Source organism: Bubalus kerabau, chromosome 3 (assembly GCF_029407905.1).
Source record: "Bubalus kerabau isolate K-KA32 ecotype Philippines breed swamp buffalo chromosome 3, PCC_UOA_SB_1v2, whole genome shotgun sequence".
NCBI lineage: Eukaryota > Metazoa > Chordata > Mammalia > Artiodactyla > Bovidae > Bubalus > Bubalus kerabau.
The window spans coordinates 29,184,368-29,256,456 of NC_073626.1; the positions used below are offsets into that span (position 1 = coordinate 29,184,368).

Below are 72,089 nucleotides of genomic sequence, written 5' to 3' on the forward strand. Positions count from 1 at the left end.
TCAATTCTTTGGCGTTCAGCCTTCTTCACAGTCCAACTCTCACATCCATACATGACCACAGGAAAAACCATAGCCTTGACTAGATGGACCTTTGTTGGCAAAATAATGTCTCTGCTTTTGAATATGCTATCTAGGTTGGTCATAACTTTCCTTCCAAGGAGTAAGCGTCTTTTAATTTCATGGCTGCAGTCACCATCTGCAGTCATTTTGGAGCCCCCCAAAATGAAGTCTGACACTGTTTCCACTTTCCCATGAAGTGATGGGACCGGATGCCATGATCTTAGTTTTCTGAATGTTGAGCTTTAAGCCAACTTTTTCACTCTCCACTTTCACTTTCATCAAGAAGCTTTTGAGTTCCTCTTCACTTTCTGCCATAAGGGTGGTGTCATCTGCATATCTGACGTTATTGATATTTCTCCCGGCAATCTTGACTCCAGCTTGTGTTTCTTCCAGTCCAGTGTTTCTCAAGATGTACTCTGCATAGAAGTTAAATAAGCAGGGTGACAATATACAGCCTTGACGTACTCCTTTTCCTATTTGGAACAAGTCTGTTGTTCCATGTCCAGTTCTAACTGTTGCTTCCTGACCTGCATACAGATTTCCCAAGAGGCAGATCAGGTGGTCTGGTATTCCCATCTCTTTCAGAATTTCCCACAGTTTATTGTGATCCACACAGTCAAAGGCTTTGGCATAGTCAATAAAGCAGAAATAGATGTTTTTCTGGAACTCTCTTGCTTTTTCGATGATCCAGCGGATGTTGGCAATTTGATCTCTGGTTCCTCTGCCTTTTCTAAAACCAGAGTTCCAAAGAATAGCAAGAGGAGATAAGAAAGCCTTCCTCAGTGATCAATGCAAAGAAATAGAGGAAAACAACAGAATGGGAAAGACTAGAGGTCTCTTCAAGAAAATTATGCCTTCATATATCTTGGTTATTTTAAACTAATTCATTTTATTTGACAATAAAGAGATGGTCATTAAAAAATACTACAATCAGAGTAGTAATGGGAGTGTTTATAAAGGAAATTTAATAAAAGTAAGCTGTATTCAGCTTACAAGATGGCAGGAGGGTCAATATATGTCTTTGATTATGTAACCAAAGCCCAGGAATCTTGAAAACCATGTACTCAGCTTTGGAAAATTTCTTAGGCCTAATTCTACAATTTCTCTACTGTTAAGATATAGGAAGTAGATAATAAAAGGTGAAGGCCATGATTTTCTTTAAGATTTCTTTCTTGCTTGAAAGAACAAAGCGAAGAATGAATCATGTAGAGTTTTATGACAGGAGAAATTAGGAGGGGTCAACAGTAACAGATTGTTACATCACCATCTTAGGTGAGTATTTCATCTTATTGGTCTCTGCAGTGTTCACACAAAGTGAAAATAAGGTCTATCCCATTTTAGACAGGTGCTGTGATTCGTTTCTTGGATATCAGAGGTTTTTTTGTATTTAGATTATTGGGTGGCGCTGTGGGGGCAGCTGTGCTGGGCAATGTGCTTGGATCATAGACAACAGTAGAATGTGTGACAATATCAGGAGGGGAAGTTAGAAATGAAATGTTAAGAAACTATTCATTGACTATCATATCGCAGGTGCCAAAGGTACAAAGTCAATGCCAAAAGAATGTACAAATGAAAACTGTACCCAGGAGTATCATCCAAGGACAATGACTCTCATCTGAAGACCTAACCCTCTCTTTATCATGGTAAATGTTTCATAATCTTGACTATCCTTGAATGAAAATCATAGCTAATATAACTTAACTCTGCAAGTAACTGAAAAAAATCAATATAATGGTCTAATAGTAAAATCCAGGAAAATTATATAAAAATATTAATATATTTTTCCATATGTAAAGACTTAGGCTCAACTATGCTAGATGACATAGTTAGGTAGTCAGATGCCTGAGCTATGCATAGAATCTTGCATGCAGAAGCTATAAATGGAGACAGATACTGGTTCATTTATTGGTAATTGAAATATCAGAATAGTGATATAGCTTTTCAAAACACGGAGTAACTCTTTAAAAATTTCAAACAAAATAAAGCCTAATTTTCCAAGGATTTTCATTCTTGTAATTCTTAACATATTAAATTTCAGTACAATAAAGTTGCAAATATATTTTATTTTATATTTATATGTGAAATGGATACAGAGATTTATAAAATGATTTTTAGCCTAGTCCACTATTTGTGATTTGTAACCGATGTTGGACAAATTAGCACTGTGTGAACACATTTTACCTGTTTGCTAACTGCCAGTGACACCCCTTAATAAGGCAATGGCACCCCACTCCAGTACTCTTGCCTGGAAAATCCCACGGACAGAGGAACCTGGTGGGCTGCAGTCCATGGGGTCGCTAGGAGTAGGACATGACTGAGCGACTTCACTTTCACTTTTCACTTTCATGCATTGGAGAAGGAAATGGCAACCCACTCCAGTGTTCTTGCCTGGAGATTCCCAGGGATGGCGGAGCCTGGTGGACTGCCGTCTATGGGGTCCCACAGAGTCGGACACGACTGAAGCGACTTAGCAGCAGCAGCAGCAAACAATCCTACCTCTTTCCAAATCTATCAATGGGCAGCTGGTAATGTCACCTTTCATAATCAGTGTTCTAGATATTCATAGCTCCCCAAACTATAAATCATGATGAAGTGTGAAACTTTATATAACTGGATTATGCACAAGGCCAAATGGGAATTCAGAATAAGAATTTTGTTGCTTGGATAGTTTACAAATAATTCATATCCACATGATCTACCTCTAAAATAACTTCCATAAGAATATACATACTTGTTTCCCTTAAAGAAGTTTTTCCCCCCTCCTCCAAACTGACTCAAATGAGAAGTAAATAGTACTTAAAATTATTCTTGGCATTTTGATGAAAAATTTTATTTGAAATCTACAGGGTCTCTTTTCACATGTTTGAATATTTGGTGTGGAGCCTGTAGTGTGCTTGGATTCAAACATGCAACTCCGGGAATGACTTTTATTTTGGAGTTGGGCTGTGCCGCTGTTATTGCATGTGTGGTATGCCAGCCTGATCAATAGCCTGATGAGGCATGTGTGGCCTGCACTGCCCAGCCCTACCATTTTCAACCTAATTAGCAGCTGCTCAAAGATGGGAAACAGGTGCAGATCCAGGGCCAGACCAGGGAAGCCTGCCTGTAATTAACAAGGAAAAAAGGGTCAGATATTGGGAAGAATATCAAATCGGCCCACTGGGGTTAGCATGCTGGCCTCAAAGGCATAGTCACCTGAGATCTTAAGCATGCTAATGTAAATTATGCAAGCTTTCAAACAACGTGGCTGCATAATCAGTTGGCAGAGAGGAAAATGATTTTTTTTTTGCAATAGAGTAGGGAAAAAGGGCATCTATAAAACTTATTTTTTTCTCTCATCATGTTGGGAATATATAGAAGACATAGTGACATTTCCTGAGAGGCAATCATGCATCACCGAGAAGCTGTTAGGCAATTAGAGCTCTTCTGGAAGTAGGTGAAATATGGAGGAAAGTCTAATAATCAGGTTACTTGGAGAATGAAGTACTAAGATGTTTGAAAGCAGACTCGTGCACCTGTGGTTATGCATAATATTTTGACTTTGGTCACTGACAACTTTTGGAATTATTCCATAAAGTGAGTTTCATTTATGGTTGACAAGGATTTGCTAAGGGCCAGGCTAAGTTTGGAGAAGGTGAAAGATCAAATTTTTGAGGAAAAAAGCGAAGGACAAGACTGCAGACCAGATTTAGATTCTGGCTTTAGTAGTCAAGTTTTCAGAATATTACTCAGCCATAAAAAAGAATGACATTTTGCCATTTGCAACAACATGGGTGTTATGCTTAGTGAAATAAGTCAGACAGAGAAAGACAAATGCTATATGTGATCACTTAATTGTGGAATGTGAAAAATAAACAAGTGACTATAACAAAACAGAAACACTTCCAGATATAGAGGATAAACTACTGATTTCCATGGAAAGAGGGAAGTGGGAGGGCAAGACAGGAGTAGGCTATTAAGAGGTACAAGTTAATATGCATAAAATAAATAAGCTACAGGGCTATATTGTATAGCATAAGAAGATAGCCAACATTTTATAATAACTTTAAATGGAGTATAAAATATGAAAGTATTGACTCACTATATAGTATACCTGAAAGTAATACAATATTGTAAATTTACTATACTTCAAATAAGTAAACAAATAAAAAAGTCAAATTTTTAGTTCCAAGGCATTCATGCTATTCCAATTAAAGGAGTTTAAAATTCATGCTAGGTTTCAAGAAAGCTTTACACCCTGTTCTTCTTAGCATTTAGCATTTAGGCTTCCTTGTGGCTCAGTTGATAATCAGTCTGCAGTGCAGGAGACCCAGGTTTAATCCCTGGGTCAGGAAGATCCACTGAAGAAGGAAATGGCAACCCACTCCAGTATTCTTGCTTGGGGAAATCCCATGGACAGAAGAGCCTGGTGGGCTACAGGCCATGGGGTCACAAAGAGTCGGACACAACTTAGGAACTAAACCAGGATTCTGCCGGTAAACCTTCATCTACTTGGTGCTGGATATCCTGGGCTACAAGGGAGTTGTTTTTTTGTTTTTTTTTTTTGTCTTTTCTGGCCACTCTGTGCAGCATGTCAGATCTTAGTTCCCCAACAAGGGATCCAATCCATGCCACTGCAATGGAAGCTCAGGGTCATAACCACTGGACCGCCAGGGAAGTCCTCGAGTTTTTATTTCTGGTTAATAAAGAGACTGCCTGCAATGCAGGAGACACAGGAGATACAGGTTTTATCCCTGGGTTGGGAAGATCCCCTGGAGGAGGAAATGGCAACCCACTCCAATATTCTTGCCTGGACAATCACAAGGACAGAGGAGCCTGGTGGGCTACAGTCCAAAGGGTCTCAAGGAGTCCCAACTGAGCGACTAAGCATGGATACATGCAAAAACAACCTCTAAGCCTCAGATGCTTACAAGGATTTATTTCTCATTCACAGTACACATCTTGTAGATTGACTGTGACTTCATATTGACTTCACTAAAACCTTAAGTTGAAGGACAGTCTGTCTCTGGGACATTGCATGTCTTGTGACAAAGACAATCCAACATGGCAGAATTTTGGGAGGAAAAGTTGACCCCTTCCACCTATCTACCATTTGATGTTCCATGACACCAGTGAGGTGGATGTACAATCCTCTCTTGAAAAAGATGGTGATTAATACCAATAATAATAAATAAAAAATAATAACATTTTGTATAATAATAAAATCCACTACAGTGACTTGGGTTGAATCTATATACATTTTTAGAGAGCCGGTCCTTACTGTGGTGTGAATACAGGTACCAGATTGTCTAAAAGAGTATGGATGTTTTAAAATCAGGGAGAATAAAATCATATTAGCTGACTTATTTTTGTTTCTAATATGTACTATGTGCCAGGCACTTTATAATGTTATTTTTTTAATCTTTGTAGAAATCTTGAAGCATTGGTATTATCATCCCCATGTTATTGGCTCTGTGGCTCAGAACCTTTCAATGATATGCTTCAAAGTCTGCTCCGCTAACAAAGCTTTAGCAATGGGGTTCCAACCTGCTGTCATAGAGCACAGGCTCTTGAATGCACTACACTGCAACAGAAGATGTGGCAGGTCTAGTGGGTACATTATCCCATGTTCTTTCAACAGTCTGTTGTATCTGCCTCCATTCTGATTCTTAAGTGGCATGGAGGGTGATGGAATGATGCCCATGCTGCCTGAAGAGCGTTAGTCAGTTACTTTGGGCTCAGTGTTTGAGTATAGAGGACAGGACATACAATTTCTAGATTGATGTTAAGATAACTAAAGACTTTCTAGGGTCACTTTACTTCAATACCTTTATATTGGACTTCCTAAATATTGCCACTCGATTTTTTTTTGCACTGGATAATTCTTTGCTGTGTATATGTGTAGGGTGGCTGGTTTTAGGATGTTTACAAGCATCTCTGCCCTCTACTCATTAGATACTAGTAGCAACATTTCTCCTATTGTAAAAACAAAAAAATGTCTCCATACATTGCCAAATGTCCTCGGTATGTATGTATGTGTATGTGCATGCATGTTTGCTTGTACAAAACACCTGCAGTTAGATAAAATTGCTACAGAATTAAAAAATAATATTGCTACATATGTAAACTCTAGTTTAATAGTTTAATCCTCTTGTAATGTGTAATAATCCTTTCTTTAAACAACACTAATTGTTCACCTTTATATTCTGGAGCCATGAAATTAAGACTCTTGCTTCTTGGAAGAAAAGTCATGCCCAACCTAGACAACTTATTAAAAAGCAGAGACATTACTTTGCTAACAAAGATCTGTCTAGTCAAAGCTATGGTTTTTCCAGTAGTCATGTATGGATGTGAGAGTTGGACTATAAAGAAAGGTGAGCACCGAATAATTGATGCTTTTGAACTGTGGTGTTGGAGAAGATTCTTGAGAGTCCCTTGGACTGCGAGGAGATCCAACCAGTCCATCCTAAAGGAAATCAGTCCTGAATATTCATTGGAAGGACTGATGTTGAAGCTGAAACTCCAATACTTTGGCCACCTGATGTGAAGAACTGACTCATTGGAAAAGACCCTAATGCTGGGAAAGATTGAAGGCAGGAGGAGAGAGGGACAACAGAGGATGAGATGGTTGGATGGTATCACCTACTCAATGGACATGAATTTGAGTAAACTCTGGGAGTTGGTGATGGACAGAGAGGCCTGGCATGCTGCAGTCCATGGGGCTGCAGACTCAGACATGACTGAGCGACTGAACTGAACTGAACTGATTATATTCTGGGCACTTTGCTAGCTTGGATGAGGGGCGAATAGGATAAATATAAGAGCAGAAGAAACTTCACTAGATGATATGGTTTGCAATTCTGCATTCATAACAGAACTAAGAAAAATAGAAAGAAGTTAGAGTTGAGTTCTTCAGGTCGACATAAAAAGAAAGATTTTTTTAATATATCCAAATACAGCAAAGAATTTTGAGAAGGATTTGATATGGAAAAGAAAATAATGCAGTTAAACATCTATCCCCGCCTCTCTCCAGGATCAGCTCTGACCATCTTTATTTAAAGACATCTCAGAGCCCCAAATATCTTCAAATAAATGCAACTGTCTTATGGATTCCAGTACTGATGATACTAAATCTAGGAAGAAACTTAACTTCATTTCAATGATCTGCCAAGAAAGACGGCAAGGTAAGGTGAATCAGAAAGTCTCTTCCTACTCTTAGGAAGATAATGAAGAGGACAAAAAGGAAAGGAAGAAGAGCCAGGAATCATGCTGGAAGAAATGGAGGGACTTGGAGTCACAGACAGTATGATACAACAGGAAGATTAGCAAATTTGGACCAAGTTGATCTCAGGCAATTGTGTATCAGAGGTTACATCATCCCTAGAATGGCAGGAAGAATCAGTGCCTTCAACATGGGTTACTATAAGAATGAAATTATGTGCCATATTTTCTCTTAAGACACATTTTAACAGCTTTCAGTCAGCATTCACATTCAACATGCTTTTTATTAGTCTTCTTCCAATTCTGTCACCTATTACTAATGTGAGAGGCCTGAAGGAAACTAGATGTTCTGGCTCAAAAACTGCAGTTTACCCAAGTTTTACATTCCTATTTGAAGGTCAGGTCAGGAAACTTTGGAGTGGTTGAGGAGGGGATTAAATGAGTTCCTATAAGAGAGGCTTACATTGGCTAAAGGATAGAATGAATGACCAGGAGAGGAGAGATGTTTTGAATCCATCAATTGGCTGGGTTTAAACATATACGCAAAAGAAAAGCCAGTGTATGCAATTAGAGCCATTTAGCTTTAGAGGAAGAATATTAGATTCTTTATTGTGACCAAAACAGGAAGATGGGACAGATTTTTTTTTTTTTTTTGAGTGTTCCTTTGGTTCTGTTAATAGGCTCTGTATGGTCAATATTGGAACTTTAATTTTCACTGTACATCTTTTTCTTTTTGAATTCCATTGGAAATTTTATGTCTACTGACATCATAAGTGACTTGGTAGGACTTGGGGCTCTTAGTTTCTCATCATTTGTTTAATATACTAAATACATTTTAAACAGGAATGCTCTGAACCTTACTTATGGAATATTTAATGACATTACCTTACTTACGGAAATAGCTAAATGAATAATGATCCTACAGAACCTGAAATAAAGTCCCATATATGGTTTAGACAGTTCCAGTAAGTCAAATTTCTTGTCATGATGTTTATTTTTAAGTACAAGGCATTATTTTTAACTACAAGATATTCAAGTTGAGTGATAAAAAAATTAAACCATTTCATCTCTATGTAACAGATGAAAGAAATATCAAGTCTAGACAGTAGTGTTCTATTTAAGGTCAAATAGTATGTTAGTTTAAGCTGGGATCCTGTTTCTAGGAAATCATGAATTTCCCCAACTGCAACCACATTTTCAGCCTTATATCCAATGAATGCTAGGCTAAAATATGTCTATTTTAGGTTCTTGAGGTGCCCCACATCACAGTGGGTATTAGTAATACCAGGAGAAAATGACTATATCTCATAAATTACAAGTAAATAAAGTAGCATCATTAGATATTTCAGTGAAGTTCAACAGCTGCCCTCAATCCTTCTTTTAAAATGCAGAGACTCAAAATAGACAGGGAAAGATTTATAAAAATAGATTCGTCTGTCACTTGCAATTTTATATTTTTCAAGCAAGTCGTACTTCAATGAAAATTTACAGATAGATTGAGCATCTGGTCACAGGAAGATTGTCACGATTTCAGTGGTTTGGATTCAGACTACAAAGGATAATTGATAAAGTTAATCTTTTGTTTGAATAGCCTGAATGATTTTACCTCAGTCACCCTGATGACAGATGGTGAAGATAGTTATTATCAATTCATTTTTATGAGAGGAAGAAGCAAAACATTGAATCCCTCCTCATTGTTCAAGCCTTGCATCATTGTGGACTGAGGTTCAGCCTAGCTCTGAAAGCCTGGCTTTGTCGCTCACTGGCTTTGTGATCCTGGACACGTTGTTGAATATTTGGAGCTTCAGTTACTCAACTGTATTAGGACAGAGTTGGTTAGACCCTCCCTATTCCAAGTGTGGTCCATGGACCAGAAGCATTAGTATCACCTCGAAGTTTCTTAGAGCCTAAGAAGCCTCACCCCAGACCTACTGGAATTAGAAACTGCATTTGAAATACATTCCAGGTGATTCCTAAGAACATTGCAAAAGCTGTGGATCTAATGCTCTTAGGGCTTCCTTCCGGTTGAAACACACATCATTTTGAGCACATGGATGGTGATGACTGCCCAATAAGCCCTAACAGAGTACTTGACCTAGAATGCATTGTGGCATCCAAAAACAAATGACAAGAAATTTATTCTCACCCAACCAGACCTCAAAGGCGAATCATCTTGACTACCAGGACCTTGAAATCTCAGAACATTTCTAAGTCATGCCATGTTCCTCCAACGCAAGCATGAAAGCCCTGGATTCTCATATCCATTTCTTCCTTTTAAACAAAATTGATCTTATTTTGCATATAAAAAATGGTTGCTCCTAACCTCTGTCTGCATTTACAGATTCCAGGTGGTACAAACACCACACCGATCTGTCCTTTCCCTGAAGCTGCTGTCTTCCCCCAGCCTCGGCCACCCGCTCAAGCATCACATTACTGCCAGGCCATTGGCACCATCTGCTCATTAAGTGTCAGTTGATGGGGGGATAGGGGACACCTGCTGAGCGTGAAGTCAGCCCAAGACACGGAAGGAAATAAGCAAAGTGCTAACAAGACACAAAGTAAAAACAGACCTTGGGAATCCAGAGAGTTGAGTTTCAAAGGAAGGAGGTTTCGAGCCAAGCAGGTCGAGCTTCTGAGGCCCTGGGCAGCCTTTTAATTTCCTGCCCTTCTGCTGAGCGAGCACTGCACTGCGCAGGGAGAGATTCCTAAGGAAGTAAGGGTACAGACATTTTCTGCTGAACAGCTTCTTCCTGCAAAGCCAGTGGGACCTGGTGAGCCTGCTCTGAGTACTTGTTGCAGAGAAGATTGATAAATTTCTGAACAGGCACATGTATGCCCAGACTGGGAGCCGGGTCATGGCTCTAGTTCTAAAAAGCATCTATAGTCAACTGTTCATCATTCCCGAAAGCAGATTCTGACTGAAAGACCCAGTGTAACCCGCAGATGTATGGCCAGAGGACTACGCTCTGCAAGACCGGGCCTCAAGAAGCACACAAAGGGCCCCAGGTCAGAGTTAGGACATGTAATCCTAGGCATACTCCAAGGTCTCAACCATCGGTCTGTCCTCTTCCTAGTCCAGAGTCACTGAAAACCAACTGTCACACGTTTAGGCCATGGTTTCAGTTCTCAACAGAAACGTGTTCTATTTCACCTCAGTCGGCAATATGCAAGTTCACGAAAAGCATTGGCAGTGGTGGCCTCTGAACCTTAACAGAATCTCTTCAGAATTTTTCATGAACAGTTAATTAGAGCCTTTTGTACAGAAGGAGAGTGTAGTGATTAAAAGAATCGTCTCTGGGACAGAATCCTGACTTCATAACTTACTTGTGTGACTATGGGCAAATGAATGCTTTCTGCTTCAGTTTCCTTATCTATAAAATGAAATAATGATAATTAAGATCCCATTTGCCTTGGAGCAACTAAGCCCTCACACGGCAACTATTGAACTCCCTCACCTCAGCTACTCTGTGCACTGCAGTGAAGATCCCGAGTGCTGCAACTAAGACCCAGGGTAGCCAAATAAATAAGTATTCAAAAAAGACTACATGTACCATATACAAGAAGAGTCTGGTATACATTTAACCCTACACAAAGGTTTGGGATCACTCGAATCCCTGGTGGCTCAGAGGTTAAAGTGTCTGCCTGCAATGCGGGAGACTGGGGTTCAATCCCTGAGCTGGGAAGATCCCCTGGAGAAGGAAATGGCAACCCACTCCAGTATTCTTGCCTGGAGAATCCCATGGAGGGAAGAGCCTGGTAGGCTACAGTCCATGGGGTTGCAAAGAGTCAGACACGACTGAGCTACTTCCCACAAAGGTTTGCTATTATTATTGGAGAAGTAAGAGCATTTTGAAACTTGTTTTTTGTTTGTTTGTTTTTACCCACAGAATGCTATGCTATGCTAAGTCACTTCAGTCGTGTCCGACTCTGTGCGACCCCATAGATGGCAGCCCATCAGGCTCCCCCGTCCCTGGGATTCTCCAGGCAAGAACACTGGAGTGGGTTGCCATTTCCTTCTCCAATGCATGAAAGTGAAAAGTGAAACTGAAGTCGCTCAGTCGTGTCCAACTCTTCGCGACCCCATGGACTACAGCCTACCAGGCTCCTCCGTCCATGGGATTTTCCAGGCAAGAGTACTGGAGTGGGGTGCCATTGCCTTCTCCAGACCCACAGAATATAGAAGCTAATGAAAGAAACTGTTAAGATCAGCAATCTGCATGGATTCCAAGACCCAAGGAAAGCTGAGAAACCTCTTCCATCTTTCCACTTCCTGTCAGGTCTTCTTTCCCATTATCTTATTATTTGACTTCTAGCTTCTGTCAGAGAAAATTAGAAAAAAAAAAAAAAAAGAAATCTATCTAATGATTCTTTCCTATAGTGTCTTCCTTGTCAGCATCTGCTCCTTTGCCAGTAGATATTGATATATTGAAGATTCCCTCAAGCTTGTTCAAATAGGGAATTAACTTTAATTCTCGGGGATGAGAGGGGACTTAGTTGGAGCCAAACTGTCTTGCTGCCCTTAAAACTTAAGTCCAGACCCTCACAATGAGTTAAATCAAGAGACTCAAACTCAAGTGTCCACAGGGGCTGGATAGGTAACCTGAAGTTGTTAAAGGCTATCAGCCTCTCTTCTGTCCCCCATGTTAGATAAAGATGTGCCTACAGACATAAATGGGGGGTTTCCTGAGTGGCACAGTGATAAAGAATCCATCTACTGATGCAGGAGACACTGAAGGCGTGGGTTCGATCCCTGGGTGGGGAAGATCCCTGGAGGAGGGAATGGCAACCCACTCCAGTATTCTTGCCTGGAGAATCCCATGGACAGAGGAGCCTGGCGGGCTACAGTCCATGGGGTCACAAAAGAGTCAGCCACGACTGAGCAACTGAGCACACACACACTCACAGACATATATATGGCTCTGCCATTCTGTGCTAAGTCTCTCCAGTCAATTCTGCTTGATTTTCTAACATTTAAAGAAGCTCCCAACCTGGATTTTTCTTAAAGTGAAATCTCCAGATTTTAAAAATAATCAGCTGCAAATTTCATATGTCAAAGCACACAGGGGGGCAAACAAAACATGCTGACCAGCTGAATCTGGTTCATAGGCTTCAATTTGGCATTCAGTCACAAACATTTTGATCCCTCTCTAGGGACAGCTGGTAAGATATTCAGAACCCTGCCTGTGCATGGTGGAGGGCTAGGTGCTGCAGGGAGAAAGAAAAGCCTTTACATCTTGTTCAGGAGAGGTGAGTCTCAGGCAGGAGGACTTTTTCACTTGTTTCCTTTAAATTTTTACTTTTGGAATAACTCCAGATACACAGAAAAGTTGCAAAAGTAGTACAAAAATTTCTCACACATAAAACTCACCCAGATTCTCCAAATATGGTTAATATTTTACCATATTTGCTTTCTTATTCTCTTTCTGCTGTATGTATTCTCTTTCCTCTATGTATTGTGTACATGTGTCTGTTTTCTTCCTGGAACATTTGAAAGATGAAGAATTAGTGTCCCTTTATGTCTGAATAGGTTAGTTTATTTACCTAAAGCTAGAATAGTCTCTTACATTCCACAGTGTAATGGCCAAATCAAGAAATTAACATTAACACACTCTTATGACGTGATCTATAGTGTGTTTGCTAGTCGTTCTGTCATGTCAAACTCTTTGTGACCATGTGGTCTGTAGTCTGCCAGAGTTCCTCTGTCTATGGAATTCTCCAGGCAAGAATACTGGAGTGGGTAGCCATTCCCTTCTCCAGGGCATCTTCCTGACCCAGGGATTGAACCTGGGTCTCCTGCATTTCAGCAGATTCTTTTCTGTCTGAGGCACTGGGGAAGATGCATGAGGTGATCTGTAAAGGTTATTTAAATTTTGCACCTCGATTTTTTTTTTTTTTTTTAGCAAAAGTAAACACTTCAGGTCCAGAGTGTCAGGTGTTGCATTTAGCCTCCTGTTTTACTGAGAGTGGGATGAGGTGGGAGAATGGTTTCTCTTTGTCACAAGAAAAGACAGATTTCTTCTGTCTCTTCCAACGTTCATATTTTGGAAGAGAACAGAAAGTGAAAGTGTTAGTCAGTCAGCCATGCCTGACTCTGTGGCCCCATGGACTGCAGCCCACCAGGCTCCTCTATCCATGGAGGCAAAAATACTGGAGTGGGTTGCCATGCTTTTCTCCAGGGGATCTTCCCAACCCAGGGATTGAACCCAGGCCTCCTGCACTGCAGGCTGATTCTTTACCATTTGAGCTATCTGAGAAGCCCTGGAAGAAAACAGACTAGCTTTTAATTTAGGTTTGTTTCATACTTCTTAATGATTAGACTCAGTCGTGATTTTTGGCAGGAGCACCGAGAAGTGATGTTGAGTCCTTCTCAATGTGAGAAAGACACAGTGGGAATATTCAAGGCCATCAGTTAGCTTTAGGAAGGAAAGCATTAACTGTCTAAGTACTTGCTCTGTAAATGCATTTTGCTACTGTTTTTTATTTTAGTCTTATTATTAAAGATCTTATCCAGATTTTTTCCATCTTTATGAGGACTTCTCCCCATGCTTCTCTTCTCTCACCTCATTTTTGTTTTCATAATGAATACCCAGACTTTTTGGATCCAGTAGGTATTAAGATTGTAGCAGGCCTGTGAAGTTTTGATGCATTGTTAGCTGTGACAGCAACATAAAGCAGGTAGGACTCACTACTGAATTTGGTAATAGGAGCTCCTGCCCCTCATCAGTCTCTCAGAAGCTTTAAATATAAAGTGAGAAGCAGACCATGGATTAAACAGAGTGTAGACATGGCTTATTACACCATTTTAATTTTAATAGAAAAACATGATTCCTTGAATTTATAAAATCTTGAAAAATTCTTAAAGTTTATTGTATTTATTTTTCTTCTTTTTATACGAGAAAAGAACAGACAGATCAAGATTTTAAAATTTTAGCACAAGAGTGTTTTGCATCAGAATCTTAGTTTTGTCCCTTAGGATGGTCACTGTGGAGACGATTTATGAACTCCAGAAGTTTGAGCAACACTGGAGAGCAGCAGCGAAGCACAGCTTTTGAATTAGTGGGTCTTAGCTGGAGCCCAGATTTACCATCCAATATTTGTGGAGTCCTGGACAATTTATTCTCTGGAGTTCAGTTTTTCTCACTTATGTGTTGGAGGATTATCTTGTCAGACTCCCAGGAGGATTAACAAGGTAAACAAAAGAAAAATACCTAATTTAGTGTACCTGGTAGATAGCTTAAGTCCAGTGAATGTGAAAGTACTTTCATATTCCTTTTTATCTTTGAGCCTTCAAGGATTTACTAATTTACTCCTTTTGACAAAGTTCACTGGGAGGAATTTCAGTATCTAGAAATACTGGGAAGGTTTTTTGGGAAAAAAAGAGGCACAGGAAGTTTAACCACTTGACATATTGGACATTCTCCTTGAGGTTCTAAAATCATGAAAGCACATATCAAAGATTGGGACGTTTTTACAAGAACATGAGTCATTAAACCACAATATTTGCAAGATCGATTTGGCAATATCAAATGGAGAGCCTCTGGATCTTGGTTCCCTGTAGAATTTCCCTGTTGGTAATTAATCATTCATTATATTTCACTCAAGAATGAATGTGTGACAAAGTAGGTGACAAAACCTTTCAGGTATTGAAGAGATTGTCAGAGACTAAAGGAACATTTCTGTATAGAGGAATTTGTTACTTTTAAGTTGTTCTGATTTCCTGGTGGGTGCTAGTGTACATTTAAGCTTTGGCTCCAAACTCTGGCACATACATCCACTTTTGTTCACTTTAGATTTTCACAGGCACTTGACATCACAGTCTAGGTAAAGCTGAAACAACACTGAATTTCTATTTTATAACCTTTGTAGGAAGAGTTACCTTGCGTGTACAGATATTTCTGTTTTTCTCCTGTATTTGTAGGGAAATCAGTCATCAGAAATGGGGTGGGGAGGAGAGAAGTTACAGATTGGATGACTGGAGAGACTGTAAAGATAACTATAGATTCATTGTCTGCTTTAAAAACAAAAGCAAAAACAAAAACATGGCTTACTAAAAGGATGACATCATTTAAACCAGAGCACTTTTGAGAGAGAAAAAGGAAATTATTAGTAATTATACTGAGACAAGGGCTTCTCAGGTAGCACTAGTGGTAAAGAATCTGCCTGCCAATGCAAGAGACATAAACGGTGCAGATTCAATCCCTGGGTTGGGAAGATTCCCTGGAGGAGGGCATGGCAACCCACTCCAGTATTCTTGTTTGGATAATCCCATGGACAGAGGAGCCTGACAGGTTACAATCTAAAGGGTCGCAAAGATTCAGACATGTCTGAAATGACTTAACACACATGCACACATACTGAGAAAAAAGGAGCCAAGTGAGACTGACCCAGGCAAGCCAAGGCATACAGGGATGCTGTCCTTCAGAGCTTGGGTCAGGAATTGAAATTATTGGAAAGAGTAGACTTGAGTGCAATGGTTAAGTAATACTGTCAGTGTCAGCAATGCCCCTTCCTGCCACCTGCCTCTTCACCGCCCCGCTCTTCCAGACTCTCTGGGCTTCTCCATTGCAAGTCCCTCACCATCATTCATATGTTGACGTTTTCTTCAGAACATATGTAGCCAGTGCCCCATTTTCTCATGACTCAGTTCAGAGAATTAAAGATTCATATTACAAATTCCTTTATTAGAAAGCATCTATTTCTCATGATCTTAGTGTGGTTGTGTTCTTGGGCAAAGGAATTCATGGACAAGAGCAACTTGGGGAATCTGGAGCTAAGGCTTTTGGAGAGGGGCTATTTTTGTTTTATGGAGAAGTTTTGTTTTGTTTTCTAATCTTGTGGGTAGACGGCTTCTTCCCTTCTGCTTCACAAGGTCTTTTATTTTTGACATACAACTGAGCATTTCAGACTTATACGTGCTTTAGGTCAATGGTCCCTCCCCACAGAAGGAGCAGGTGGTTTCTGTAGGGTGGTTTAGTCACGGAGCACAGGCTTTCCGTTTTAAAAATGAGAAAAAATGAGATGGAGATAAACAAAGTGAAATGCTCATTGTCACAGCAAAAATTAATGTCAAAGCAAAAATTAATACATTCTCTTTATACCAGGATATTGAATATAGCTTCTTGTGCTATACAGTGGTATCTTGTACAGAAGAAATTAATACAACACTATGGCTATGTGGCACTGGAGTGGCTGTGAAGAGATACCCCACGCCCATGGGCAAAGGAGAAGTCCCAGCAAGATGGTAGGATGGGTGAATTTGCATTTAGAATCAAACTCCATTCCCGCCAGAGACCCTCAGAGGGCTCAAACAAACCTTGTGTGCACCAGGACCCAGGGACCCCACAGAGCCTGAGATAGAACTGTGTTTGAGCATCTCCTGTGGAGGTATGGGTCAGCAGTGGACTGCCACAGGGACAGGGGCTCCGAGCAGCAGACTTGGTTATGGCATAAGCCCTCTTGGAGGAGGTTGCCATTAACCCCTCCACAAAGCTGCTAGAATGTACACAGGACTGGGAAATAGACTCTTGGAGGGCACAAACGGGATCTGATGTGCACCAGGACCCAGGAGAAAGGAGCAGTGACCCCACAAGAGACTGATCCAGACTTGCCCAGGAGCGTCCAGGAATCTCCAGCAGAAGCGTGGGTCGATGGTGGCCTGCTGCAGGTGGCACTGAGTGTAGCAGTACATACATGGGATCTTTTGAAGAAGGTCGCCATTATCTTCATTACCTCCACCATAGTTTCAATTCAGTTCAGTTCAGTCTCTCAGTCGTGTCCAACTCTTTGTGACCCCATGAATCGCAGCACGCCAGGCCTCCCTGTCCATCACCATCTCCCGGAGTTCTCCCAGACTCAACATCCATCGAGTCAGTGATGCCATCCAGTCATCTCATCCTCTGGCGTCCCCTTCTTCCCCTGCCCCCAATCCCTCCAAGCATCAGAGTCTTTTCCAATGAGTCAACTCTTCGCATGAGGTGGCCAAAGTACTGGAGTTTCAGCTGTAGCATTATTCCTTCCAAAGAAATCCCAGGGCTGATCTCCTTTAGAATGGATTGGTTGGATCTCCTTGCAGTCCAAGGGACTCTCAAGAGTCTTCTCCAGCACCACAGTTCAAAAGCATCAGTTCTTCGGGCGCCACCATGATTTTGCCCCAGGTAAATAGCAGGGAGGGAACACAGCTCCACCCAACAACAGAAAGTTGGATTAAAGATTTACTGGCAGCTGCGACCGGCACACTAAATGTGGCCATGAGGAGCTACCCCACGTCCGAGGTCAGGAACTTACGCCCAAAGGGCGGCGGCCAAGAGGAGTTACCCCACGTCTGAGGTCAGGGGCAGCGGCCGAGAGTGCCAGGCTGCTACGGTGTAGGAACTGCCAAGAGGAGCTACCCCACGTCTGAGGTCAAGGCGGGCGGCCGAGAGGAGCTACCCCGCGTCCGAGGTCAGGGGCGGAGGCTGGGAGGAGCTACCCTGCGTCTGAGGTCAAGGTGGGTGGCCGAGAGGTACCCCGCATCGGAGGTCAGGGGCGGTGGCCAGGAGGAGCTACCCCACGCCCAAGGCCAGGGGCAACGACCAGGAGGATCAACCCCATGTCCAAGGAGCCGTGGCTGCGGGGGCACAGGAGGGCCTAGAGGAGCTATCCCATGTTGAAGGTCAAGAAGGGTGGCAGTGAGGAGATACCCCTCGTCCAAGGTAAGGAGCAGCGGCTGCGCTTTGCTGGAGCAGCCATGAAGAGATACCCCACGCCCAAGGTAAGAGAAACCCAAGTAAGATGGCAGGTGCTGCAAGAGGGCATCAGAGGACAGACACACTGAAACCATACTCACAGAAAACTAGTCAGTCTAATCACACTAGGACCACAGCCTTGTCTAACTTAATGAAACTAAGCCATGCCCATGGGGCAACCCAAGATGGGCAGGTCATGGTGGAGAGATCTGACAGAATGTGGTCCACTGGAGAAGGGAACGGCAAACCACTTCAGTATTCTTGCCTTGAGAACCCCATGAAGAGTATGAAAAGGCAAAATGATAGGATACTGAAAGAGGAACTCCCCAGGTAAGTAGGTACCCAATATGCTACTGGAGATCAGTGGAGAAATAACTCCAGAAAGAATGAAGGGATGGAGCCAAAGTAAAAAGAATACCCAGCTGTGCATGTGACTGGTGATAGAAGCAAGGTCCGATGCTGTAAAGAGCAATATTGCATAGGAACCTGGAATGTCAGGTCCATGAATCAAGGCAAATTGGAAGTGGTCAAACAAGAGATGGCAAGAGTGAATGTCGACATTCTAGGAATCAGCGAACTAAAATGGACTGGAATGGGTGAATATAACTCTGCTGCTGCTGCTGCTAAGTGGCTTCAGTCACGTCCGACTCTGTGCGACCCCATAGACAGCAGCCCACCAGGCTCCTCTGTCCATGGGATTCTCGAGGCAAGAACACTGGGGTGGGTTGCCATTTCCTCCTCCAATGCATGAAAGTGAAAAGTCAAAGTGAAGTCGCTCAGTCATGTCTGACTCCTAGCTACCCCATGGACTGCAGCCCACCAGGCTCCTCCATCCATGGGATTTTCCAGGCAAGAGTACTGGAGAGGGGTGCCATTGCCTTCTCCAGAATTTAACTCTGATGACAATTATATCTACTAGTGACAGCAGGAATCCCTCAGAAGAAATGGAGTAGCCATCAGGGTCAACAAAAGAGTCCGAAATGCAGTACTTGGATGCAATCTCAAAAATGACAAAATGATCTCTGTTCGTTTCCAAGGCAAACCATTCAATATCACAGTAATCCAAGTCTATGCCCCAACCAGTAACGTGGAAGAGCTGAAGTTGAATGGTTCTATGAAGACCTACAAGACCTTTTAGAACTAACACCCCAAAAAGATGTCCTTTTCATTATAGGGGACTGGAATGCAAAAGTAGGAAGTCAAGAAACACCTGGAGTAACAGGCAAATTTGGCCTTGGAATACAGAATGAAGCAGGGCAAAGACTAATAGAGTTTTGCCAAGAAAATGCACTGGTCATAACAAACACCCTCTTCCAACAAAACAAGGGAAGACTCTATACATGGACATCACCAGATGGTCAACACCAAAACCAGATTGATTATATTCTTTGCAGCCAAAGATGGAGAAGCTCTATATAGTCAGTAAAAACAAGACCAGGAGCTGACTGTGGCTCAGACCATGAACTCCTTATTGCCAAATTCAGACTTAAATTGAAGAAAGTAGGGAAAACCACTAGACCATTCAGGTATGACCTAAATCAAACCCCTTATGATTATACAGTGGAAGTGAGAAATAGATTAAGGGCTTAGATCTGATAGATAGAGGGACTGATGAACTATGGAATGAGGTTCTTGACATTGTACAGGAGACAGGGATCAAGACCATTCCAATGGGAAAGAAATGGAAAAAAGCAAAATGGCTGTCTGGGGAGGCCTTACAAATAGCTGTGAAAAGAAGAGAAGTGAAAAGCAAAGGAGAAAAGGAAAGATATAAGCATCTGAATGCAGAGTTCCAAAGAATAGCAAGAAGAGATAAGAAAGCCTTCTTCAACAATCAATGCAAAGACATAGAGGAAAACAACAGAATGGGAAAGACTAGAGATCTCTTCAAGAAAATTAGAGATACCAAGGGAACATTTCATGCAAAATGGGATTGATAAAGGACAGAAATGGTATGGACCTAACAGAAGCAGAGATATTAAGAAGAGATGGCAAGAATACACAGAAGAACTGGACAAAAAAGAGCTTCACGACCCAGATAATCATGATGGTGTGATCACTGACCTAGAGCCAGACATCCTGGAATGTGAAGTCAAGTGGGCCTTAGAAAGCATCACTACAAACAAAGCTAATGGAGGTGATAGAATTCCAGTTGAGCTCTTTTAAATCCTGAAAGGTGATGCTTGAAAGTGCTGCACTCAATATGCCAGAAAATTTGGAAAACTCAGCAGTGGCCACAGGACTGGAAAAGGTCAGTTTTCATTCCAATCCCAAAGAAAGGCAATGCCAAAGAATGCTCAAACTACCACACAATTGCACTCATCTCACACGCTAGTAAAGTAATGCTCAAAATTCTCCAAGCCAGGCTTCAGCAATATGTGAACCGTGAACTTCCTGATGTTCAAGCTGGTTTTAGAAAAGGCAGAGGAACCAGAGATCAAATTGTAACATCTGCTGGATCATAGAAAAAGCAAGAGTGTTCCAGAAAAACATCTATTTCTGCTTTATTGACTATGCCAAAGCCTTTGACTGTGTGGATCACAATAAACTGTGGGAAATTCTGAAAGAGATGGGAATACCAGACCACCTGATCTGCCTCTTGAGAAATCTGTATGCAGGTCAGGAAGCAACAGTTAGAACTGGACATGGAACAACAGACTGGTTCCAAATAGGAAAAGGAGTATGTCAAGGCTGTATATTGTCACCCTGCTTATTTAACTTCTATGCAGAGTACATCATGAGAAACGCTGGACTGGAAGAAGCACAAGCTGGAATCAAGATTGCTGGGAGAAATATCAATAACCTCAAATATGCAGATGACACCACCCTTATGGCAGAAAGTGAAGAGGAACTAAAAAGCCTCCTGATGAAAGTAAAAATGGAGAGTGAAAAAGTTGGCTTAAAGCTCAACATTCAAAAAACGAAGATCATGGCATCTGGTCCTATCACTTCATGGGAAATAGATGGGGAAACAGTGGAAACAGTGTCAGACTTTATTTTTGGGGGCTCCAAGATCACTGCAGATGGTGACTGTAGCCATGAAATTAAAAGACGCTTGCTCCTTGGAAGGAAAGTTATGACCAACCTAGATAGCATATTCAAAAGCAGAGACATTACTTTGCCAACAAAGGTCTGTCTAGTCAAGGCTATGGTTTTTCCTGTGGTCATGTATGGATGTGAGAGTTGGACTGTGAAGATGGCTGAGCGCCAAAGAATTGATTCTTTTGAACTGTGGTGTTGGAGAAGACTCTTGAGAGTCCCTTGGACTGCAAGGAGATCCAACCAGTCCATTCTGAAGGAGATCAGCCCTGGGTGTTCTTTGGAAGGAATGATGCTATAACTGAAACTCCAGTACTTTGGCCACCTCATGCAAAGAGTTGACTCATTGGAAAAGACTCTGGTGCTGGGAGGGATTGGGTGCAGGAGGAGAAGGGGACGCCATAGTATGAGATGGTTGCATGGCATCACTGACTCGGACGTGAGTCTGGGTGAACTCGGGGAGATGGTGATGGACAGGGAGGCCTGGCGTGTTGAGATTCATGGGGCCGCAAAGGGTCGGACACGACTGAGCAACTGAATTGAACTGAACTGAGCATGGCCCCACCCATCAGAACAAGACCCAGTTTCCCCCTCAGTCAGTCTCTCCCATCACGAAGCTTCCATAATCCTCTTAGCCTTCTCTATGGAGGGCAGACAGACTGAAAACCACAATCACAGAAAACTAAACAATCTGATCACATAGACCACAGCCCTGTCTAACTCAATGAAACTATGAACCATGCTATGTAGGGCCACCCAAGATGGATGAGTCATGGTGGAGAGTTCTGAGAAAATGTGGTCCACTGGAGAAGGGAAAGGCAAACCATTTCAGTATTCTTGCCTTGAGAACCCCATGAACAGTATGAAAAGGCAAAAAGATAGGACACTGAAAGAGGAACTCCCCAGTTGAGTAGGTGCCCAATATGCTACTGGAGATCAGTGGAGAAATAACTCCAGAAAGAATGAAGGGATGGAGCCAAAGCAAAAACAACACCCAGTTGTGGAAGTGACCGTGATAGAAGCAAGGTCTGATTCTGTAAAGAGCAATATTGCATAGGAACAGGTCCATGAATCAAGGTAAATTGGAAGTGGTCAAACAGGAGATGGCAAAAGTGAACATTGATATTTTAGGAATCAGTGAACTAAAATGGACTGGAATGGGTGCATTTAACTCAGATGACCATTATATATACTACTGTGGACAAGAATCCCTTAGAAGAAATGGAGTAGCCATCATGGTCAACAAAAGAGTCCGAAATGCAGTACTTGGATGCAATCTCAAATACGACAGAATGATCTCTGTTCTGATCTCTCTTTCCAAGGCAAACCATTCAATATCATGGTAATCCAAGTCTATACCCTGACTAGGAATGCTGAAGAAGCTGAATTTGAACGGTTCTATGAAAACCTACCAGATCTTCTAGAACTAACACCAAAAAAAGATGTCCCTTTCATTATAGGGAACTGGAATGCAAAAGTAGGAAGTCAAGAAACACCTGGAGTTAACAGGCAAATTTGGCCTTGGAATACAGAGCGAAGCAGGGCAAAGGCTCATAGCGTTTTGCCAAGAGAACACACTGATCATAGCAAACACCCTCTTTCAACAACACAAGAGATGACTCTACACATGGGCAACACCAGATGGTCAACACCGAAATCAGACTGATTATATTCTCTGCAGCCAAAGATGGAGAAGCTCTATACAGTCAGCAAAAACAAGACCGGGAGCTAATTGTGGCTCAGATCATGAGCTCCTTATTGCCAAATTCAGACTTAAATTGAAGAAAGTGGGGAAAACCACTAGACCATTCAGGTATGACCTAAATCAAAACCCTTATGATTATACAGTGGAAGTGAGAAATAGATTCAAGGGATTAGATCTGATAGACAGAGTGCCTGAAGAATATGGATAGAGGTTCATGACATAGTACAGGAGACAGCGAGCAAGACCATTCTCAAGAAAAAGAAATGCAAACAAGGAAAATGGCTGTCTAAGGAGGCCTTACAAATAGCTGTGAAGAGAAGAGAAGCAAAAAGCAAAGGAGAAAAGGAAAGCTATACCAATTTGAATGCAGAGTTCCAAAGAATAGCAAGGAGAGATAAGAAAGCCTTCCTCAGTGATCAGTGCAAAGAAATAGAGGGAAAAACAGAATGGGAGAGATACCAAGGGAACATTTCATGCAAAGATGGGCTCATAAAGGACAGAAATGGTATGGACCTAACAGAAGCAGAAGATATTAAGAAGAGGTGGCAAGAATACACAGAAGAACTGTACAAAAGAGATTCTACATGACCCGGATAATCACGATGGTATGATCACTCACCTAGAGACAGACATTCTGGAATGAGAAGTCAAGTGGGGCTTAGGAAGCCTCACTATGAACAAAGCTAGTGGAGGTGATAGAATTCCAGTTGAGCTCTTTCAAATCCTAAAAGATAATGCTGTGAAAGTGCTGCATTCAATATGCCAGCAAATTTGGAAAACTCAGCAGTGGCCACAGGCCTGGAAAAGGTCAGTTTTCATTCCAATCCCAAAGAAAGGCAAGCTGGAATCAAGATTGCCAGGAGAAATATTCATAACCTCAGATATGCAGATGACACCACCTTTATGGCAGAAAGCAAAGAATTATAGAGCCCCTTGATGAAAGTGAAAGAGGAGAGTAAAAATGTTGGCTTAAAGCTCAACATTTAGAAAACTAAGATCATGACATCTGGTCCCATCACTTCTTGGCAATAGATGGGGAAACAATGGAAACAGTGTCAGACTTTATTTTTTGGGGCTCCATCACTGCAGATGGTGACTGTTGCCATGAAATTAAAAGACACTTGCTCCTTGGAAGAAAAGTCATGACCAACCTAGACAGCATATTAAAAAGAAGAGATATTATTTTGCCAACAATGGTCCATTTAAGTCAAGGCTATGGTTTTTCCAGTAGTCATGTATGGATGTGAGATTTGGACTATAAAGATAGCTGAGAGGCAAAGAATTGATGCTTTTGAACTGTGGTGTTGAAGAAGACTCTTGAGAGTCCCTTGGACTGCAAGGAGATCAAACCAGTCCATCCTGAAGGAAATCAGTCCTGAATATTCATTGGAAGGACTGATGTTGAAGCTGAAACTCCAATACTTTGGCCACCTGATGCAAAGAACTGACTCATTTGAAAAGACCCTGATGCTGGGAAAAATTAAAGGCAGGAGGAGAAGGGGATGGCAGAGGATGAGATGGTTGGATGGCATCAATGGACATGAGTTTGAGTAAACTCTGGGAGTTGGTGATGGACAGGGAAGCCTGGCATGCTGCAGTCCATGTGGTAGCAAAGTTGGACATGACTGAACGACTGAACTGAACGGATAACTCAAATATGCTTCAGTAAAATAAATTTAAAAATTGTGTGTACCTAGTCTAGAATTTGCATTCTTGAATCCTTTTCTTGTTTACTTTTCCTCTTACAGCTTTTTTAAATTTAATTAAATTTCGGTCCAATATATGGAGCAGTCACAGGCATATCTGAATTAATAATAGGGATAATTTGATAGTAGTAATAACTAAATGATATATTGCTTACCACATGCAAAGCATTGTTTCTAAGTGCCTAACATGTACTCTTGCCTGGAAAATCCCATGGACGGAGGAGCCTGGTAGGCTGCAGTCCATGGGGTCGCTAAGAGTTGGACATGACTGAGCGATTTCACTTTCACTTTTCACTTTCATGCATTGGAGAAGGAAATGTCAACCCACTTCAGTGTTCTTGCCTGGAGAATCCCAGGGATGGGGGAGCCTGGTGGGCTGCCGTCTATGGGGTCACACAGAGTCAGACACAACTGAAGCGACTTAGCAGCAGCAGCAACAACATGTATTAAGACATTTAACATTTTAATCAATATTTAAAATTGAATCAACATTTAAAATTCTTCCTAATGATAAATGCAAAGTTTAGCTATTTCTCCCATCAAGGAAAAATAAAATTGTTTGCAGCACATTAATCCTGTTTTGTTTTATTTGCCTAGAAAGCTCTGGGTAGAGAGTTTTCTCATATAACTTGGTGTTTTAGCTCTTTCATTGTACATTAGAGGAGTGTTTTTCAGCATGTATCTTGCGGCTTTTAGTTCAAGGCTGAATGTGGTTTTTTCTCACAATGTTTATATTTGTGCTAAAGTGGTATGGACTCGTATGATTATGTAAGGTTTGTTGCTGCAGGCAATATTATGCAATTGCTTAAAATCTAACTCAGTTCAGATGGTTAACAGTCTTCAGTGGCATTTAACTCCTGCTTTGTGTTCATATGCATTCAAGTACTTCAAGACAGGAGTTTAGCTAGCTTCCTGGGGTGACTTTCTGCCTAATATTGTTTAAGCTACATTTCAAATATAGGGGAGAGAAGGGAAAAAAGAAAAAGGAGAAGAAAAAGGACACATATAGTACGCATATAGGACACGTTGTCATTCATTACCCATTAAATGTCTAGGAGGTTTTTTTCCCCCCAGCTATGAACCAGAGATACAATTAGCCTGAAGGGCATTGCTTTCTGGGTGATTCAAAGCGGAGTTTCCCTGTGAGTGTTGAATACTGAATGTGTTTGGCTATAGTGTCCCCCTGTCTAGTTCAGTTTTGATGATTTTTCTTGGAGTCCCAGTACCATACCTGGCAGTTCGTTAATGCTCCATATGTAATAGAGTGAAGACATCAAGGTTTAAGGCAAGAATTTAAATATAGGAGAGTTTTAGGAAGAAGTTGTTTTGAGGATAAGGACGTGTTTCATCTCGAGAAGTACCAGGCTGGGCTCTGCTATCGATTTTTTTTTTTTTTTTTTAGGATTGATAATAATTTATGTTGAGTATGGAACAGGAAGATCCAGCCACCAACCCCAAGTAAGAGCTCCTGTGGCATGGAGGACAACACAGATCTTAACAAACAATTCTCAGAAGTAGAGCCCACAGACCTCCCCCACTGCATCTTCTATGGGTTTAGTGTCGACGGACAGGACTCAACAACCAAGGCATTGATCTGAACAAAGCTTAACTCACAGAAAAGAAGAAATACAGCAAGATCAGTATCTGTAGAAAGGCCGTTGGGTCACTCTGGATTATCAACTCAGGGTGGTGGACTGCACACAGCCCTCTGCGTGTGTTTATGTGTGTGCTTAATTGCTCAGTCATGTCTGACTCTTTGCGACCCCTTAGACTGTAGCCCGCCAGGCTCCTCTGTCTGTAGGAATTTGCCAGGCAAGAATATTGAAGTGGGATGCCATGCCTTCCTCCAGGGGATCTTCCCAACCCAGGGATCAAACCCAGATCTCCTGCATTGCAGGCAGATTCTTTATTGTCTGAGCCAACCGCAGGCAAAGACTAACTACTCTTCTCAATGTGGGCAGATGGGCTGGAGTGGGTGGTGTGTGGCCAGGTGTCATATGATGCACAAGCTTAAGCAATGCAGTGACATTCACTAGTACACAGCACAGATGAAAGGTTACTCCTAATGAGGAAGAAGGGGCTATGTGACAACTTGCCCCCAACCCCCAGTTCCACATCGGGGAATGTTCCAGGCCCAGGAATAGACAATCCCAATAGGGCAATCCCAAAGTGGCAGATGGAGTAGTAGCTACTTCTGCAACAGTAGGGACAGGGCAGTGGAGAGTGAAGGATGAAACTGGAAATGCCTGTCCTGGAAATGAGAACTTAGGGTGACTATCTTCATTCCTTCCATCTGTTTTATGAATGATAGGCATTGATAATCAATCTTGGAAGTCTTCATAAATGAATTAGGAGGCAAAGTCAGAACTGTTTTTCATTTTGCCCTTAAAATATTTTTCAACAATTTTTTTTTCAAGTGGCCACTTCCAGCTAGATGGAGTTAATGTATGACTTGAAATTGATGTATTCCAGGACTAAAGATACTGTGAAATTAAAGACATGTCAACTTTGAGGTAAGAAGAGAGTGGAGGAGGGGTATCCGTATTAAAGCAGACCTGTGAAGTGCAGCCAGCTTCCTAAGGAAGAAGAGGGGATCCCAGCAGGGGAGAAATGGATCTCATAAACTCAATTGGGTTGGCATGGATGGATGAATGAATGAATAAATAATGAGAGGTACATTTGAATTAGTCAGAATGTCTGTATTCCCCTCATGGCATTTCCTTCATTTTTAAACAACCTTGGGCAAGCCCCATATGTCAGATATTTCCTAACAAAGCAAAGATGGGAAGTGTGGCAATATCCTGATAATTCAGGCAAAACCTCCACTTCTGTTTAGTATACAGAAAATACCATTGGGAAAGAGGAGCATAAATAAAAATGTGTTTTATTTTATAACAGCATTTCATTGTCATTTTTATGAATTTATATAACTTTGTTTACTTAGGAAAATCAATGGAGTTCTATTAATGTTTATAAACTATTACAGAAAGAACCATGCACTGTAGATTAGCATTAAAGTCCAGTACTCATGTAAGAAAACTTAAGTTCTTGTTTCTCAGTCATTGGGCCAAACTCTGTATCAGTCGTATTTCAACTTACTAAAGCATTCCAATAAAAAGTGCAAAAAGTCCTAAATGTATATGGAAAAATACAACACACAACCAACACAGAATGCCTTCATTTGCATTTTCCTGAAGTTATTTGGGGTTGTGTTCACAAATAGAAAGAAAAGAAAGTGAAGTTGCTCGGTTGTGTCCGACTCTTTGCGACCCCATGGACTGTAGCCTGCCAGGCTCCCCCTTCCATGGGATTTTCCAGGCAAGGATACTGGAGTGAGTTGCTATTTCTCCTCCAGGGTATGTTCCTGACCCAGGGATTGAACCTGGGTCTCTCGCACTGCCAGTAGACTCTTTACCATCTGAGCCACCAGAGAAGCCCTGTGTTCACATAGTTTTAACCAAATATCTTGGTGTCCTTCTTGATGTGAGGCTCACAATTTTACTTCTCTGCTCCTTGCTTTAGCTTATCTGCACATCATCATTTCCTTTTGGACTCTTCAGTATAATTTAAAAAGAAATTATATTATGTATATCTTAGTTGTCAAAAACTTAAAAATCTGTAAAATTCTTCAACTCAAAGTAGCCCCTGTTAACATTTTAGTAATATAGATTCTTTTAAAAAACACAGAAGAAATTCTTTTTATGAACTCTTTCATAAAATATCTTTGTCCCCCCACAATATTTTATGTGAGAAGTATCTTTTTTCTATAACAATAAATTAGTTTTTATATAAAATGATCGATACATCACTTTTCATTGCTGCATAGTGTTCTATTATGCAGGTTTAACACAAGTTACTTAACCAATTCTTATTTTTGGATATAACATTTGTTTCCAAACTTTGTAGAATTGTGAATACATGAGATAATATCCTTGAAGCTAAATCTTTGCCTTCATCCTTAATATTCATTCTATTTGGAAGTGCTATGTAGGGACAAAGAATGTGCATGTTGTTAAAATTTCAGCTGTAGCTTGCTGAATTGCCTTTTAGAAAGGTCACAGATGTTATCTCTCTGAATAGCTGTGTGTGAAAGCCCACGAACCCTTGGTGATATCCCTTTTCTTTCTTCATTTTTCATCTTTGCCAATTTGACAAATGCGTATTTCATTTTAATTTGATATTATAAATTTTATTAATGAGTCTGAGCATATTCTATTTGCTGTTTGGTATTACATGTTTTGTGCATATTCTGAATTTTACCATTTTTTCCATTAGTTGTTTTTTGTTTTTCATTTACTCAAAAATAGCTCTATTTATTAAATATACAAACCCATGGGACTGGATGCATTTCAGAATTTTAAAAATCCTTCAAAATCCTTTTTAAAATCTTTTAAAAAATCTTCAAAATCCTCTATATTAGGATTTTGAATTGTGAGTAAGAAACCCCTCTAATTTCCTTTCTTAAATTATTGTCACTGCAATGACCACTAGCAAAAATATAATAATGACCATAGCAGAAAGTGGCCTGAATCACCCTCTTAGTGATCTTTCTTTAGTGCCATGAACTAAATTGTGCCTGAGCAGAGAATAAAATAGCTCATCCCAAAGTATAATAGAAAATTGAATAAATTATTTTTACTTTTCAACTAATAGTAAGGTCATGTTTTCTTCCTTATCTAAATATTTTAAACTAAAGTTATGTTTGCCTCCTGGACTTTCTTTTTACTTTTGATTTTCTGGATGAGTTCTTTTCTGCAATGCTTCATAATGCTAGTATAGACATAGCCAGAGTATTAATGACCTGAGGACCTCAATTTCGGATGAAATAGTTATCACCAATCAAAGTAATTTTGCCTTTTGGGGACTTGCATCTAGGGTCAAAGGCAGGCTCTTAGTAGGGGCTTCATGAGGATGGTTTGAGTGGTAGTCCTTTATGGGGAGGAGGTGGGGAGACCGAGTCTTCATCAGCTTTGCAGAAAAGCACTGTCTCAATCTGACCCCCATGCTTAAGAATCATCACACTACATCCTGATTCTCCACCAAGCTCAAATCTCAGAGCTTCATCTTTGATTCAGCTGGTACAGTGGGGATGGATATTCATATCTTTATAGACATGTCGCCTTCCCACCCCTAATTTTTTTTCCTCATGGTGTTTGGTGTTAGGGTGAAGGGCGAAGGCCACATTTGAACATAAGTCAGGTTTTTTCATTTTATGTGGGGGAAAGCCGGGGGCGTTTGCAGAACTTAAAACAGAAATCAAACCTTTAAAGGTCGACTGTATGTGTCCTGCCACTCATATTCTCTTCTGGCTTCTAACTTTCCTTAGGCTTAAAATATATCTGGAGCCGCTGCTTTCTTTGTTCTTTGGAGAGTTCATTTCTTATTCTTTCGAACAAAACAAAACAACAAACAAAAAAACAACAAAAACTCTACTGTTGGTTTTTTTTTTTTAAAGGGCAACAAACAAAGTAGTTTTGTTGATCATGGTTTCAGAGCCTGAACGCAGAATAAAACAGGTCCACTGTTATTTCAGAAGTGTCTTGCTGAACCTTAAGTGGCTGGTGTTCTCAGTGAGTAGAATAGCCTGCATCCAGTGGTTTACTGACTGTGAAATCAGGAGAAATTGTGGCAGGAGAGGAGGATGCTTCAGTTTAAAATGAAGACAGATAAGTAAATGCATCTGGTAAGAAGGCTAATTTAATATTCCCCAATATCTTCTTTAACAAAACCAGCTACAAAGTTTGGCATCAAACCTTCTTTTAATCTTCCACCTCTTAGTGGTTATATCAGTATACATATTATAGACTGGAAGTTTATAGTTGATCAAAAGAATTCCCTGGTGACTCCAGGTGGGAATGGATCTGCTTGCAATGTTGTAGTCCCAGGTTTGATTGCTGGCTTGGGAAGTTACCATGGAGAAGGGAATGGCTACCCACTCCAGTATTCTTGCCTGGAGCATCCCATGGACAGAGGAGCCTGGCAGGCTACAGTCCATGGGGTCACAAAGAGTTGGACATGACTGAACAACTAACACTTTCACTCCAAAACATTTGGTTGAGTGCCAGGAATGCTGTTTAGGGATTTTTGTCACATTCAGAATGTATCATTAAAAGAATCAGAATAAAGAAATTCTTGACTTGCTTCCTATTCTAGAGCATGCCTATAGACTGATTCTTTTTCACCATTGTTTTAAATATGTAAATAAGAGCTGTCTCAGGCTTCTGTGAGGAAAAAAAATTGTAACAAGGTAAATATATTTTCTGCATTATAGATCACAAGTTTTAATTTAGTGAATATTTTTGTTCTATTCAGTTCTTAGGAGAAATAAGCATTTCTTACCCCTGCACATTTATCAGTGTTTCTACCTCTGCCTATTGATTCCCAACTCTCTCACTTCTTCTCTAACCCACATTCTTAATTCTGCTCATTGAAGTCTCTGTCTTTTTTATTAATTCATTTTCAATGGCTGTATGCTGGGGAAAGAATATGAGCCCAGCCCAAGCAAAGAAGCCCCAATCATCCTGGAGTTTACAATCTAAAGAAATCTGCCTTGATTTTCTTTTGCTGCCGTTGCTTGTACCCTGATTAGAAATATTTGCTTTTCCATTCTATAGTTCTCTTTACACTTCAAACCTTGTTTTAGTCATTTCTCCTCTTTGTAGAGTTTGAGTGCTGATAGACAAAATAGTACCCTCTTCTTACCTGAGTTGTGAACCAATGGAGACAAAGCAATAAGTTGAGTGGGATACAAAATATCATATTTATTTTTGTAAAACTCAAAATGGGCAGTAGACAGATGGGGTTCTTAATTCTGAACTTCAAAATTAGACAGTTACCCCATAAAAAGCACCCTAGAAAAAGTAAACAGAACTATGGGCCACCTCCACTAGATGTGGAATACTATAAAATTAACTTTTAGTAAACCTTAAAACTTACAAGGGGGAACAGCTGGGTCCCAGGGAAGAGGGTCAAGAAAGGGAGGAGCTATTATGCCCAGTTTGCCCTTTCAAGCTGGACATGAGTGAATGAGAGGCATATAGAGTTGGGCTGGATGTGGGCTCCCTCCACATCTTGAGGGGGAAGAAGTGTCTCCATCCCAAAATACTTAATTTCCCTTCCAGCGGGTGCCTTTTGAATTTATTTTCAATCCTGTAGAGTAGCTAGAATGCAATCAGCATTCTATAAATATTTACTACATGAATTTATTAGGAGATTAACTCATTTCCGGAATTTATTTCAAAGCAACAAACAAACAACTAAAAAGCATTCTTGGACTGAGTAAACTCCAGTATTTACTGCCTTGTAAATAGCATCTTCTATCTCATGCATATTTTGATAATATTTACAATGTCAAGGTAAAACCTTCAATCATTTAGATTCAAGTATATCCAGTCTTCTATACTTACTGAGATAAAAACAGAAATCTTAAGTGTCTTCAAAAAATAAAAATTTCAAATCACTGTGGGCTGAATTTTGTGAGGAAGGTCTGAGAAGACCTCTTGGTGACTCTAAGAGCTTTTTAGAAATCTTAAAACTTTTAATAGCATCATGAACTGAAAATCTGGATTGTGGTAGAAGAGAGGAATTATAGGAAGAGAAATTCAGGAGAGAAGGAATCTTTGGCAATTGAGCTTAAGAAAATCTGATGCTCTTTCAGCCATACATTTTAAATATTTTTAATTATCTATGTCCCCATCTACCAAGCATGTGATGTAAGTCTTTGCTGATAATAGAACATCTGCTGACTTGGTCAGGGAAACAGCCCTTCATTTAATCGGGGATATGGTCTGATTTCCCTAACAGCAAAGTTTGCCTTAGGGTTTACCATTAATTAATTGCATCTAAATATTAACTGACATCCAATCTAGGGTTTGAGCAAAACTCCCCTCCAGAGCACGTCCTCTTTGGAAAATTTAACATTTCCATTATGAAAGCCACCAGGATGAAATACTCTTAGAAATGTGGCAGTTGAGGGCATATAGCTTGTTCAAATTGAGGAAGGAGAAGAGAAAGACCAAGAGAAATGACTGTAGGGAGGGGAATGGCTAGAGGATTGATTCATGACAGCTTTTGAAGTAATTGAATCAAAAAGAATGGAAGACCGGTTTGTGACAATTCTTCTTGTGTTAGAGTTGTAGAGTCCAAGGAGTCAGGGAGTTGTGATGAACAAGAAGAAATCTTATGAGAACTTCACCCTTGAAAATGCTTTTCCTCCATAGTGGAGAGGTTTGTCAGCAAGAATAACTAAAATCTCATGGTCTTGAGCCATAGAGATGAATTATATTAAGTTTGTTTTCCTTTTATTACTAAAGAACTGACTCTAGTTTGAGGTGAAATTACAAAGTAAGGGAAACTATTTATCTCATGTTCAAGAAGTAAATAATATGTTAGATTTGATGCTACAATCTCATTCCTCACAGGGAGTGATTTTGTTCTAGGGAAATCATTCAAGCAGAATCTTTTCTCCTTATGGCCATCTCTGTGAAAACTGAGATCATCTGTGTTAACTTAACATTTCCTTTTAAAAATTCTTATCCAGGAATATCAAACTGTAAACCAACTTCACTCTTTGCTTTAGGATATTCTTGTACACCAATTTATCCAGGCAAATATTGTGCTTATCTGGGAAAATTGCTAAATAAACAGGACAATAGGTTTCTCACCTGGATTAAGCATATATTGATCAGGACAGTAATCAGCTCATCAAGACTTGCTCTGAGACCCTTGCCTTGTTGTGTCGACTGATACAAAACTACCATGTCACAAACTTCATCCAGTCCTAACAAGCAATGTCTTGAAAGATCTGTCTTGAATCACTTGAGCCCCAGTCCCCAAGCCTCATGAAAACCCTTCAATTTCTTTCCTCTTTGGGGATGCTATTAGGACTCTAGTAAACCTGATGCTTCTCCAGGCTACAGTAAGTTTAAGAAACTTCCCTTTGCTTGACCAAAAGATTTAGTGATCTTATTGGGCAATAAAAGGCTCAAGTAACTGAAGGTTTAGTGTGTAGGTAGAAGCATCTATCCATATGGATACTAAGCACTCTCAGGGTGTTGTCCAGATTTCAGACTTTAGTGTCAGGGAAATTTGGCATTGGAGGTGCCAATGACATTTGGGCATAGGGTGCCACAGTGAGGAGACAAAGGTGATGCTATAGTTGAATAACAAGACCCTCAGGAGAGCAAATCTGGGGACATTAGAAGAAAACTAATGGTCTGGGTCCAGGTGCAAGACTAAACACCAATAATCAACCTCCTCTCTTTATTTTGAGATCTCTGCTTTGTAGGAGAATGAGGTTCCCCTTTAGATTCAGATAGTATTCCACAGGGATCAGAGCCCATTGAAACTATTTGAAGAGAATAATATATGATCTGAAAAGCTCGTTATCATTCATCTGCCACTGTGTTTCAAACTAGGTGACTTGGGCTTACCTAGGCTTATGGTATCAGCAGCAGAATCAATGGAGAAGGCAATGGCACCCCACTCCAGTACTCTTGCCTGGAAAATCCCATGGATGGAGGAGCCTGGTAGGCTGCAGTCCATGGGGTCGCTAAGAGTCGGACACCAATGAGCAACTTCACTTTCACTTTTCACTTTCATGCATTGGAGAAGGAAATGGCAACCCACTCCAGTGTTCTTGCCTGGAGAATCCCAGGGACGGGGGAGTCTGGTGGGCTGCCGTCTATGGGGTTGCACAGAATCGGACATGACTGAAGTGACTTAGCAGCAGCAGCAGCAAAATCCAAGTCAGGGACAGTTTAGGTAAAAGAAGCATAGGACTACTTTTTTTTTTTGAGTTTGAAGTTGGCTAGAAATTTTAGTGGAAATCCAAAAGGCATTTAAAAATTCAGGACTAGCTCTGAAAAGAAGAGACCATAGACATGCAGATTAGAGATTTAATTGTGGAGAGGTGAGTATTGAAGTTTTGACCAAGATCTCTGTAGAGCCAAGCAACTCTTCCCAAGATAGTCCCATCTTTCAATTTGCTTTTCAAATTTTTATTTTATTTTAAATTATTATTTCTTTTAGTACTCAGAGATTTCCTTGCCATACAAAGTTTGTGCAAAGTTCCATTTTTATTGTATGTTTAAAACTGTCATGCATAGTTGATACTGTTTTTGTTATACTGATCGGTCCTTTTGTGACTGGTGGGTAAGGCACATTTTTCCTTTTGACAGTTGGCTTGCAATTTTTTTCCTGTGTATGCCGAATTGCTTTCTTGCTCTTGCAAATATATTCAACATCACAGTTCTTCCACATGACAGACAGAGAAGGCCCTGGCAGATTCCAACCTCAGGAAGAAATTATGTCTATTTCTATCCAGAGAGTCATGTGTGTTTGTCAGGGGACACCTTTGAGTTCTTCGTGCACTTCCATTAAATGGAGGGCATGTGATATGATATTCTTTGATGTCATTTTACTCTACTAGATCACTGTATTTTTAATTAATTTTAAACAGTTGATTAAAAATTAGATTCTGACAGCTTTTTAGAGGATTCCACCTAAATATTTTAAAGTAAAATGTCAGGGTTCATGATGATTGGACTTGATTATCTGTGATGTTTGGGATATTTAAGTAAGAAATAATATAGTTTGAAGTATTAATGACAAAATATAAAGTTTCTGATGATGAAGATATGCAATTGGATAAAAATTTCTAGAATGTTTGAAACAGTATATAAATTCTGCAATAGTTTGTAATTTATTTATTTATTTTTTTGGCCATACTGCATAGCATGTGGGATCTTAGTTCCAGGACCAGGGATCCAACCCAAGCCCCCTGTAGTGGAAGTATGGTATCTTAACCACTGGGTCTCCAGAGAAGTCCCTTTAATCTACTTTTGCTGCCTTTTACTCAGAGATACTGATCCTCCTTTGGTATCCTATGACATCTTCAATTCAAATTCATTATGATTATTCTATAGAATGTGAGATATGTCTGTTGTTTCTTTCTGAGAATGTTGTATTTGTTGAAACTCGTTCAATGTTCCTTCTGAGAAACTTATTTAAATTTGCCTGATGTAACCTGTCTGTACACACACACACACACACACACACTCATATTATGAATATACATAATATAATATTATATTCAGGATCTATTTAATATCCTTAAGATGTCAATTACTACGAGTTCCCAGAGGGTAGGGCCAGGTGTTTCCCAACATCTTCCCCTTTGTACATGCAGTTTTTTCCTACAACAGAAGTTATACACAACAATTACTTTTTATATTGAGGTGTTTCTATCCTAGTGAAGCTCCATTGCCCATATTTAATCCCTCATCTCTATAATCTATTTATGATCTTTACCATGTGTATATCTCTATTTGCTAAATTTCGATCCTAATCTTTGGATAACCAATATTGTCACTTTATAATTTTGCTATGATATTATTTTAGTTTCGGGGGAAAAATGGCAGCTGAATGTCACCTTTATTTGCATCCAGAAAACTTATAATAATACACTTTACTTAAGTCCAGGAAGTTTTCACACTGTGATGGGAAACAGATGATTTACAGCTCTTAGCGATCATTTCAGAAAAGAACCATCATAGATGTCTAGTGAAATACACTTTGGTTCCTGAGTAAATATATTGCTCTAGCAGTAGCTAGATCCTTACCATGATGTTTCAGATCATATGTTCTTTCTGGAGTGTAATGTCTAGAAAATTTACTAGAAATGACTATTAGACTAGAGCAGTCATTCTTACAGTGTGTTCTCAGACCAGCAGCATCAGTATCACCAGGGAACTTGTCAAAATATAAATCCTCTGGTTCCATCCCAGACCTGTGGTATGAGAATGTCTGTGGGTGGAACCAGCATTGTGTTTTAAGGCCTCCTAGTTGATTCTGATACACAGAAAAGTTTGAGAAATGTTGGTCTAGCAAGTGACTGATGTTTTAAAGAGATCATCCAACATCAAGACAGTATGATTAGAGGACTTGGTCAAATGTACAGTTTTGGGTCTCAGTTTACCATCTATAAAATGTGGGCTTTGTACCAGGTAATGGTTAATCTACACTCCTAACTCAGTTCTGGTGTTATGGGTCCCTCCTCAAACCTGATTGTTGAGAAGGTTTCTCCAATTAGTCTTGTGGCTCAGTTCAGTTGTTCAGTCGTGTCCGACTCTTTGTGACTGCATGGAGTGCAGCACACCAGGCTTCCCTGTCCGTCACCAATTCCAGGAGTCTACTCAAACTCATGTCCATCACATCGGTGATGCTGTCCAACCATCTCATCCTCTGACATCCCCTTCTCCTCTTGCTTTCATCTTTCTCAGCATCAGGGTCTTTTCCAAGGAGTCAGTTCTTCGTATCAGGTGACCAAATTATTGGAGTTTTAGCTTCAGTATCAGTCCTTCCAATGAATATTCAGGATTGATTTCCTTCAGGATTGACTGGTTTGATCTCCTTGCAGTACTGTTTAGTAAATCATTTCTGGTCATTTGCCTTGGTATTCAAATATTAACTTAAATAAAACGAAGTAACTTTATAACTGGATATTTATATTTATAACTTATAAGTTATAAACTTTATAACTTTGTATTTATTCTTATACTTCAGTGGCCTTCTGCAGTGGGAGGCTTTCAGTAGCACACGTATTATGTGACATATGGGACCAATTCCTGGCTTCAACCTGCCAGTTCAGTACATTCTGGCAGATAGGATCACTGGGTAGCAATAGTTTCATGAATTCATCTCTTATGGTCCTTTTTCCTGTACCTTAGAGAAAAATGGTGGAAGTCTACGAGAATGAGACAAGCATTTCATATCTTATTAAGTTAGCATATTGGATATTAAAGTTTTTAGTCTATAGATGCAGGTGTCTAAAATGAGTTCTAAAGACTAAATTCAAACTTTTATATCAGTTTTAAGACAAATACAGTTATTCTTCTAATCACCTAGGTACAAAAACATGGAATCTTTGAATAATTCATTTATCTTCTTTATCCTAATGGTCATTGAAGATTGTCCTATCAATTACTTTTTCATTTACAATGTTTTGAATTAATCATTTCCTCTATATTCTCCTAATCCTGCCCTTCACCTTAGAATACATGCATGGAGTTTTTGTAACCTGTGTCTCTACTATAACAATATCTTCTTAACGATGTCTGGACTACATTCTCCTCAAATCTCAATAAAGAACATAAACATGGCCCTAAAAAGAGACACTTCCTATAAGCCATTTTTGCCAAGTGCAATTTAGGGCTTAATAAATCAATATCATGACATGTTATTGAACAAAGGAAAAAAGGAGTTTATTTTTCTTCAGATGCTGCCTCTTTAAGATGAATCTAATTCCAGAGGTTGCTTTAGTGGAGAGTTTAGTTGGTTCTCTCCATATTGTGCTAATAGTGTACAGGAATACACGACTTGACTGTCTCTGACTGTCTGTCTGTCAGTCTGGCGCTTCCCCCAAACAAAATACTATTTTCAGGAAAAACAAATCTGAGACCAAAAATAAAACAGGAATAAAATTGTGTTCCAGTTTGTATAAATGATCTAACCTCCTTTTAGTCACCTGGGCCTGGAATGGCTGCTTTAGCAAATTTCTTACTCCATCACCTTGTTAAAAATACAGACAGTTGTATAACTTTGTCTAAGCTCATGCATTATTGAGATGATAAATCATAGTGGCTTTGAAAGAGCCAATATGCTCCAGCTGCCTCTCATGCAAATTAACTGCATGTGCTAAACTCCTTATGGAAATTTCAGTGGCTAAAAATATTATGCACAATCAAAACCCAATGTGATTTTTGCTTTATCCCTAAAATATTTCCCAAGTTAGTAGATATTTTAATGAGTTTTCAATTCTGATGACTTCTTAATTTTGCTTTATTTTAAAGAACTAACTTCTTTCCCCAACACACACACACACACATATACGCAACTATACATATATATAAAATACATAATCAGTTCTCATTATTAGCAGTAATTATTCTCTATGAAGCCACCCAAAATACTGAATTAGCAAATATTAATCTATTGCTCCTAGGGGAAGTGCAAGGCTAGGTTCCTGTGAGCCTCTGGTCACATTTTGGGTAACTGATCAATACATAGCCTTGTTTCATGTGTCTCTCTTTAAAGACATTTTGTTTAATACGTATTGTTGATTCATCAACATTGGATATGACCATCAGCTCTGTAACTCATGTCTGAATAAAGTTTAGCTAAAACACATATTTTCTCCATAAGGCACATCACAGCCTTCTTGTGCTTGGGAATTCTAGATAACTCTTTAGTACTATAGTGGAGGCCCATTTTAGACAGTGAAATCCTTAACAGAAAGCACAAAAATACAAAAACCTTCGCAGTAAATATACTATGGACAGGACATTTGTTTATAGTGTGAAAGCTAAAACAGGATGGCAAGCCAGGAATACCTGAGTCACAAAAATTTTGCCACTGCGCACTGCTGCTGCTGCTGCTGCTAAGTCGCTTCAGTCGTGTCCGACTCTGTGCGACCCCATAGACGGCTCCCCACCAGGCTCCTCTGTCCCTGGGATTCTCCAGGCAAGAACACTGGAGTGGGTTGCCATTTCCTTCTCCAGGTATGCTAATGACCATGAGAGCTACCACAAGTATGAGTCTTCATTGGCTGGGGATGGGGTTGCAGATACATTTTAGGCAAATAGGAAAATCTGTAAATATGGGGGAAAAAAGAATCAACTTTGTGATAATTAGATACGGGTAGAATGTGTTAAAAATTTTGAACCTTAAACCTCAAATAATACAAGTCTCCAGGAACACTATAGTGTTCTACAAATTCAAAGATCTTTAAGTTTCAGAGAGCTCATTCTGGGAATTTCTATTCAATAAAAGTTAATTGATTTTCATCTTCATTTTCTCATATATTTAGGTTTTAATAAATATAATTACATTTTATTGAATAATGTAGTAAAATTACATTTTATTGAATCTTAATTTGGTTTAGCTTTTCTGGTATCTGCTATGTAGCACATGCAGCATGTGGTCAGCCACTTGTAGTTGGATTGTTAATCCACACTCTCTCTAGAACTGTAGATATGCTAAAACATCTAGCACGTGACTATCTAAGCAGAACATTCTCAAAATAAATGTACACTGAGTTACTGATGAAATGTTTCTTCTTCAGTCCCATGTAGTTCTCTATGGTGGTGGTTTAGTTGCTAAGTTGTGTCTGACTCTCATGACGCCATGGACTGTAACCTGCCAGGCTCCTCTGTCCTTGGGATTCTCCAGGCAAGAATACTGGAGTGGGTTGCCATTTCCTTCTCCAGGGGATCTTCCCAACCCAGGAATCGAATCCAGGTCTCCTGCATTACAGGCAGATTCTTTACTGACTAAGCTAGTAGTTCTCTATAGTCTTACACAAACTTCCATGCATTGAAACAGACATGTTATGGTCTTCTTAGACAGCAGAATACTCTATCATTTGTTAAACCTTATTATTCCAAACAAATTTTTAGTCACTTTGAAAGTGATAATAATTTTGACTTGGGGTAGATTTTATTACAAAAGTGAGGTTATTATAAATCAATGATTGAGTTGCAAAGCCCTGAATGTTTTTTAAAAATTGTGATTAACTTATGTACTTTGCCATAGAATGAATAACTGTGATGAAAAAGTAGCTTTATAGATAATTAGATGTACATAAACTACATTAAATATTTGAAAATGTAAACCCCAAATAATACATCTACAAGTTTCAAAGTGTCCCATTCTGGGGATTTCTATGAACTTGAATTTATCTTCAAGTATAGTTTCTTCTCAAGTGGTTTTACCATATTTTGTTACTGCTATTTTTTGTATCTGTATACATTGCCTATTATTTCGATGATCAAAACAGGTTATTTTCCCATGGTTCTTTGTTTCTTAGCTATTGATGTGAATGATTAGTTCAGACAATCCCAACACTCAAAGACATTAAATGATCTCATTGAGATACAGCTTATGAGTTGCCCATGATTTTTACATGAATTGCATTTCTATATTTTATAGGTAGATTTACTTTTTTCCCTCTTCAATTCATTTCCCAATCCAATGTCCTATTAGAGCAATGTTTCTCCTTGTCTGCTTTCAGTATCCCTTCTTTGACTCTAAATGCAGCTTTTAAAAGAATATAAGCTAGAAAAGTCAATTAACTTTCCAATTCCTTTTATTCATAAGCTGGATCCCTTTAGATGATTACTTTTGATAATAACTCTTTTTAATCAAAAGTGTTACCTCTTATTTCAAAGTTCTCCAGATTCATTGTGGAAGAATGAAACCTTTGATCTCTATGTGATATTACTCTAATTTATTGTGGTCATACTATACAAACATGCTACTTTTAATGTTAATTTCATATCATCAAATAAAGATTCAAGAATAAGAATACAAATAAATCTAATCACTTATGAATTACTTAGTTACTGAATACCAGGCATGCTTTTATCCCCTTTGACATTTCCCAAGTGGATTAAATATTCAGATATACTAAGAAATTGTCAGTATTTCATATATGAATATATATTTTGAGATTGGTTGAAATTAGTTAAGTTGTAACAGAAGACTGATTTTGTTGTTTTCTTCAGAGGAAGCTGATTTTTTTATAGATGTACATTTTTCATCAGCAAGTTCAGCATCTAGAGTGTAACCTATTTAAAAATGTTCTGTGTGAATTTGAAGAGAGCATTTCTGAGCTCCATAGACCAAGCTGAGTATTAACAATGCAGTACTCATGGTATCATGTTTATTAATGACTCAATAGGAGGGACAGATATGAAACTAGTATAGATTCACTCTTCCTACTATCTTGGTTCTGTAGCAAACCAACAGAATGAAAATATTTGTACAAATCTTGTGCCTTCTCCTACACATACTTTTAAACATGCCTTGGAAGCCTCCAGATTTTTAAAATATTTGTTTTTGCTACATGTTAAGTCAGACAAACCCCTTTTCTGTGTTGATGTGATAATCTAGCCCTTTGTTTGCCTAGATCTAGATTTACACGTCAAGAGGAAAACCAAGCAATAATAGTTATGAATTAAATGAGTTCCTCAAGGACAAAAGAACTACAAAGAATTCATAATAATTACATGATAACTAGAAGGAAATTAGGAGACATTTTCACCTGAATTTTATTTCTCCAAAGAAGAAGAGGTCAGTTTTAGCTAGGAATTAGAAAGAACATGTACACCAACAAAAATATTTGCCTCTTCCTGTTCCAGCTTTTGTTTTGATTGAAACTGACTCCTTTGTAGCCACATAAGGTAACATCATAAGGAAAGCTCAATGGTGGTACCTCTAGCCCTTCTGAGTATTCCTGGTACTCCAGAGATGGGAGAGGAAGAATGGTGTTTCTGATGACAGAAGCCAAGAAGTGAGCCTCCTGGGGCTTCTGACTCCAACATGAACGGATTAACATTCCAGAGAAGAAAGTGGCTATGTGGCTCATGCAGCATGAGCACATGCTTGGCTCTGTGGTTACAGCCAGGGAGAGAGAGAGGAAGAGAAACACAATACATTTTAGGGATAAGGATGCTTTTTTCTTAAATATGTTCTTTAGTTTCAGCAAAATGATATAATTTTTTTAACCTCTCCTATAGCCTTAACTGTGTGCCACTTAAGTTCACTGTAAAACTCTGGGTATATCCCATTTTTCCCATGATTGCCTAGATACCTTTTAAGGATTTGAATTCAGAAAGACACAAAGCAACTTGCCCCCAGTCCTGTGAAATAAGATCATTTATCAGCTCTGCTTTATTTGCAAAAGAAGGTTCAGTTGCCCTTTATATTATTGTTAGAGCTCAAGACAATGTTTCTTTACTTATGAGCAGATGTTTGAAATCCTCCAGGAGGTTTCTATAAGACTATGGAAATGAACTTGGCATGGGTACTGGGCTCCCAGGTGGAGCGGTGCACATGAGCCTCCTTAGAAGTGTTAGATCAAGGCTAGTCAGGGGGAGCAACAGAGCCTAGCCACCAAAAGCTGAGCGCTTTGGTGAGTGACAGGTACAGGCTCCTTCTGAAGCATGAAAAGGAATGCTAAATGATCTCCCTGACAGAATAAATCTTCTGTTTGTTTGGTCTGGACCAGATGTGCTACAGGCTGATGTGGAAATGTCTGCTCATGCCAATTTCACTTTAAATCACAATTTGGCAGGCCTGTTAGTTTTGAAAGTTGCAGCCCATTTAGCACTTTAAACAGAAATGTTTTCCAATGGTCCTTTCAGTTAATTTGCAAATCCACACCAGGGCCTAAATAGGGCTGTAAGAAGCTGTTCTCCAGAGATGTGGGTCACTGGATCAAAGAATTCTGTCTTGAGACTGAATGGGAAATACGGCTTTATTTCCTGAGCTCCACTGAGGGATCTTTATGTATAGAGAGGGGAGCTCTGTGTGTCTAGCCCTGTGCTGAGTGCAGTCCACAGATTTATTTCTTACTGCTATTTTACACACGAGTTGCTTTCATAGGTGAAAAACAGGAAAAAGATACTGGTTACCAAGTTTTGATTGTTCTGAGCAGTTCTCAAAATCTTCACTTAGGAAAGATCTAAAAAGACTCACTCTTCACCACATGTATTACAGACTTTAAATCTAGGGACACTCTAAGAATCGTCATAGAGGTGGCCTCTAAAGCAATCTATAAGGAATTTAGAATTTTAGGAATTTAAAACATTCTTCTTTGAGAAGAGAAATTCTTTCTTGAATGACTTGGAAATATAATTGTCTTGTCTTCATTTTTTTTTTTTTTTTGATATTTGGCAAAACTAATACAGTTATATAAAGTTTAAAAATAAAATAAAATTAAAAAAAAAAAAGAAATGGTCTTTATAAGCTCTGATTAATGAATAGAAGGGCTTCCCAGGTGGCTCAGTGCTAAAGAATCTACCTGCCACTGCAGGAGACCCAGGTTTGATCCCTGGGTTGGGAAAATCCCCTGGAGAAAGAAATGGCAACCCCCTCCAATATTCTTGCCTGGAAAATTCCATGGACAGAGGAGCCAGACAGGCTACAGAGGACAGAAAAGCCAGACAGTACATGGAGTCACAAAAGAGTCACACCACTTAGCAGCTAAACAGTAACAACAAAATAAATAGAAATTTTCATTAGTACCTTTATTCCTGATTCCATGAGAATAGGACTCCTGATCTTTTTATTAATTTCTGTTTCCCAAATGCCTGGAAAGGAGTCTGGTGCATAGTAACTGTTCAATAAACTTTTATTAGATAGTTAATTCAGATAACTGAATGCATCTTTATCATTCATTTGGTGATTAGAGGAAGTTTAGTTCAATTCAGTCGCTCAGTAGTGTCCAACTCTTTGCGACCCCATGAATCCCAACTTGACAGGCCTTCCTGTCCTTTACCAACTCCCGGAGTCCACCCAAACCCATGTCCATCAAGTTGGTGATGCTATCCAACCATCTCATCCCTCTGTCTTCCCCTTCTCCTCCTGCCCTCAATCTTTCCCAGCATCAGGGTCTTTTCAAATGAGTCAGCTCTTCACATCAGGTGGCCAAAATATTGGAGTTTCAGCTTCAACATCAGTCCTTCCAATGAACACCCAAGACTAATCTTTAGGATGGATTGGTTGGATCTCCTTGCAGTCCAAGGGACTCTCAAGAGTCTTCTCCAACACCACAGTTCAAAAGCATCAATTCTTTGGCACTCAGCTTTCTTCACAGTCCAACTCTCACATCCATACATGACCACTGGAAAAACCATAGCCTTGACTAGATGGACCTTTGTTGGCAAAGTAATGTCTCTGCTTTTTAATATGCTGTCTAGGTTGGTCACAACTTTCCTTCCAAGGAATAAGTGTCTTTTAATTTCATGGCTTCAGTCACCATCTGCAGTGATTTTGGAGCCCAGAAAAATAAAGTCAGCCATGTTTCCACTGTTTTCCCATCTATTTCCCATGAAGTGATGGGACCAGATGCCATGATCTTCGTTTTCTGAATGTTGAGCTTTAAGCCAACTTTTTCACTCTCCTCTTTCACTTTCATTTAGAGGCTCTTTAGTTCTTCTTCACTTTCTGCCATAAGAGTGGAGTCATCTACATATCTGAGGTTATTGATTAGAGGAAGAGTTTGTTGCAAAACTCCAGAAAGAATATTTTTTCTGTGGGTGTAGATGCAAAAGTTGAACTCATGTGTAGTTTTGATCCAAAGATCTCCAAAGACATCCCATCAATAATGGGAAACAAACAGGACATTTGTCAGTGAGGTCTCAGACAATGAGTTTGTTGCTCCATTGCAAAGTCTTAATTTGGGCTTAGCCTTATGAAGAATTATATTAAAAAATTATCATTTGTGGAAACTTCCCTGGTAGTCCAGTGGTTAAGACTCCACACTCCCAGTGGAGGGGCTCTGAGTTTTATCCCTTGTCAGGGAACTAGATCCCAAGTGCTGCAACTAAAACTTTGTATAGCCAAATGAATCAAGAAAGCAAATAAATTTTTTAAAAGTTATCATTTGTTTTTATCAAGCTCCACCACCCCTATGAAATTACTGCTGCTGCTAAATTGCTTCAGTCGTGTCTAACTCTGTGCGACCCCATAGATGGAAGCCCACCAGGCTCCCCCGTCCCTGGGATTCTCCAGGCAAGAATACTGGAGTGGGGTGCCATTTCCTTCTCCAATGCATGAAAGTGAAAAGTGAAAGTGAAGTTGCTCAGTCATGTCCGACCCCCAGCGACCCCATGGACTGCAGCCCACCAGGCTCCTCCGTCCATGGGATTTTCCAGGCAAGAGTACTAGAGTGGGGAATTACTACCAGAATATAATAATAAAGTAAATTAAATATTTTACTATTAAAACACTGTTTATCTAGATAAAGAGACATCCTCAGCTTTCAGAAGAAAATACAGGAGAAGCTTTTTACTTTGGGATTTGATTTTAATATTTATCACAAATTAAAATGCCTTTCTAAGCAAAACCAAAAACTCAGAGGCCATATAAGAAAACATTTTAAATTTAAATGCAGAAGAAATTGTTTCTTCCAGGTTAAAAAAACACACCATAAACCAAGTCAAAATATTAATTGCAAAGTAGGAAAAAATTTCAACACATTTGAAAGCTAAGGGTCAGTATCTTTAACACATACAGGCTTCCCAAATCAAGAAAAAATATAAAACAAAATCATATTTAATGAGAGGAAAGTTAATTAAAGCTCTGTCAAAATATCATATTTTCACCTGACAGATTGACAAATGCCAAAATATAACAAGTTTGATAATACACTAAATATAAAGAGCAAAGAAAGAGGTGCTCTTACATATTGCTGTGAGTATGCTATATCCAATCTCAAGGCAATTTTAGAATACTCCTTAAAATAAAAATAAAAATCACATGCCCTTTGACCTAACAAGTACACGTGTAGGAATTTATCTTATGTATACATATTCAAAAGCAGAGACATTACTTTGCCAACAAAGGTCCGTCTAGTCAAGGCTATGGTTTTTCCAGTAGTCATGTATGGATGCGAGAGTTGGACTGTGAAGAAAGCTGAGCGCCGAAGAATTGATGCTTTTGAACTGTGGTGTTGGAGAAGACTCTTGAGAGTCCCTTGGACTGCAAGGGGATCCAACCAGTCCATTCTAAAGGAGATCAGGCCTGGGTGTTCTTTGGAAGGAATGATGCTAAAGCTGAAACTCCAGTACTTTGGCCACCTCATGCAAAGAGTTGACTCATTGGAAAAGACTCTGATGCTGGGAGGATTGGCGGCAGGAGGAGAAGGGGATGACAGAGGATGAGATGGCTGGATGGCATCACTGACTTGATGGACACGAGTCTGAGTGAACTTCGGGAGTTGGTGATGGACAGGGAGGCCTGGCATGCTGTGATTCATGGGGTCGCAAAGAGTCAGACATAACTGAGGGACTGAACTGAACTGAACTGAACTGAACACATGTTTGGGGCTTACTTGGTGGCTCAGACAGTAAGAATCTGCCTGCAATGTGGGAGACCCAGATTCAATCCCTGGGTCAGGAAGATCCCCTAGAGAAGGGCATGGCAATCCTCTCCAGTGTTCTTGCCTGGAGAATCTCATAGACAGGGGAGCTTGGCATGCTACAGTCCATGGGGTCTCAAAGAGCTGGACACAACTGAGCAGCTAACATTTTCACACATGTATACTTTCAAAGATAATCAAAAAAAGTTTATGTGGTATTGCTTGTAGCAGCCAAATATTGAGAACAATCTAATGGTCCATCGGTTGGAGATTAGTTAAGTATTTTATGGTACACCCGTATAATGGGATGCTAGGAAACCATTAAAAAATGAAGCAGCTCCATGTGTTCTAAAATTAAGTAATTAATTTAAAAATGAAATGAATGAGAGCATTTAAAATAAAATGCTAGTTTCTATTCTTTATTAGCTCCATGCATTTCAAATATGGGCTACCCTGGCAATTTAGATGGTAAAGAATCTGCCTACAATGCAGGAGACCCCAGTTTAACTCCTGGGTCGGGAAGATCACCTGGAGAAGCAATAGGCTACCCACTCCAGTATTCTTGGGCTTCCCTGGTGGTTCAGACAGTGAAGAATCTGCCTGCAAAATATGAGAGACCTGGGTTCGATCCCTGGGTTGGGAAGATACCCTGGAAGAGGGCATGGCAACCCACTCTAGTATTTTTGCCTGGAGAATCCCCATAGACAGAAGTGCCTGGCAGGCTACAGTCCATGGAGTCACGAAGAATCAGACTGGACTAAGCTACTAAGCATAGCACATTTCAAATATACTTTTTAATTTGTTTACAGTATCCCAAAATATTTGATAACCCGTATGTGATGTCAATGTATATCATGGAGAAGTTAGCGATGGCTAATTCAACCTCATTTAATTGTCTCATAAAGCAATCTGTAATATAGCCCTAACTTTTAGTCACATTTACAGACATCCTGACTCATCCAGAAATTTCCACCGATAGGGTGTTTCATTTTCAGACCATAACGAGGTATGTAAAAGTTTTTCTTATATGTGGAACGTTTGGGGCCATTAAAGTGGCACTTTGTAAAATGACTCTTCTGGTGCAATAAATGTTGCCTGGGGAACTTGAAAAAAATTATTATCCTCCTAAAAAAAGAATATTTTATTTTTTAGTCACTACAGGAATGAACATCATGAACTGAAAGAGTTTAATGGGCTCAAAGTACACTTAAACAGTGGTGTCCGCTTTTTCAGTGTCTTTTTTCTGCTGCATTGGAGGAGCAGCTCCCATGTGACTCTCTACAACCCTTGTTCTTAGGATGTTCTTAGTCACTCAGTCATGTCCGACTTTTTGCAACCCCATGGACAGCAGCCCGCCAGGCTCCTCTGTCCATGGGAATTCTCCAGGCAAGAATACTGAAGTAGGTTGCCATGCCCTCCTCCACAGGATTTTCCCAACCCAGGTGTTGAACCTAGGTCTCCCACATTGCAGACGGATTCTTTACCATCAGAGCCAGCAGGGAAGCCCAAAGCTCCATTAACCCTAAACTCCACTGCTTGGCTGCTACCACTTCAGTCACTAACCTACTGACTGAAGGAGAAGAGGGTACATAGAGGGTAGGTGGAAAAGCTGAGGCATCATTGTATATCTTAACAGTTGTGTCCTAATGTTACAAGAGAAGATTATTTTCAATTATGTAAACACAAGTGTTGAAAATGAAATTATAGATGGAAGAAAATTCCATCTGGGAAGACTTTTTCCTCAAATTTGGTATAACATAGATTTGTGTACAGAGACTGGAGAAAGGCTCTTATTGTTGGCTATAATTTGGCTCTAAGAGTGGTTTCTGTGGTTAATGAACTCAGTATGACAGTTGCGTTGGGTGCATTAGTAAATTAATGCTTATGGAATGGCAACTTGGGGAACGAAGTGCTAAGTTTCTCCTTGTTTTCAGTCAGAATATCTTCATTAAAAAAATTTAACAACAATCAGATTTAACATGCCAAAGCAGGAGACACAGGAGATGTTGGTTCCATCCCTGGGTTGGGAAGATCCCCTGGAGTAGTAGGGAATGGCAACCCACTCCAGTATTCTTGCCTGGAGAATCCCATGGACAGGGGAACCTGGCAGGCTATGATCCATGGGGTTGCAAAGAGTCGGGTGTGGCAGAGCCCGCACGAATGTTAGTGCTGATAGTATTCACTAGATTCTCAAGACAGTGAACATAACTGATGTATATGGGTCTAGTTTGTTGACCTGCACACAAATAGTCAAGCTAGTATAAATCCTGGCAACTCTTCAAAAGAGTCTAAAAAGTCTGTATCCTGTGCATAAGTTACAAATGCTCCATATTACAGAGTACAGCACACTTTCTCTGTGGACAGTTCCATCGAGGGCTTCCTGGTCTGGAAACAACTTTTATAGGAATCCTTTGTTAAGCTGCCCCAAATGTATCATCATAAAATGTTAAACCACTGTCTAGAGTTTAAAAATCCATCTTTGTGGCCTTTCTGACTTTGTCAAATAAAAGCTAGGGATTGAATATTGTTGATACCTCAAATTCACATTGCAAGAATTTCCTTAAAAATTACTAGGAAGAATAAACGGGAATTTAGTGCATTTAGAATTCATTCTTTATCTGCTCAGCAAGCCTTTAGAGAATACTTAGCATTTAGAACCAACTGAGTTTGTAGTTGTGAGGACAAAGAGGAATATGACACAAACTCTGTCTTTACAGAGTGCCTAGATTAATGGGTCAGGGGTTTCAGTAGACAGATAAGCAGATAAATGAAAAGCACTCATAAGTGTTTACTGTTTTACACCAAACTTTCTTATCAACCCATGTTCGAGGTTGGAATGTAAACACTCTGATAGTTCCATGTCCAATCAGTTGGTATCTCAGTGATTGGAAGCCTTTGGCGCCCACTAGATCACTTTGCTGGAGAAGGAAATGGCAACCCACTCTGCTATTCTTGCCTGGAGAATCCCATGGACAGAAGAGCCTGCTGGGCTTCAGTCCATAGAGTCCCAGAGCTGGACACGACTGAAGCAACTTAACACACATGCACAGATCACCTTGAAGCATTTTAGACATGCAGTTGCCTGGGGCAGCACATAGACTAATGAATCAACAGTCCTGGAGATTGAGTCCTGGTGTGGATACTCTGAAGGGCTCCACAGTGCTTCTGGTGTGCTGTGGATTGAGATCTTGTAAAGTTTTACTAAGTGTTTATTATTTGATTGGAAATATGCATCCATCACATAAATATTTAGAAAGTCAGACCAGTTATTGTGAGCAACAAACCAAAAATCTGGTTTGTGGGACAAAAATCTGGTTTGAGAACAAAAATCTCCCAGTCCTCTCCCAATCTCCTGCATATTGTTATGTGTTAAACTTAAGTCTGGAGCAGACGTGCATTTATGGTACTTTCGTAGCTAAACTTTATTTATTTGAGCTGATTATATTCCACCTGGTTACCAGAATCCTGTTTACTCTAAGGGGAAGATAAACTGTGTCAACTGTTAAAAATCATTAAAATAGACCTCGAGGAATAGTTAAGTCCTCATGGAAAACGCTGACTCCTGTTGTCTTTTACAGCAATCCCAAGTCAACCTCATCCATTGTCTTTATTTTTTTTCCTCTCTTTTTCTTGGGTGATGATTTCCATGAAAATGAGATCTTTATTTCTTGAGAGTTCATCTGTTTCTGTTGCTCAGAGGGGAAAAAAAATGCTTAAAATTTAAGCTCAGTGAGTTGAATTAGAATGCTGCTCAGCGTTTTCCACAAGGATCCATAGCTTTTTGTGGTCTACCTGGAATTCAAGCTGTCTGCTTACCAGCTGCTGTTGGGATGAAGGTTTGTTGGTGCCGTTTTCTTGTGGACGTGTCATTCTCAAGAACAGACATTCCAGCTCCTGTGACCACAATCAGGGAAAACTTGCACTCCCTTTAGTCTCTGTCCTTCTGCTTTGCTCTCAACCCTAATCGGGTGATAACCTACATCTAACAACAGCTTTACCCTAGAGCATTAAGTACCAGATGATGGACATAACAGTTTATAAGAGTGAGCATCTTTTCAGAATTCTTTTTTTATATGTCACTTTCCCTTTTATTTTATATCTCTTTCTAACTACAAAGTAAGTACTATTGTAAGGAAAAGGAACAGAACTTTTATAATTAGGCACTGTCCTAGGTTGGCATTTGCAGATATGTTGATTAATATTTAATGATTTTCCTTTTGGATTCAGTATACGAATCTCTGAAAAAGGCATGCACTACTTGTTTCGACATTCTAAGTTCACATAGTGTATGATAGGAGAAGGAAAAAAGACTCTACTTAAGTAAATTGTAATTTATCCCTTGGGATTTAATGGACTTGGTGATACATAGACTAATTAGGCTATATAGATTAATTAACAGGCTCATGAGAGTCTAAAACCTACTTGTAACAGTTGTATTTCAATAAAGTTAAATTTTTAAAAGAACTTTGAATACCAGAGGAGTTATGGCAAAAAGAAAGATAATGTAGTCTTATCTTTACCATCTCATACACCATCAATCATTGCCTTGGCCCAGATGGAATTCATAATAAAGTATTATAAAAAATTGAGGTCATACATTCAAGTTACTTAATGACTTTTCTTTAATTAGTTACATAAAATAATATAATGAGGACATATGTTCTGCTTTACCATTTTATTAGTGAGGGGAAAATCCATTTTTCTAACTCATATAGCTCAGATCCTGAGAAAAATTGATGAGAGACTTGTAAAAAAGCTCCTATTCTTTGGAACCATCCTGGATCTCCATCTTGCATTGTTTATTTGTTTTACTATAGCTGACCCTGACGGTTACACATCCCAACGCCCTTCTTCTCTGTCTTCTCCCATTGGCCAAACACAGCTACTAGGAAAGAGGGTGAATATACCAGATATTTACAATCCTAATTTCCTTCCAGTGAAGGAAAACCGAGTGATCTAGAAATGGTCAATGATACACGAAGGGAATTATTTTGGGGGCTTCCGATAAAATATTCCTCCTTAATAAAAGGAGAAAGATTACATGTATGAGTGGCAGACATTGTGCTTCCTTAATAACTTTGCACATGCATTGTGTGAAGATGTAATATTTGGAGCTGCTGCATCCATTCTGCAACCATGAGGAGATATCACCAACTTCTTGAGGATGGTGGACAAGATGTTTGGAGGATCCTGGCGGTTTGATGACATAATGGAGCCACTCAATCAACCTTGAAACTGTGTATTTTGGTATTTTTGTCATGTGAAATAGTAATAAACACCTAAAGCCTGAGTCATGCTCACTTATATATTCTATCTCTTTCAATCAAAAGTACCTTAACTGACAACTGGCAAATGCTACCAGACTTAGAGTGGAGGTTAGATCTGTATATTTAAGAGAGGACTCAATATTTAGGAATCTTCTGGTTTTATTTACTCTATTAATAATAAAACCAGATAAGCTATGAAGGAAAACTGAGTTGCTAGCTGGGGATTCTGCAACCAACAATTATAGTATCTAAAATAGGTTAGAAGACTATAGCAGTCAAGTTTGGATAAGAATAAACATTATATCAACTGTGGTAGTACACATTGGTGTAAATACTTGTAGTCAGAAAAGCCAGAATCTCATAATACAAAAAATCAAGGGGAAACAGCAAGTTAGATACTTCATGGAAAACCTGAATTGAGGCCTAAGTATTTTATTAGGAAAATAATTCAGCCTATATATATATATATATATATATATATATATATATATATATATATATTTTAGCTTATTGGAATGGAAAAAGAATGAAAACCTGGTAAAGACAAAGAACACATAAGTTATATAGGAGCGCAATACAATTATGCTTGAAAAGGTTTTAAAATTGGCAACTTTAAAAAATAAGAACTAATTTAAAGTACATTCTGTTTCAAATAAAATGCGATCTTTCAAAAGGATGATGCTTTTACATGAGTAGACAAGTTAGGGAAAACTGTTGACCAAAACTGAACTGCAAACGTACATAGCAATACATGTATTTGAAACTACAAATAAATCTGGATTCTGGTAGAAGTTTATGTGGCTCTCAATAGGCAAACAGAACTTGACACTAGACAGAGTGATTTAGGTAATTCAGGAAAGAAAAACCTACATACACTTAATAAAAGATGAAGCCAGGGGGAGGAGCCAAGATGGCGGAGGAGTAGGACGGGGAGAACACTTTCTCCCCCACAAATTCATCAAAAAAGCATTTAAACATCGAGTAAATTCCACAAAACAACTTCTGAATGCCGGCAGAGGACATCAGGCACCCAGAAAAGCAACCCAACTCTTCGAAAGGAGGTAGGAAAAAATATAAAAGACAAAAAAAGAGACAAAAGAGGGAGGGACGGAGTTCCGTCCCGGGAAGGGAGTCTTAAAAAGAGAGAAGTTTCCAAACACCAGGAAACCTTCTCACTGCCAAATCTGTGCTGAGCTTTGGAAGCACAGAGGGCAACATAAAAGGGAGAAAAAAAAACCAAAAAACAATTAAAAATCGCAGATTGTGAGCCCTACGGTAACTCCCCCAGCGGAGAAGCAGCGCAGACGCCTGCACAGGGCATTAGCAAGCAGGGGCTGGGCAGGGAAGCGCGGCGCGGGCTGTGTCCCTTAGAGTAAGAATCGGGCCCGAATGTCCTGAGCGCTATCTGAACGAAATAATTTGGGCTAGCAAACCAGACTGTGGGATATCTACCACGCGAAAAGCCAGCCCCAACCTAAGACACCACCAGGCCCGCGCACAGAACAAAGGACTGAACAGAGATAGCCAGCTGCAGACCTTCCCCCTCCGGTGACAGGCAGCCAGAGCCATAAGAGGGCAATCGCAGCCCAAGAGAGACACTATCTATAAAACTGTAAGCAGGCTTCTTTGCTAACTAAAACTTCTTGCGGGTCTGGACGGTCAACATCTGCCTGAGAAGGTGCGCCGGTTTTACACCCAGATAACCGAGTGGCGGAGAGGCGATAGGTCGCAGCATTTGCGCCCGCCAAACACATCACCTGAGCTGCTCGGATTTGGGAAGAGCACAAAACGCAGGCCCAGCCGAGTCTGCGCCTCTGAGGACTACCCGAGTGCCTGAACCTGAGCAGCTTGGACCTGGGAGCTCAGCCCAGGGCTGGCCTCTGATTGTTCCCGGCAGAACAACCTAGAGCCCGAGCAGTGTGGGCAGGGAGGCTACACGCGCTGTGAGCAGGGGCAGACCCAGTGTGGCTGAGGCACTGCGAGCGCACGCCAGGGTTATCTGTTTGCAGCATCCCTCCCTCCCTCCCCACAGCGCGGCTGAACAAGTGAGCCTAAATAAAATAAAAAAAATAGTGTCCTCCACCGTCCCCTTTGTGTCAGGGCGGGAACCAGACACTGAAGAGACCAGCAAACAGAAGAAGCTATAACAGAGGGAAACGCCTTGGAAGCTACAGGCCATAGATTAAAACCCTGTGGTTACTACGGACTACATAGGAAGGGGCCTATAGATCTTGAGAAATATAAGTCAGACCAAGGAACTAGCCAAAAATGAACTGAACCCACAATACTCACAACAAAACCAGAGAAAGACCTAGATATATTTTTACTCTTTTTATGATCAATCTTTCTTTCTTTTTTCTTTTTTTTAATTAAAAAAAATTTTTTTAAGTCCTCTATTGTCCTTTAATTTTCACTTTTATAACTATTACTTTGTAAAAAAAAAAAAAAGACCCTATTTTTTTTTCTTCTTCAGCAAACTTCATATATATATTTTATAATTTTTTGACCGTGTTTTGTTTTGTTTTGTTTCTTTTGCTTCTTTTCTTTAACATTGTATTTTTGAAATTCCAAACTCTACTCTAGATTTTTAATTTTAGCCTTTTGGTATATGTTATCAATTTTGTACCTATAGTTTTTTTCATAATTTCTGTGACTTTTTTTTTCCCTCTGTTTCTTTCTCTTCTTCTTTTGTATAACATCGTATATCTGCAATTCCAACTCTACTCAAGATTTTTAATATATGCTTTTTGGTATTTGATATCAATTTTGTACCTGTATTTTCTTTATAATTTTTGCGACATTGTTTTTGTTGGTTTGTTTCTTTTTTCTCTTTATTTTTCTTCTTTTTTTTAACATTGTATTTTTGAAATTCCAAACTCTACTCTAGATTTTTAACTTTTGCTTTTTGGTATTAGTTATCCATTTTGTACCTGTAGTTTCTTTATAATTTTCACGACCTTGTTTGTTTTTCTTTGTTTGTTTTTTTCTCTCTTTCTTTTCCTTCTTCTTTTCTTTAACATCGTATTTTTGAAATTCCAAACTCTACTCTAGATTTTTAATTTTAGCCTTTTGGTATATGTTATCAATTTTGTACATATAGCTTTTTTTTTAATAATTTCTGTGACTTTTTTTTTTCTTTTTTTCCCCCTCTGTTTCTTTCTCTTCTTCTTTTATATAACATCGTATATATGCAATTCCAAACTCTACTCAAGATTTTTAATTTATGCTTTTTGGTATTTGATATCAATTTTGTACCTGTATTTTCTTTATAATTTTTGCGACATTGTTTTTGTTGGTTTGTTTGTTTTCTCTCTTTATTTTTCTTCTTCTTCTTCTTCTTTTTTTTTTTTTAACATTGTATTTTTGAAATTCCAAACTCTACTCGAAATTTTTAATTTTTGCTTTTTGGTATTAGTTATCAATTTTGTACCTGTAGTTTATTTATAATTTTCACAACCTTGTTTGTTTTTCTTTGTTCATTTTTTCTCTCTTTCTTTTCCTTCTTCTTTTCATTAACATCGCATTTTTGAAATTCCAAACTCTACTCTAGATTTTTAATTTTTGCTTTTATGTATTTGTCACCAATTTTGTACCTTTAAAAAACCCAATCCTCAGGACCCATTTTTCACTAGGGAACGAGATTACTGGCTTGACTGCTCTCTCTCCCTTTGGACTCTCCGTTTTCTCCACCAGGTCGCCTGTATCTCCTCCCTAACCCCTCTCTACTCTACCCAACTCTGTGAATTTCTGTGTGTTCCAGACAGTGGAGAACACTTAGGGAACTGATTACTGGCTGGATCTGTCTCCCTCCTTTTCATTTCCCCGTTTTATCCTTCTGGCCACCTCTGTCTCCTGCCTCCTTCTTCTCTTCTCTGTATAACTCCGTGAACATCTCTGAGCGGTCCAGTTGTGGAGTGCACATAAGGAAGTGACTACTGGCTAGCCCACTCTCTCCACTATTGATTCCACCTCATCTCATTTGGGTCACCTCTAACTCCCTCCTCCCACTTCTCTTCTCCATGTAACGCTGTGAACCTCTCTGAGTGACCCTCACAGTAGAGAAACTTTTCATCTTTAACGTAGATGTTTTATCAATGGTGCTGTATAGAAGGAGAAGTTTTGAAACTACTGTAAAAATAAGACCATTAACTGGAAGTAGGAGGCTTAGGTCCAAACCCTGACTCCAGGGAACTCCTGACTCCAAGGAATATTAATTGACAGGAGCTCATCAAACGCCTCCATACCGACACTGAAACCAAGCACCACACAAGGGCCAACAAGTTCCAGGGCAAGACATACCAAGCAAATTCTCCAGCAACAAAGGAACACAGCCCTGAGCTTCAAGATACAGGCTGCCCAAAGTCACCCCAGAACCATAGACATCTCATAACTCATTACTGGACATTTCATTACACTCCAGAGAGAAGAAATACAACTCCATCCACCAGAACATCGACACAAGCTTCCCTAACCAGGAAACCTTGACAAGCCACCTGTACAAACCCACACACAGTGAGGAAACGCCACAATAAAGAGAACTCCACAAACTGCCAGAATACAGAAAGGACACCCCAAACTCAGCAATTTAAACAAGATGAAGAGACAGAGGAATAGCCAGCAGGTAAAGGAACAGGATAAATGCCCACCAAACCAAACCAAAGAGGAAGAGATAGGGAATCTACCTGATAAAGAATTCCGAATAATGATAGTGAAATTGATCCAAAATCTTGAAATTAAAATGGAATCACAGATAAATAGCCTGGAGGCAAGGATTGAGAAGATGCAAGAAAGGTTTAACAAGGACTTAGAAGAAATAAAAAAGAGTCAATATATAATGAATAATGCAATAAATGAAATTAAAAACACTCTGGAGGCAACAAATAGTAGAATAACAGAGGCAGAAAATAGGATTAGTGAATTAGAAGATAGAATGGTAGAAATAAATGAATCAGAGAGGACAAAAGAAAAACGAATTAAAAGAAATGAGGACAATCTCAGAGACCTCCAGGACAATATTAAATGCTACAACATTCGAATCATAGGGGTCCCAGAAGAAGAAGACAAAAAGAAAGACCATGAGAAAATACTTGAGGAGATAATAGTTGAAAACTTCCCTAAAATGGGGAAGGAAATAATCACCCGAGTCCAAGAAACCCAGAGAGTCCCAAACAGGATAAACCCAAGGCGAAACACCCCAAGACACATATTAATCAAATTAACAAAGATCAAACACAAAGAACAAATATTAAAAGCAGCAAGGGAAAAACAACAAATAACACACAAGGGAATACCCATAAGGATAACAGCTGATCTTTCAATAGAAACTCTTCAAGCCAGGAGGGAATAGCAAGACATACTTAAAATGATGAAAGAAAATAACCTACAGCCCAGATTATTGTACCCAGCAAGGATCTCATTCAAGTATGAAGGAGAAATCAAAAGCTTTTCAGACAAGCAAAAGCTGAGAGAATTCTGCACCACCAAACCAGCTCTCCAACAAATACTAAAGGATATCCTCTAGACAGGAAACAGAAAAACGGTGTATAAATTCGAACCCAAAACAATAAAGTAAATGGCAACGGGATCATACTTATCAGTAATTACTTTAAACGTAAATGGGTTGAATGCCCCAACCAAAAGACAAAGACTGGCTGAATGGATACAAAAACAAGACCCCTACGTATGTTGTCTACAAGAGACCCACCTCAAAACAGGGGACACATACAGACTGAAAGTGAAGGGCTGGAAAAAGATTTTCCATGCAAATAGGGACCAAAAGAAAGCAGGAGTAGCAATACTCATATCAGATAAAATAGACTTTAAAACAAAGGCTGTGAAAAGAGACAAAGAAGGTCACTACATAATGATCAAAGGATCAATCCAAGAAGAAGATATAACAATTATAAATATATATGCACCCAACACGGGAGCACCGCAGTATGTAAGACAAATGCTAACAAGTATGAAAGGAGAAATTAACAATAACACAATAATAGTGGGAGACTTTAATACACCACTCACACCTATGGATAGATCAACTAAACAGAAAATTAACAAGGAAACACAAACTTTAAATGATACAATAGACCAGTTAGACCTAATTGATATCTATAGGACATTTCATCCCAAAACAATGAATTTCACCTTTTTCTCAAGTGCACATGGAACCTTCTCCAGGATAGATCACATCCTGGGCCATAAAGCTAGCCTTGGTAAATTCAAAAAAATAGAAATCATTCCAAGCATCTTTTCTGACCACAATGCAGTAAGATTAGATCTCAATTACAAGAGAAAAACTATTAAAAATTCCAACATATGGAGGCTGAACAACACGCTGCTGAATAACCAACAAATCACAGAAGAAATCAAAAAAGAAATCAAAATTTGCATAGAAACGAATGAAAATGAAAACACAACAACCCAAAACCTGTGGGACACGGTAAAAGCAGTCCAAAGGGGAAAGTTCATAGCAATACAGGCACACCTCAAGAAACAAGAAAAAAGTCAAATAAATAACCTAACTCTACACCTAAAGCAACTAGAAAAGAAAGAAATGAAGAACCCCAGGGTTAGTAGAAGGAAAGAAATCTTAAAACTTAGAGCAGAAATAAATGCAAAAGAAACAAAAGAGATCATAGCAAAAATCAACAAAACCAAAAGCTGGTTTTTTGAAAGGATAAATAAAATTGACAAACCATTAGCCAGACTCATCAAGAAACAAAGGGAGAAAAATCAAATCAATAAAATTAGAAATGAAAATGGAGAGATCACAACAGACAACACAGAAATACAAAGGATCATAAGAGAGTACTGTCAACAATTATATGCCAATAAAATGGACAACGTGGAAGAAATGGACAAATTCTTAGAAAAGTACAACTTTCCAAAACTCGACCAGGAAGAAATAGAAAATCTTAACAGACCCATCACAAGCACAGAAATTGAAACTGTAATAAAAAATCTTCCAGCAAACAAAAGCCCAGGTCCAGACGGCTTCACAGCTAAATTCTACCAAAAATTTAGAGAAGAGCTAACACCTATCCTGCTCAAACTCTTCCAGAAAATTGCAGAGGATGGGAAACTTCCAAACTCATTCTATGAGGCCACCATCACCCTAATACCAAAACCTGACAAAGATCCCACAAAAAAAGAAAACTACAGGCCAATATCACTGATGAACATAGATGCAAAAATCCTTAACAAAATTCTAGCAATCAGAATCCAACAACACATTAAAAAGATCGTACACCATGACCAAGTGGGCTTTATCCCAGGGATGCAAGGATTCTTCAATATCCGCAAATCAATCAATGTAATACACCACGTTAACAAATTGAAAAATAAAAACCATATGATTATCTCAATAGATGCAGAGAAAGCCTTTGACAAAATTCAACATCCATTTATGATCAAAACTCTCCAGAAAGCAGGAATAGAAGGAACATACCTCAACATAATAAAAGCTATATATGACAAACCCACAGCAAACATTATTCTCAATGGTGAAAAATTGAAAGCATTTCCTCTAAAGTCAGGAACAAGACAAGGGTGACCACTTTCACCATTACTATTCAACATAGTTTTGGAAGTTTTGGCCACAGCAATCAGAGCAGAAAAAGAAATAAAAGGAATCCAAATTGGAAAAGAAGAAGTAAAATTCTCACTGTTTGCAGATGACATGATCCTCTACATAGAAAACCCTCAAGACTCCACCAGAAAATTACTAGAACTAATCAATGACTATAGTAAAGTTTCAGGATATAAAATCAACACACAGAAATCCCTTGCATTCCTATACACTAATAATGAGAAAACAGAAAGAGAAATTAAGGAAACAATTCCATTCACCATTGCAACGGAAAGAATAAAATACTTAGGAATATATCTACCTAAAGAAACTAAAGACCTATATATAGAAAACTATAAAACACTGGTGAAAGAAATCAAAGGGGACACTAACAGATGGAGAAATATACCATGTTCATGGATCGGAAGAATCAATATAGTGAAAATGAGTATACTACCCAAAGCAATCTATAGATTCAATGCAATCCCTATCAAGCTACCAACAGCATTCTTCACAGAGCTAGAGCAAATAATTTCACAATTTGTATGGAAATACAAAAAACCTCGAATAGCCAAAGCCATCTTGAGAAAGAAGAATGGAACTGGAGGAATCAACCTGCCTGACTTCAGGCTCTACTACAAAGCCACAGTTCTCAAGACAGTATGGTACTGGCACAAAGACAGAAATATAGATCAATGGAACAAAATAGAAAGCCCAGAGATAAATCCCCACACCTATGGACACCTTATCTTTGACAAAGGAGGCAAGAATATACAATGGAGAAAAGACAACCTCTTTAACAAGTGGTGCTGGGAACTCTGGTCAACCACTTGTAAAAGAATGAAACTAGAACACTTTCTAACACTATACACAAAAATAAACTCAAAATGGATTAAAGATCTAAACGTAAGACCAGAAACTGTAAAACTCCTAGAGGAGAACATAGGCAAAACACTCTCTGACATAAGTCACAGCAGGATCCTCTATGACCCACCTCCCAGAATATTGGAAATAAAAGCAAAAATAAACAAATGGGACCTAATTAACCTTAAAAGCTTCTGCACATCAAAGGAAACTATTAGCAAGGCGAAAAGACAGCCTTCAGAATGGGAGAAGATAATAGCAAATGAAGTAACTGACAAACAACTAATCTCGAGAATATACAAGCAACTCCTACAGCTCAACTCCAGAAAAATAAATGACCCAATCAAAAAATGGGCCAAAGAACTAAATAGACATTTCTCCAAAGAAGACATACAGATGGCTAACAAACACATGAAAAGATGCTCAACATCACTCATTATCAGAGAAATGCAAATCAAAACCACTATGAGGTACCATTTCACACCAGTCAGAATGGCTGCGATCCAAAAGTCTACAAGTAATAAATGCTGGAGAGGGTATGGAGAAAAGGGAACCCTCTTACACTGTTGGTGGGAATGCAAACTAGTACAGCCATTATGGAGAACAGTGTGGAGATTCCTTAAAAAACTGGAAATAGAACTGCCTTATGATCCAGCAATCCCACTGCTGGGCATACGCACTGAGGAAACCAGAAGGGAAAGAGACACGTGTACCCCAATGTTCATCGCAGCACTGTTTATAATAGCCAGGACATGGAAGCAACCTAGATGTCCATCAGCAGATGAATGGATAAGAAAGCGGTGGTACATATACACAATGGAGTATTACTCAGCCATTAAAAAGAATACATTTGAATCCGTTCTAATGAGGTGGATGAAACTGGAGCCTATTATACAGAGTGAAGTAAGCCAGAAAGAAAAACACCAATACAGTATACTAATGCATATATATGGAATTTAGAAAGATGGTAACAATAACCCAGTGTACGAGACAGCAAAAGAGACACTGATGTATAGAACAGTCTTATGGACTCTGTGAGAGAGGGAGAGGGTGGGAAGATTTGGGAGAATGGCATTGAAACATGTAAAATATCATGTATGAAACGAGTTGCCAGTCCAGGTTTGATGCACGATACTGGATGCTTGGGGCTGGTGCACTGGGACGACCCAGAGGGATGGAATGGGGAGGGAGGAGGGAGGAGGGAGGAGGGTTCAGGATGGGGAACACATGTATACCTGTGGCGGATTCATTTTGATATTTGGCAAAACTAATACAATTATGTAAAGTTTAAAAATAAAATAAAATTAAAAAAAAAATATGAAGCCAGTCGTGAAATTGAGAGGCATTATTTAGGGTATAGTCTAAGCTGTTGTAAGGGAGATTTACAGAGTGGCTTAAACAATTTAGAAGCATATTTCTCTCTCATGTATAAGAATGGAGTTAGGTAGTCCAAGCCTGGCAAAATCTTTGTCATCCTCTAAATATGTCTTCCATTCCTAGATCCAACTCTTGCAATGAGGAAGTTCATTCTTTTTAAAGACACGACCTGGAATGGACAAACATCAATTTTCTTCATATCTCCCAGACAGAATATGACTGAAGCCACTTAGCACACAGACATAATTAAATCACATGGTCACATCCAGTTGCAAAGGGTGCTGGGAAATGTACCCTGTAGCTGAGGGGCATGTTCTTTTGTAAAACTCAATGTAATCTATCCATCATGTGTTCAGTCATGTCTGATTATTTGCGACTCCATGGACTGTAGCCCACCAGGCTTCTCTGTTCATGGGATTCTCCAGGCAAGAATAATGGAGTGTGTTGCCATTTCCTTCTTCAGGGGATCTTTCTGACCCAGGGACCAACCCACAGATGGACTCAGGAATTGAATCAGGGATGGAACAGATATCTCCCGTGTCTCCTGCATTGCAAGGGTTTCTTTACTGCTTGAGCCATCTGGGAAGTGCTCTTCTTAAAGGCATGATAATGAGTTCTGGGGGACAAGATTCATCTCTGATCCAGGAGAGTGGCAGGGTTGGAAGGAATAGTGGAGCTGTAGAGTCAATATTCATCTTCTTCTTGGGGAAATCTTTCTGTTGGAACTGGCCTTAGTCAATTATGCCTCCTTTTTAATGCTCTGGTGCCAACGTGGACCCAATTGTTACCAGCTTGGGACATTTTTGTCTTTATTTTAGTAACATAAAAAACTATAAAAAGAGTACAAAAATTATTCCTACACATGGTTAGAAAGATCATAAATGGACTTGTATGGAAAAGCATAAGCTTCTTCCTACATGGTGCCATTTAAAAAAGGGAACACCTATTCTAATTCCTACAGCTGTGTTTTCTAAATCTCATATCTCAAAACACATATCTATGTGTTTGTTACTAATTTTATGCATGATCTGTTGAATTTTATCTCACTAGCAATGGGATGTGTACATGTGTCTTCAGTCGCTCAGTTGTGTTCGACTCTTTCAACCCCAAGGACTGGAGCCTGCCACACTGCTCAGTCCATGGAGTTTTCCAGGGAAGAATACTGGAGTGGGTTACAATATTGGAATGGGTTACCGTTTCTTTCTCCAGGGGACCTTCCCAACCCAGGGATTGAACCTGCATCTCCTGCATTGGCAGGAGGATTCATTACTGTCTGAGCCACTGGGGAAGCTTGAAAATTAATTTCAAGCAATTTAAACTAATATTAAAATTTTAGTTCCTCTACTTAGTGTCTCTGTAATTTTAAGTAATATGCTTACGTATTCATTTCTTATTTGGTCAATTGTAGGCAGTATTCCTTGATTCTCTGCTTTGAAGGTGAAGATATTTGCACTTCTAACATTTTTTTCAGCTTTTATCTTCCATGCTAAGCCCAACTTTTGTCCTCTTTATTCTTCAATATCAAGTTTGATAATATTACTTTGTATTCATTAACCATAATTATCTTTTAATTTGTTAGAGGATGTCTCTAAGCATTGAAAACTAATAAATATTGTTTATATTATTGTGATTCAGTCAGTCAGTCAGTTCAGCTACTCAGTTGTGTCTGACTCTTTGCGACCCCAGGGACTGCAGCATACCAGGCTTCCCTGTCCATCACCAACTCCTGGAGCTTGCTCAAACTCATGTGCAACGAGTTGGTGATGCCATCCAACCATCTCATGCTCTGTCGTCCCCTTCTCCTCCTGCCTTCAATCTTTCCCAGCATCAGGGTCTTTTCCAATGAGTCAGCTTTTTGCATCACGTGGCCAAAGTATTGGAGTTTCAGCTTCAGCATCAGACCTTCCAATGAATATTCAGGATTGATTTCCTTTAGGATTAACTGGTTTGATTTCATTCACAAATGATTTTATTTTTTTAAAACTTTTCTTGTGTATTGGAGTATGGCTGATTAGTAAACAATGTTGTGATAGTTTCAGGTGAACAGTGAAGGGACTCAGCCATACATATACATGCATTCATTCTCCCACAAACTCCCCTCTCACCCAGGCTACCATATAACATCGAACAGAGTTCAATGTACTATACAGGAGGTCCTTGTTGGTTATCCATTTTTAAATATAGCTGTGTGTACATGTCCATCCCAAACTCCCAAACTATCCCTTCCCCCATCTTTCCCCCTGGCAACCATAAGTGCAAATGCCTTTATTTTAAAAACTTAATTTCCATTAGCTCTTCCTGAATAAGGCTGAGAATTGTCTGGGAGTCATCTGAAATTGTCAAGACCCCAAACCTTTTTGCATCTTTTAGTTTTCTTATTTAAATTGGGGAGTAGAAAAATCTTTATGTTTCCTTCCAATTTTGTCAGTGATGATAATAATAAATACTATTTTTTTCAAAGAAATTTTGTATATATATTTTATTGTACTAACTTGCTTTCACAGATATCTGAATAGTAGATAGGGTCATTTTTTTATTCCCATTTTATTGCTGAAAACAAAATGAAGCACAAAGGCATTAACTAACCTGCTAAAGGTAGAAACAGCTTTGTTTTATTTAAAATATTATTTTGAACATTGTTTAAAAGATACTTAAAATACAGCTTGGTCTAAAATGAAGTTTCCTGTGTTAGTTTGCTAAAAAATATCTTAAGAATATCACCTTAAAGATTTTTTGTCATATCATAAAACAATAATTGTGCCCTATATCCACTGAGGAGGTTTTTAAAATTGTAAGATACTGGTGGATTTATGAGGATGAAATATGTGGTAAACACACACACACACACACCACCGCCACCAACAACAACATCACCAAGAATCATAGTTTAATGCTGTAGAATAAATTAGAGATTTTGACAAGATTTTACTGAGAAATACAGAAAAAGGAAGGATAAGCATTTTGTATCTTCAGTACACAACAGTGGGCTTTAAAAGTATACCTAAATTAGATTTATGTTGTACTGATTTCATGTCACAGAACATTTGAAAAGATATTTGTTTGTGTTTACCTATCATAGGTGTATACACAACAGAAGACTAGTTACTTGGTGCATAGGAAAGAAAGAGATCATGGAAGACCTAAATTTTTGTTTTTTACATGAGCTAAAATTTAATTAGATTTCAACATTGGTCCTTAGGAGCTATTTACTAGGGCAGTAGTTTCCAGACTTGTCAACAGGCATCATCACCTAGGGAACTTGTTGGAAACACTTCTTTTCAGATTTCTCCTTGTGTGAGTACCAGTAATCTGAATTTAAGAAACTTCTTTGGTAATTCATATCAGCAGTGATTGGGAAAAAATGCTTTAAAGATACTGAAAAAATGCAAATAAATGGCCTCACTGTGTAATTTAGAATCGAGTATTATCAGATTCTTTCTCTTTTTTATAAGGAAAGAAGCTCAGGAGATCCACAAGGGAGAGCTTCCTGAGACTGTGGAGAGAAGAAAGGCATATTTAACTAAAAATAGTCATTACACAATTAAAATATTAGAGATAGTTTGATAGTTGAGGGGAGACCCCATCCTGGCATTATAACGTCTCCTCTTGTACCTCCTTCCTTTGATACCTGCCAAGAAGCTCAAATGATAAAGAATCTGCCTGCAATGCAGGTGACCCAGTTTCGATCCCTGGGTCAGGGAGATCCTCTGGAGAAGGGAATGGCAATCCACTCCAGTAGTCTTGCCTGGAGAATCCCATGATCAGAGGAGCCAGCAGGCTACAGTCCGTGGGATCTCAAAGAGTCAAACATGATTGAGCAACTAATATTACTATTACTACTACTATGGAGCAACAACAACGAGGAGCTTTGACACCTGATCACGGTCAGGTAATGGGAGCTTCATAGGTGAATATTCACAGGGTTAAACTCTCACCTATATGGTCAAGTAGAATATTCTTTTTTCTATGACATTCCTTAAGATAAATCATTATATCTACATCTGGGATTATGGATCACTGAACACTCTGCACCTCATAAGAAGAGCAAATAATACTATGTCAGTAAATGACAATATTCCTGTAATTCAAATCTGTTTTCTACACAGATGAAAATCAATATTGCTCCAGGAAAGGTTTTAGATATATGACTTACCTCAATAGCTTAAGGTGAGAATTTTTTTGGAGAGTCAGTATTTGAAAGCAATTGAATGTCATGATTAAGCAATCCAAAAATCTCAAAAGATGTAACGTTCAACAGGACAATTGTCTTGGGCTCTTGAGAGAGATAATAGCATGAAAACAAGCAGAAAAGAGAGATTATTATAGACTATAATAGGTTAAACTGACATAACCAAACGTAATGTGCAAACCTAGATTAGCTCCTGGTTCTGGTCAAAAGAAAACAGTCATAAAAGATGATCTTTGGAGAAATGGAAAAATTTAAATATAGACTAAAAACTAAGTGTTAAGGGACAATTATTAATGTTTTCAGGTCATAATGGCATTATGTTTTTGGTTTCTATTTTTAGATGTGTGCCGAAATGTTTAAGGATAAAGTGCCATGATGTTGAAACTTTCAAATGGTACAGTTGTACATGTATAACACATATACATATGCATAGGGAGAAGGAGAGAAAAAATAGTAGAGCATTCTATCAACTACACTCTTTCCTACTGAAATGAACAAGAACTACTTGGAAATATGCCTGATTCTAAGACTGGGGCAAAAATGTACAAGATAAACTTCAGTGTTTTATTATAGCAGATATCAAGGAAGCTATCAAAGATTGCTAAAGTGAAAATCAAAGTTGCTCAGTCCTGTCTGACTCTTTGCAACCCCATGGACTATACAGTCAATGAAATTCTCTAGGCCAGAATACTGGAGTGGGTAGCCTTTCCCTTTTCCAAGGGCTCTTCCCAAACCAGGCATTGAACCCAAGTCTCCCGTATTGCAGGCAGATTCTTTACCAGCTGAGCCATAAGGGAAGCCCCAAAGATTGCTAGGTTTGTGTGAAAAAGACTCAGGATGCAACTTGAAAGGCTTTCTCTGGCCAAACATGGGACAATTTGAGGATTGATAAAGATAATAATTTCAATAGATTTAAACAAGTTAAGTCTTTAGTGTTTAAATCCATGAGTCCTTAGACTATATTTAAAACATTTTGTCATCATTAGAGGGTGGAATATTTTAAGAGCTGATAAAGGATAGAATTTTGAGCAGTTTATTTTGCCTTGAGTGACTGATCTGATATGACTCCACTCCTGGGAAAGTGAATGGTAGATGAAGGGACATCTCTCTTTACAGAAGTATGTTACCTAATAAATGAAGAAATAATAAAACTAAAATATCAACATTTTGTAACCCCAATGAATTCATGAATCTAGTGGTTGAATTCATGGCACGTTTAGTGGTTGCTAACATCAGAAAAAGAGAGACACAATGTTACATGGCACCTGGATGGGAAGGGAGTTTGAGGGAGAATGGACACATGTAATGTGTGGCTGAGTTATTCTGCTATGCACCTGAAACTATCACAACAGTGTTAATTGACTATACTCCAATACAAAATAAAAAGTTAAAAAAGAAAAAGAGAGAAAATCAAATAACACAAACAGCTTAAAGGGGAGAAGCATTATCTACTAGGAAATATTCTTCCCCCAAATAACATTCTTACAGTTAATCAAACCTCAAGGTTTAATTACAAATTTGCAAGAAATGTAGAAGTCAGGGGGACATTTCTAAGAAAACAAAAACAAGCCCCAAACTTCACGAGGATGCAATCAGCCAAATCCAGACTGTGGGGAAATCTACAGAACAAGTACTTCGTTCTGTCAGCAAAAGGATATAAATGAGATGGAGAAGTAAAGCTATAGGCTAAAGGAAACAAGAAGGCACGTTATCTAATTGCTTTATGTGAATCTTATTTATATCCTGATTCAAAGAAATAATTAAAAAAGAGCCTTTTATAACATGATGGGTCATTTGAGTACTAACTGGATATTTGAAAGTATTAAGGTATTATTGTTTTTAAGTATTATAATGTTTATAAGTATTATAATGTTTATCTCATTCCACGAGACAGTGAAGGACAGGGAAGCTTGGTGTGCTGCAGTCCATGGGGTTGTAAAGAGTCAGACATGACTTAGCCACTGAACAATAACAACATTATAATGTTTTGGTGGCTATGTGGTTTTTATTTTTGAGTAGCATTTAAAAGATTTTTTTAAATTTATTTTTATTGAAGTATATTTGATTTACAAAATTGTGTTGATTGCTGCTTTGCTGCTGCTGCTGCTAAGTCGCTTCAGTCGTGTCCGACTCTGTGCAACCCCAGAGACGGCAGCCCATCAGGCTCCCCAGTCCATGGGATTCTCCAGGCAAGAACACTGGAGTGGGTTGCCATTTCCTTCTCCAATGCATGAAAGTGAAAAGTGAAAGGGAAGTCACTCAGTCGTGTCCGACTCTTAGCGACCCCAAGGACTGCAGCCTACCAGGCTCCTCCGTCCATGGGAGTTTCCAGGCAAGAGTACTGGAGTGGGGTGCCATTGCCTTCTCCATGATTGCTGCTTTACAGCAAAGTAGTTCAGTTATACATATGTATATATTTTTATATTCTTGTCCACTATGGTTTATCACAGAATATTAAATATAGTTTCCAGTGCTATACAGTAGGATCTTGTTGTTCACCCATTCCATTTATAATAGTTTGCAGCTGCTAATTGCATGCCATCCTTTCCCCAGCCACTACCCTCTTATTAAAAAAAAAATTTTTTTTGAGTGGCATTTTTATCTTTTGGGGATGTGTACTAATAACTGCAGATGAAGTGAGATATTGTCTGGGATACACCCCTTAATAATATGAGATGGAAAGGAAGTAGATGAAGCAAGACTTTCATGAATTGATAATGTTTAAGGCCAGGTGATGGGTAACTTTCTAAAAATATAAAGTGCTTTGATATTCTGTAGCTTAGAATGAGAAAGCAAAAATCTTCGTGGCTGTTCATTTGGTTGAGGTAACAGACTCGGCTAATGCTAACTGCACAGTTAACAAACAACAATTTTTCTCCCATGGACATGCTGCAGCTCTTGTCCTTAAAAAGAAAAAAGTTGTAAAGTTGCTGTCTTTATTATCTTCATTTTACAGAGGAGGATAAAGTGAGTTGCTCAAGATCACACACTATGGTTTGCCACAGAGACGGGTTCCATATCCAGGGACTCTCGACTCAAGAGTCTATACGTGAAGACATATATCCGTGGGATGAGATATTCACTGGGGTGTTATGACCCAATATAATTGGAGAAGTTTTATTCATATGGAACTTACAAGTAACTCTGTGGCTTATTTGAAAGGTGCGGGTTCCAAATTAGGTCTAGGCCAAAAAATTAGGGCATATGAAAGCCAAGAATCAAGACCATTCCCAGTACTGATGAGTTGAATTTTCTTTGGTACATAAAACATGTAGGAATGATCACAGTTCTTCCATAGTGAATAAGGTAGAGATTTTGGAGATGGCAAGGATGGTAATCATTGTATTCTTCCTTTCATCAATATCCAAAATAGAGAATGAAAATATTTCCTTTAATGCTTGAGAAAGGGTCTTTGCTTCTGAGAATAAGAACTGAGAAAATATTTCTTCCATTGCCTTGGCTGTAGTAAAATTGTTTGATATTTTCAAGCAAGACAACTGACTCATAAGAATGAATATAAAAAGAACTCCAGCATATTAAAAATCTTCCCTATGCTAATGTGTTCGGATATTAGAAACAAATTGATTACATCTGTAAAATTAAAAAAAAAAAGAAAAAAAATGATACCCTCCAGGATGCAACAGGGGGAATTTAATAAGCTGCCTTAAATCACTCAACCTATAACACATCTCAAATGTTAATTAAGCTTTTTTTTTTTTTTTTTTTTTTATCCTCACCTCTGCTCTGCTGGCTTTAGTAAAATCCTGTCTGCCAGTATAACTCTCTACAGGTACCTCCAATTCTGTTTGAAGTTGATGATCTGGGCTTGGCTCATAACATTCACAGTAGATTTACCTGAAAGATCAATAAAAGCATGTTCAAAGCTAGATTGGCTTCATAGAGCCCAGGATTGTTATTAATTCATATAAACTTCCTAAAACTTTCACTGTACAGGAAAAAGAAGGAAACTTGAGAATATTCACATTGTAAGAAATTGAATTGGTATCATGGAGTAGCAGAGTTGGTCTGGAGCCTGTGAATCCCCTCATATGTCAGAATTCAAGGAGGCATGAAATGCTGTCTTTCTTAAATCTTCTGGGCGGTCTTAGAATTGTCAGTCACATCAAAAAGTGTTTGATAAGTGCCAATCTCTTTGTCCTGGATGCTGTGCAAGATTAGTTACAGGGACTTTTGCCCTTTGTGAACAGATGTCACTGAGCTCATTAGACAACATGTGTCTAGGCATTAACTACATATCTTACTAATTCTACAGATGAGTTGGAGAGAGTATAGCAAAGAAGAAGTTGAAACAGTTAAAGAAGCTATGGAGATACCATGTGGAAAATAGGAAGAGACTGGATCCTTGGACCTGGGAAAAGAAGAGAAGGTAACATTATAGGAGCCATCTCATAATGGAGTGAAATAAAAAGGGCATATTGGAGCCAGATACAACTCTGGCTGGAGTTCAGCTCAGTTCAGTTGCTCAGTTGTGTCCGACTCTTTGCTACCCCATGGACGGCAGCACGCCAGGCTTCCCTGTCCATCACCAACTCCTGGAGTTTACTCAAACTCATGTCCATTGACTTGGTGATGCCATCCAACCATCTCATCCTCTGTCATCTCCTTCTCCTCCTGCCTTCAATCTTTCCTAGCATCAGGGTCTTTTCCAATGAGTCAGTTCTTTGTATCAGGTGGCCAAAGTATTGGAGTTTCAGCTTCAGCATCAGTCCTTCCAATGAAAACCCAGGACTGATTTCCTTTAGGATGGACTGGTTGAATCTCCTTGCAGTCCAAGGGGCTCTCAAGAGTCTTGTCCAACACCATGGTGGTCTTGCACAATTTCCTATTCTTGAACCTCACTTTCTGTATCTGTTAGTCAAGAATAAGGGAAAGAAAAAAAAAACTGATTTAAAGGAAGGAATCTGTTTTTCTTCATTTGTAAAATTAAGGATTTTGAAAAGATATTTTGAAATAATCCCATAATCCCTCTTGAACTATGTTTATATACTTTAAACAGTAGGAGATGCTAGAAGGGGAGATATTATATATTCTGGGGTTGGGACAGTCTTTCATGGAAGCAGTGGTATTTTTTGCAGTTTAGTATCCAGTGTAAGGGTTCCTGGCAAGTGAAGAAAACAGGGAGTTCCAGCCATAGGCATAGAGTGGGACAATTAATGTGTAATTTGACTAGCATTTATCATTTCTTGCAAAAGTGTATATAGAGATAATTGTTTTCTCTTTTTTGGGGGAGGTAATACTCTTCCTTTTCAAATTTAGATTTTAAGAATGTATGGTTTGACTAAGAATGTGAAATTAGGACCTAGAAACTAATCAAGCAGCAGAGAAGCTTTGATCTTTAAAATGCTGGAATTATCTTTAATCAGAGGAGATTTAAATTGGCTAAATAGTAGGATTAAGGCAAAATTATCATCATTTTATGCACTAAAATGTTGATTCTTTTTCTACTAATGGAAACAATTCTGTGAATTAAAACTCAGTTTTCTCTCTTAATTAAATGATTCATTGCTTTCTAAAAGGTTCAGTTTTAAAAATTATTTTTCCTTTTAACAGTTTTAATGTTGGTATCCAAAATAGTGAAATATAATGTTGATGTAAGATTTTGTTACACTTACCAATGTTTTAACTCTTTTTTTCTATGGAGTACGGCCTGAAATTTTTTTTGAATCACCACTGTTTATTCCTTTAGAGAAACATCCTGCTATCTGAGCATGGATTTTGCCATTTATTCTATAGGATCCTTGTAAGGGATCCCATAAAAAGTTGATTTGAAATTTAGTTGTTACTTATATTTTAAAAAATCTGTAACAAAAAAATGTATACATACTAAGTGTTGTCACATAACATATTTTACTACCAATATATTAACATACATTACCAGATTAACTAATTTTGTGCTGATCATAGAGATTAGAGTCTCCTGACATATGCATATATTTGTTGTCTTGCAAATGTGTCATTGATCATTTCTTCTTTTATTAAGTGTTAATGGCTTGGGTTCTACCTAAGTTTTACAAGGGCCAGATATAAGTGTTAGTGTCCCTAATTTCAGGGTAGTGTTAGTTCTCAAACTGGCTCCCTTCTCCTTTGGAGTGCCCAAAGAAAGATTCAGGGCTTCCCCTGTTGCTAAGATGGTAAAGAATCTGCCTTCAGTGCCAGACTCAGGTTCGATTCCTGGGTGAGGAAGATCCCCTGGAGAAGGGAATGAATGGCTACCCACTCTAGTATTCCTGCCTGGAGAATTCTATGGACAGAGGAGCCTGGTGGGTTACAGTCCATAGGGTTGCAAAGAGTCAGACATGATTGAGCAACCAACAATTTCACTTTAATTTTTTTCCAAAGAAAGAGGCGGATCACTCTGGATTGGTAGGTGGCAGGTTTAATAAAAAGAAGGGGACTTAGACATGAGGCTTTTCTCTGGAAGCTGCAAAACAAGTTTTTGAACTTGTTG

The 72,089-nt window shown here is 39.0% G+C and overlaps 1 long non-coding RNA gene across 1 annotated transcript; it reads left to right on the forward strand.

The window, feature by feature from the left end:
* Positions 1–17,518: 17,518 nt before the first annotated feature.
* LOC129647577 (uncharacterized) lies at positions 17,519–51,646 on the forward strand. The gene is made up of 3 exons (XR_008712356.1): positions 17,519–17,746; positions 25,837–26,074; positions 51,456–51,646. It is a non-coding gene; the product is annotated as an uncharacterized LOC129647577 (long non-coding RNA).
* The last annotated feature ends 20,443 nt before the right edge of the window (positions 51,647–72,089 follow it).